The following is a 72,089-nucleotide window of genomic DNA, read 5'->3' on the forward strand; positions in this document are numbered from 1 at the left end:
TACAACTATTTTCTTATTATGAATTAAGGGAATGGCACCGTCATTACCCAAGTAATTTACAGGTAAGAAGATGCCTGTACTTAGATCAAAACTAGGCTTTGTCAATGATTTTAGTTTTTTTAATTAACATTCTACATTTGACTTAGAATATGCTACATCCTAATATAGTCATGTCTGCAGCTGCATTAAATGGCTTTTTTATTCTGTAAATCTTTTAATTTGAGAAGCATTTTGTGCTTAAGCTTTAACAGTACAAGTATGAATATAAAATACAATTATTATTACCAAAAAAGACAAAACCGAAAGCTAAGCTTAGCATAAAGACAGGGGGAAACGGCCTTGCTCTGTCCAAAGGTAAGAGGATCCACCAACCAGCACATCCAAAGCCCTCTACGTTCTGTGCACAACTCAAATTATGTTTTAATGTTGACAACCTGCAAATCACCCAGTTATTTCCTACTGGGTACTTTAAATTTCCCCTTAAAGACCCTCCTGAAGTTTGGAACAGGCAACATTTTGACACAGAAATGAAATGGAGACATATACGCAGAACAAAATTATAAACAAACACTTTAGTTCTTCTTAGTTCTTTAGCCCCCATTTTTCATGTGCTGAACTCAAATATCTTAGACTTTTTCTACAGACACAAAAGGCTTATTTCTGTCAAATATTGTTCATAAATCTGTGCTAGTGAGCACTTCTCCTTTGCCGAGATGATCCATCCACCTCCCAGGTGTGGCACATCAATGCTGATTAGACAGCATGACTATTATACAGGTGTGCCTTAGGCTGGCCACAATGAAAGGCCAATCTAAAATATGCAGTTTATGGTACTGGGGAGATTTAGACAGATTTGTGAACAATATTTGAGAAAAGTCTTTAGATCTTTGAGTTAATCTCATGAAAAATAGGGAACAAAAGTGTTGCGTTTATGATTTTGTTCAGAATACATTCCATACTACACCTGGCCCTGGTGGACCTATACATTTGGGTAGAATAGCACGACACACACACACACACACACAAAACACACACACACACACACACACACACACACACACACACACACACACACACACACACACACATAGAGCTCATTAAATGAAGCACAGGCAGATTATCACAGCAGCAACACCCTGCTGATTTATACATATTCAACATTCATCGTCCACATTTCAGAAGAGCGAAACAGTGATGTGGTCAGAATTCTTAATTGCTCATTTTCACGCCTCTTTTTAAAAAATCATTTTCATATTTAATATTACAATGTTTAATTAAATCTACTCACTGCTTCGGGGGTGTGATTGTACTTGAGTACAATCACACCCCCTGAAGCAGGGTTTTTGTGTGTTTTGTGGGACTGAAATGAAAAGTGTTGCGTGCGTGTTAGACATGAAAGTGCACACAGTATTGCTTCTGAATGGCAGTGACGCCTTGTTCTGTCTTTTCTTCCACTCTGGTTTTGTTCATTTGAGCGTCAGTACACAATCAACATCTGCATATCGTCTTAGTAAATTAAGAAACCCAAAATATGACAGAAGTGAAGCGTCCATCCCATCTGTGCTGTTTCTGTCCCAGGTAGAAGAGGCCGTTGGTGTGAAGAGAGTGACACAGTCCCAGAGAATTAAAAAAACTAAAACGCCTTAGCAGCTCACACAAGAGAGGGAAAAAGAGTGTCAAGTCCTTACAAATTGTTACTATTTTACACAGTCTTGATGATTGCGAGGTAGACACTACACCATTCATGTTAGAAGATCATTTACTGGGAGTGGACACTGTCATGGCCGTTGGCTGTGCCCCGAGAAGATTCCCTAGGACTTGTGTTTGCTGTGTTCCCGTCCCTCGGTCTGCTTGTGTGTTGGCCGTAGTCTCCCGTCCTCGGACCTTTCCCAAATCCCACTCTGTGCGTCCCTGATTCCTCTCCTCGCCTTCCTCGCATCTTAATCCCACCCACAGCAGATTTGAACGGCGGAGTCATAAAAGAGATAGGAGGAGCTGTGGTGGTGCAAAAATCGGGAATTGGGAAAAGGTTTGACCGGCTCTGCTGATCATGCACATGTCTGCAAATGGCTCATCACCTGTCCCCGTCTGCTCACCGGCTCGCAGGGTATGTGCCATCAGCTCTTCAACCATTCTTTGCCAGATTGTTGTTTCAAGCCCAGTGGTGGTTTATGCTTTTAGGCAAACTTAGTTTATCTCTCTAGTGATTCATTATCTTCGTCTTTTGACTAACCTGTCTCACCATGTGTCCCCTGATCATCACCCGCCTGTCTGTCCTTTTGCTCACGTCCCTGCCAGCTGTACAGGGAACTGTTTTTTCCATTCTTCCCTGCCATCAGCCCCTCAATCAGATCCTCCTCTAGACTAAAATGTTTTGTCCTACCACCACCCCTTCCGTGTCCTGCATTTGCGTCCTGCACATTTGATTTGCCAATGCAGAGAATTCATGATGATGTTGAGTTGCATTCTGATTTCTAAACTTAGCCATGAGATGGGCGTGTAAATAATCTGGCTGGTTTTGTGTTTTACTTAAATTTAGCAAAACCAATGGCACACTAGCTTTAGGTGTGCAAGAGATTTTTTTAATCTTTTTAATTTTTATATTCCAATCCGCATGCCAAATGACCTCTTTCACAGCCATTGGCAGGAGCACAGCCTGTTATTTATTGTAGTTTAATTTACTTTTTCTCCATCTACTTTCCATTCGTTTGGTAACTGATATCAGGTGATAAGACACACCCATTAACAAGAAGATTTTCAAATGGCATTTCATGTTAAAAAGGTTGCTGACCCCTGGTGTAGCCTATAGCATAGCTACCGTGGCTATGGCCTCTGAAACTATCCCATCAATCCAGCCTTTTGTTGCCAGATCTAAGATACTTTCTGCCATTAATTACATGTTTAATACTTCACAGAGTAACAGATAAACTTAACACCCTCCAACAATCTTGTCTTTGCTGACCTTCAGTGGTTTAACATCTCACCTGGCTGCAGGGATGTACAGGTGGACTTTGTGACGTAACTGTTGGGTGTGGTTACAGCTACGCTCCTGTTTTTAAATACACCTCTGACGTCCACTGATTTAAAAACATCCCAGGATACTGTCTTGAAACTAGTTTTTTTTGCATCAAATGAAAAGGAAATCAGGGGAGATGATCACAATGTTTGAATATCCCGACATTATGAAGTATAAAGTTGATGAAAATACAATTATTTCATTTGAAGAGTAATTCATGAATGAATGAATGAGTTATTCATTCATTCCCCAAGAAAGTCATGATGAAATATATTACTAAGTTAAGATTTATGTTAGTCTCTGCCTCCCTCTTTCTTTATTTTTTTTTTACTTCCCCCAAGTTCCCTGAAGGCATCAAAGATAACTTACACTGTGGCATCATTTATTTCACTTAGTCTCTTTTCCTCCTCTTCACCTCCAGCTTTTAAAGTTCTTCTTCTTTTCTCTTGCATACAAAGTGTTTTTCTTTCTTCTTCACACAGTACCTTGTATTTGTTTTCCTCTTTGTCAAATTGTACTTTACAATATCCCTTTCTTGTCACAAAAGTTAAAGTGCCCTTCACCCTCTCCTCGGCGTATCCTCTCAGCAGTGAAACTTGAAGATTATCAGGACAATCCTCTTGTACTCCTTCCGGAAGTTGTGGTTCAGGGCGCCGTAGACGACGGCGTTGAGGCAGCTGTTGAAGTACGCCATAAAGTAGCTGGCGGTGAACAGCCACTCCGGGATCGCCCAGCTCAGCCTGGAGTCCAGCGCCACCGCCAGGCCGATCAGGTTCAGCGGCGCCCAGCAGACGGCGAAGAGCACGAACACCACGAACATGGTCAGGAAGTTGCGTAGGTCGTGCGGATTGATCTTTGGCCGTGTGTCCGGCTTGACCCTCCTCCTCACCTGGATGACCAGGATCCAGATGCGAAGGTAACAGTAGCTGACAATGCCGATTGGCAGGATGAAGTGCACCACCACCACCGTGATGGTGTACAGCGAGCTGACGGACTGGGCGAAGGTGCAGGAGTACACCCTTGGGTCGTACTGCAGCGACTCTACGAACCAGTTGGGCACGATGGCGAGGATGGTGAGCACCCAGACGAGCACCACGTAGCACATGGTGTTGCTGTTGGAGAAGAGCTTATCGTATTTGAGGCTGTGGCAGATGTAGCAGTAGCGGTTGATGGCGATGCCCGTGATGTTGAAGATGGAGCCGATGACGCTGAGGCCCATGAGAAAGCCGCTGATCTGACAGTGGATGTAACCGGCGATCCAGCCGTCGTGGAAGATGGCGGTCAGGACCAGCGGATAGGGGTAGATGGCGACAACTAGGTCAGCAAAAGCCAGGCTCACCACAAAGGCGTTTCCTGCAGGCGGAGGGGAGACAAACGTCATCAGCAGGTAGGATACCACCAGAACAGACTGTGAAAGGTGAGTAAGCTCCAATTATTCTTGTTTGTCTTGGAAAATAAGCAGAATAGAGCTGCACAGATTCATTGATTAGTTCTCAACTATTAAATTAAAAGCAAACTATTTTGACTTTTCATTTTAAGTCCTTTTTTATGTTAATAAAAGTCTAAATTCTCTGATTCCAGCTCGTTAAATGTGAATATTTTCTAGTTTCGTCTCTCCTCTGTGACAGTAAACTGAATATCTTTGAGTTGTGGACAAAACGAGACATGTGAGGACGTCACCTCGGACTTTGGGAAACACCTATCAACATTTTTCACCATGTTCTGACATTTTATAGACCCGAAGAAATGGGCAGACAATTTGACAATGAAAATAATTTTTAATTTCAGCATTACCTTGAATTATTTGGGTGTGGAAATATGATCAGAATCATGTGTTTGAGTAAGTTAATGTAGGGTATTTTGATATTGCTTCTACCCTTGGCCATAGGCATCTTAAGTCAGCCTTACTATGGGATCGTACCAATGTATAAAAGCCATTAGCATCCATCCCCCTGCCCTGACAAACCTTCCAGGCAGCCGGTGTTTCCCTTAATATTCTCCTCAAATCAAACTTTTCAAGCCTTGAAACTTGCTTTTCTCTGTTTCATATGACTTCAAAGACATAACCTTGGGCTTTTGGTCCTTGTGATGGACATTTTTCACAATGTTTCTTTATTAAATCATTTGGTCATAAAATAATCAACAGATTAATTAATGAGGAAACCAATCAATAGTTGCGAACTTTATGTAAAGTACTGGTATACGCTGGTATGTTTCTTCAAAGTTACTACTGGATGTAAATATTTAACACTTTTTACATATAAGATGAAATTGTCAATAGATGAAAATAAAACTGAAGTTTTAGAGTACAACTTGTTTCTGGCATTTTGCAAGAGTTGGGTTGAGACGGAAGGTATTGGAAACCAAAAAATGTAAAAACAACTTGACAAGACAGAAGCGAGTTCTGACAGAAGGAACAGCAGAACGAGGCACAACACATATAAAAGCAAAACAAAAACGGCAAACATCAAACCCAGAACAACTCTGAACAGAAACAGGACATCACTGAAGGAAACTGAAACAGTCTCTGGCAAACAGACGAGTAAGCGACAGACAAAAAACCATGAAGCCAAACTCAGACTGATCACTTTCCCCTCCAACTTAACTTTAATATTATCTGGATCATTACTCTGCAGACCTCATCACCTCCGCTTAATGCTGCCACCATCATTACAAGCTAATGAATACAACTGTCCAAAGCTGCTCCTGCCTTAGCTCGTCCAAGAAGAGAGGAGAGGAAACACTGGTTTGTACAGTATGCAAACCACAGCGGCAGCATGGTTGGACTTCATTCCACTTATTTTTACTCTTTGCTCAGCCAAATACAGTCAACTTTGAGAATAAAAAGTTCTCTGATAAGCTGGAAAGGTCTCACATATGACTAATCAACCAAAGAAATCTTAGTCGACTAAGCCCAAGACTACCTATTGGTCGACTTATTGCAACCCATTCTCACTCCCAACTCAAAGTATGGATGCTTGTTCAGTGCCTCTTAGCGTTAGATCCGCAAACAGCACCCTTCAGCCTCTGAATGGAACGCACCGGGCAGAGCTATTAAGAGTGACAGGTGACTGGTAGCAGGTAGTGTGAAAGCCCAAAATGCCATGTAAGAATGTAGGATAGAGTGACTTTCACCCAGGGGTACATGTTCCGTTCTTGTCCTGTGTGTCACTGAATCGTACATTTTATAACCCCACCCACGATCTTTTCCTAAACCCAAATGTCCCATTCTTTTCCCACATGTCACTGAAACGTACTTATTAATAAGCCTATCCGTGTTCTATTTCTAAACCTAACTGTCATGTTGTTGTGCGAAATGTCAGTTAAATGTACACCCCGACCCAATCTAAAGTAACCCCAAGAATTACGACGAGATGCTGAAACATGACTTTTCTTTGTTTCTAAGAAAACACCACTAGGCTTCTTTAATCCTGAACGTGTAGATTGAATCATCATATTCAGATCCCCAATATGACTTCTCACCAAAGGAGTCACCTAAGCACCCTGATTGATACATAATACACAGCCTGTAATTCAAATTAGCCTGTTCATTAGGACATGTGATGAATTAATGAGCAGAGATTTCTATCGGCATGGTGTGATCTTTGCCACTTGAACGCACTGAGTAGTTGCAGAAGTTTCAAAGACCTCAGTTTTTCCACATTGAAATGCAAATTTATGCAGCAAGTCATTCCACAATCTAATCAGCTCATCTGTTCTGTAGAGGGAGCAGCACCGTGAACTTTCTTCTCCTCTGTTCTGGAGTTACGGCGTATCCTTCATAGACAGACGGAAGGATGGATGCATCTCGTAACCACAGAGTCCGCTTGTAGTGAGATGGTTGTCTTTGTTCCTTCACTCCTTTCGTGTTTCATTTGTGTCTCTCAGCGGTGCGAGTGTGTTCGACGCTGCAGCCGCCGCCGGTGTGTGTCATCCTGACAGCAGCTCTGACAGCGGCAGCTTGTACCTTGTTCAAGTACAACAGCGAACACTGCTGTCACCCACAGACGGATGGATATTGAGCTGCAGTTTGTAGGAAAAAATAGACACAGACACTTTGTCTGCCTAACTCAACCTTCAGCTGACTTTTCTGGATCATGCTGGAGTAAAGAGACACAAGTAGGTAAAACAGAATTTGGAAGTGGTTAAAGAGTCCTATTCAGGGCTGAAGAATATCAGATATGTGGAGTTCATGAGTTCAAATTAGGGTTGGGAATGGTATGTTTTTTTTCTTCCTGAAACCGTTGAATAAATTAATACTTTAAAAATGGTGCCAAAATGTACCAAATGGTACTAAAATGAGGCCCTGTAATCTACGCTGTCATCCGGTCCATTTCCGTAGATCAACCCTAGTTCCAATTTCCCCGGCAGAACGAATCCACCGTACCTGCGTGCAGCGCCGCCGCTCCCACCATGCGCTGTGCGTAAGGCACCAAGTGCTCAGGGGGCACCAAAAATATCCTAAGGAAAAATCATCATAGTCATATTAACTATAATGCCAATATTATTTCAGTATAGAAATATTAGGCACTTTTTTAGGCATGCATATCACAAAACGGGCAGTATAAGAGAGATATTTAATTGCTCATGAAAGTAACAATGGTACCCCACCCCTCCAAAACACACACACACACACTCAACTTCCCAAGCTCCATGTGGTTGCCCTTCCCTATCTCAGTGGTCTGTTGGATTGCACCTGACGAAGTTTGGTCCAAGTCAACTTTTTGGGAAATGGCCTCGAAAAGACAGCAGGAGTCAGCAGCTGAGAAAAGATAGAAGAAGAAACTGCGTGATGATGCCCATGCATCACTTGCAGGCAAGTCCATGCTTAATCATTCCTCACTACGGGAAATGTGTTGCTAATGTAATGGTTAGCCTATGCATAAACCTCAAACCTAAGCTATAACTTAGGTGCAAGCTAAATTAAGATTTTAACGTTAAATATTATTTATGTAATTTACAAGTAACTGATGCCAGCTAGCTGTTACTTTACTTTAGATATGGAGCAGTAGTTTGGTTTATTTTGACGGTGGTCAATACGTTCTCAGTAACAGTTAGCAGTCAGTGCACAAGGTAGGCTAACAATTCCTCTTGCTTCAACCATTTATTTATCATGCTCAGAGCACCAACATGGCTAGAAGCGGCGCTGCCAGCGTGGGTATCCACAAGCCATCTTAGTTTTAATGTTCAACATTATGGTTTACAAGATGTTTGAAGCCTTTTAGCTCTGTTTTTGGTCTCTACCAACTCGTGAAGGAAATATCGGTCTCTTTAGCTGATAAATGCTCCACTATGTCCACCAGTTAGTCTCTAACTGTGAAGTCAATTTTGTTTATATAGTCAAATGTCACAAATCACAAATTTGTCTCAAGGGGTTTTACAATCTGTACAGAATGTGTCTCCCTCTTCCCTCGATTCAAAGCTTTTCCCTCTGAAAACAGCTGCCTGCTGACTCCAAAAACAACACTTTGACAGTAAAGTTTTGTTCCAAACAGATGAGCTGAAACTCAATATAAAGCTCCGTAAAGCCGAGAGCAGCTGCAGATTGAGCTGACCATTCTCTGTAGTTTCATCCATTCAAGCGACTCCTTTCAAATTATCTTAAGCGAGATGCCTTGCATCAGCAATTCTGTCTGTGCTGCTGCTGGGGGCGAGTAGCCACTGAAGCTGCTCCGACTTTGATCATTGGATGGCTACAGTAATAAGAGAAATGATTGTTAGCGGTGGTGCAGAACATAGGCCATGTCAAATGTCTCTTAAGTTTTAAGATGGAGTCTTTTGTTACACATAGAAACCAACAAAAGTGCCCAAGACACATTCTCCTATTGGGGACAAGTTTACGGTACTCGCTGTACTGTAACTCTAATAACCCCAAAATCCTGAATTGAACACACTGAGTGTGGACTGAAATGGAATTTCATGGCAGAAAAAAGTATCAAAACGTCAATAAAAAACTAGAAATAGATGTCCACTTCTCCACAGTGCATCCACATGCTCAGTGTGTTCAAGATATTTATATATATTTGCCAAAATACTTATTTTTCAATCCTCAAAAAGCACAGTAGTCCCTGCATATTACATTATTTTATGTAATACAAACAATCTATTGTTGGTAACGAAACAAAAATACAACTTTTTTATCAATTTTGTCATGTCGGAAACAAAGAATTGTTGGTTTTTATCCCAGCAATGTACAGTACATTCGTTGACCCCTGCCCCCCAGGAAATGTGTCGGGCTTTAAAGCAAATGAAAGCACCTCTGAGCACCTCTGAAGGCTGTATCCAGCTGTGCAGGTGTGCTGCTGCAGGACGAGGTCAGGAAAGAGCTTAGATCAGGTCAGGCTCATCAGTTGGGGAGAAATACAGCATAAACCCCATTTTTAAAGTGGAACAATATTATGCTTTTTATTTTCTGTCATGTATATCATGTTACAATGTCTGATTTTCATATTAAACATGGCCAAGGCTTAACATAATGAGGTAAAAGTAATCCCTGTGCTGAGGAGTCGAGGAACAGCCTCGAGGAGAGTGGAGTCGAGGAGGTACACATTTTGGAATCAGGAAAGGCTGGTTGTGATCCCCCCCGTCCACACCAATACCTATGCGCTGGTTTACAGAGGCTCTGATGGCATTCATTGCATGCTTATTCATTACGTGATTTTTTGACTTCTTTCCCCAAATCATCAGTTCGGATAGTTCTGTGTCCATATGATTTTGATCAGTTTGGATGGCTCGCACACCCCCGCGTGTGCAGCCCAGGTGCTCAGCACTCAGCCAAGCAACGCAGCAGAGAGAGATGGATAAGTTTAACAAGTTGCAAAAATCTACAAAAACAAACCAGACTGATCTCATGAAGTGGCGTATGTATGACACTGCAATGCGTATGCCATTATTCTCAAGACGCATACTCGCTTTTTAGCGTGTATATCAACGCTGTTTGGCCTCCATTGACTTACATTACCTTGCGATTGCGTGTGAATTAGTATGAAAGGGCGAAGATCCGCATAGGGCCATAGGACTTTCACCCAGGAGACCGGGGATCTTGTCAAGTTTCTTAAACTAAACCGTCGCTTTCTTCTTTGACTAACCATCCCAGTTCTTCTTTTCCTAAACTCAACTCAGCTTCTTCTGATGATAACACGTTCTTCTTGCAATAACATGGCAAGTGGCAATAACACGCCAAATGTCGTGTATGTGTACGGCCATTGCACACAGCATACACGCGGGCAGCTCAAAAATCGTAACACGCCACTTGGCTTAAGAAAGTTGCTGTGTATATTTCTGCAAAGTCATGATGCCATGTTGCAAATACAGAAAGTAAAAATTTATGTAGACACTATACGCCAACTTTTGAGTATTATTTGCTATTATCAGCACTATCAGCCTTGCATAATATGTTTAATAATAATGTCCATCCCTACTTCAGAAGCTGTTGAAAACGCAGGTGTCAACACCACACAGCATTTTTTTAAAGGTGTGCAATCTGAAAACCCTGGGGGGAGTTTCCATAAATATTTATGTTGCCTGCTGGCCAGCTGTGACCTTCCTCGGGCAATGCAGTCACCCAATACTGAAGCTGTAAAGGTTTAATGATGCGAAGGGATCACATTTCACTCCTCTATTCCCTTAAAATCTAGAGTTAAGAAGAAAGATCTGTGCGATGACCTCTACCAGACCTTCATATTAAGACAAAGAAACATAAATAAAGAAAATGCCGCAACATCCTCAGCCCATTTTGCTGAAGATTAGCAGCCGAAACAGGCTTTACAGATACATAAAGGGTTGGGATACAATTTTAAAGGCAGAAGGATCTAAGGGGCCATGACCCTAGGGGGGCTCTATTTTAACAATCTAAGCGTATGGCGTGAAGTGCCGTGGGCGTTTGTAAATCCACTTTTGCTAATTTAACGGCGGAAAAAAGTGTCTGTGCGCCGGGCGTATGATCTGCTGATCTGCTGAGGAGAGAAGAAACTAGTCTGCTTGTGCGGGGAAGTGACAGTGCACAAGCAGATCATATCATAACACTATTTCACACTGTTTTATTTATATTTGTAATCTTCTGCATGTGTGTGTGCTGCCGCGCTTCCCTGTGTGTGTGTGTGTGTGTGTGTGTGTGTGTAACAAGCATAGTATGTGCGCGCTGTGCACGAGCCTAGGCGCATTCTGATAAAATAACAATGAAAGGCTGCGTTATTGACTCCAGACCAGGTTTCTGTCTCCATTTTATCCATCGTCTGTTGAGAATCCAAACTCGTCCTGCTGCTCTCCTCAGAAGGAATGAGCTACAAACCTTTCAGAACCACTTCAATATTTATTTATATACGTAAGTTCTGCTGATTTGATATTTCCCTTAGTGGTTAATGTGTTTAATTATTTAATTGGTTGTTTTGTCCCGACAAATCTGTAAAAATTGTCACCATAATTTTCCATGTGGGTCCAAGGTGATGTCTTACATTACTTTCTGTCCCCAACAGTCCAAACCCCAAAGATTTTTAGTTTGTAGTAGAGCTACAAATCAATTAGTTGATAATCGATGAGTTTAGTCATGAGTTTAAGTCATTTTTTATGCAAAAGAGTAAAATTTCTCTGATTCCAGCTTCTTAAAAGAAAATATTTTCTAGTTTCTTCTCTCAGTAAACTGAATATATTTGAGTTGTGGACAAAACGAGACATTTCAGGACGTCACCTCGGGCTTTGGGAAAAACTGATCCACATTTTCTTTTTCCCACAGATTAATTGGCAATGAAAATAATCATTAGTTGCAGACCCAATCATAACCAAGCATAATTATTCAATCTCCCATAAAGTGCCTGTTCTCTTTTATTTGTGTGTCGTGTCAATCACAATTTATTTTACCAAAGAGCATAAAGGAAATAATCGTTGTTTGTAGTGATAGGAAACAAAAAAAAGACCAAATCCTCAGATTTGAAAAGCTTCTCCTTTTTGCTTAATCAATGACTCAAACATATATAATTAATTATCAAAATGCAGCAGCTGGTCGAAAGTTCAATTGATAAACAAATTATTTCAGCATCTGTATCTTTATTTGGGCTTCCAGGACGAGTAAAGATGGTGTGCAAACGTAAAAATGCTACATCTGTTGTTTCATGTGTCAGATCGTATTTAGTCAACATTTTTTCTGCTGTTCAGATTCAATTTCCATCTTATTGTCTACTGGTTGTGAACATTATTTAGGTTACCACTTAAAACTTGTTTGTTTTTCTGCCTTCTAAGCAATTGAAAAACAGATCTGAACATCATCTGAGATTTGTTCTTCTATATCAAGGTATATAGCATTCTGTATATCTTTACTTCTCTTTACTTCAAAATGCTGAAAGCAATCACTTCTGGTTTCAGACTCCCCAAAGCTAATTACAGCTGCCGGCTGTTTGCTTGTTTATCATAATCTGCTCATTGCAGACGGTTTCAAACAGCAGAGAGCTCACTCATTTCCATGAGTTCCTCAGAGTAAACTGTGGTTCCTCTTGAGATGGTGACATGAAAATTAAGGTCAAAAAACAATTGTGAGCTTATTTTATGAGTAAATCCCCTCAGTACCCACTTCCTGCTGGCTTCCACCTGTCAGACCGGTCGGTTCAGGATTAAGCGCAACACCAAGAGAACATCCATCTGCTCAGCTTCGCTTCTCACAACGCAGAGAGTGACGCCACCCATCATCCCAACGCTTTAAACGGACTAAACTCCATCTGCTGACATTTATCACATATCTGACATATCACGGATAGCCAGAGGATGTATTATCCTGCTCTTTTAGAGCAGATTAACTCAATTGTGTTGTCAGGTTATTTGTGCTACTGCGTGGACAGTACAAGGCTTTTGGCTTCAAACTATATTTCAATCTAAGTCTCCACCAAAAGTTACACAGACGATTCTAACTGCGGGTAGCGCTATGTAGCAACATTGTGGCGGGTCCCTTTGTCGTTTCTATTGTGCACAAACACGAGGATGCACATGAATGCACACAAGCGTGCGGGTAGACTGCCAACACATTCTCATGAATGGGTTTGTATGATATTGTACAAAACCTTAAGCTCAACAATTTGTATGAGATCCTACAAACTTACGGCAACTAGCAGACAACGTGACAACGCCACATGACAAGTTTAGCTGAAAAAATTGACCGTCCCGTAACGCAAGTTTAGGTATCAAAGGTATTAGTAATTTTGTGGTTTGGATTAAAATACCGGCCCCCTTAAGTTGTACTTTCTGGACACAAGCTCCGCTCCCCCTACTTGAATTCTGTGATTTATGACCCACCCATCCACCTTCACCTCCTCCTACGTGGATCTTCGTGCTCTCATACAGCAGCAGTCAATGCGCTGCATGTAACAACTAGAAAATGCATTTCCTGCAGAAAATGCGTGGGAATGCTGAATAGCTAAATTGCTAAACTGGATTAATATCTTAAATTCGTAAGAAGACGTTGAAGTAGTGAGGATAGTTGGAAAAGTATGAATGGTTTTAATTAACTTGAATTTCATATCATAGCACCACTAATGTACAAAAGATGTGGAATGATTAAAGTTTGTTTTGTAAAGCTAAACTGGATTGCCGGTGAAAATGTGTAAGAAGAAGGTGAAGTTGTATAAAAGGTGGAAAAGTGATCATTGTTATAAATGTCTTTAAAAGGTTGCATAATAGTCATATTGTATGAAAGGTGGAGGTGTTCCAACAGTGGCACAGCAAAGGGAAGCGAGCGACATCCAGACAGACTGCAGTTCAGTGCGGCTGCTGCTTATTGTAAATCTCTCTCCATTTTTTCTCTATTTTAAAATGACAGCAAAGTACAACTCTACTTTTAATGAAATCAAACAAAGAAAAATGTTCTCACGTCACCTTAAAGTCAAAAATCAATACTAGAGTAACCTACTTCCTTGTCTAGCTGCTGCCATGAATATGCAGAGGACAAATCAGAATGTAAACCATCATTACAAAAGCTTTATTTCTGTGTGTGTGTGTGTGTGTGTCTCTTTGTCTGTCTGTCTGTCTGTCTGTCTGTGTGTCTGTGTCACTGTTTGTGACTGTGTGTAACTCTCTGTCTGCATTCTGGGAGTCTTTTCATCCACATACATTTTCTGGCTTTTCTTGGTCTAGAAGGCACCAACTTCTAAAAAAGATTTCACATTTATACTACATAAATTGCCCAATTTAATACATATTCATCTTTCCAGCGGTGAAATATCCCTCTAAGTTATGGACAATTCAAAAACGTACAGAATAATAATGATAGTGAAAGAGCAGGATGCCAATAATAATAAATGCCTAATCCTAACCCTTTGGTGTTATGTTATTTTTTTATAAGAAGATATTAAAGATGTGTTTGTTTCAGGAGGTTTATGCCTCGATTGGCTCTCAGGCTTCAACACTCCGTTGCCCAAATTTGATTTATCTGGGTCTAACTCACAGGATGGCAAAAACTGAAAACTTAATCATAAATTGTTTTGGAGGCCTGTGAGGGATGTTACAGATGCTACAGAGAGTCAGTCTTTTTATTCTCTGTTAAGGGGAGGGTCATCCAACTTTTTTTAGTCTAGGGGGGAAGGTCATCCATCTTTTGTATTCATGAATACAGCCGAATTTCAAAGTGGCTTGTTTGGTACATATTTTCCATGTAGCTCTCTGGGTCTCACCCCATCGCTAGCATGATAGCATAACCTGTTTATTCAGCCAGAGACTGCGATTTCCCAAACTGAATATATAATATATACATATAAACACAAAACCGCTTTGCTAGTTCCATCGTGTTGTAACTAAGATATCTGCTGAAATATATGATATATGAAAGCGTAGCGGACCAGATGCAAGCTTTTATTTTGTAAGGGAGAAGGTCGCGGACAGCGGGGAGGGCATGAGACGGGAGGTCTCCAGGCTGCAGCCTTACACGACTTAAATATCCTTTTTGGTCCCGGTGATTATTTGTGAAATTGTGCCAACGCCAGCCTTTTCAAGTCCTTTGAGAAGGACGGAGCGGTAGCATGCACGCTCCCAAATAGACGCTCGTCTGAGAAATGGAGGTTTGGATCATGTTCAGTGACGAGTCCATAGCAACATGTTCACGTGTTGAATGTGTTATTACCCAGTGTGCTTTGTTGAATGGTCTCAATGTTTTATTGTTTTATTTCATGTGAATGTTTAGTATTAGAAGTAATGCAGGAAGTGTGCATTTAGTTTCCATGCTTATTGTGTTTCCATAACAATGTTAGTGGTAAATCTACTGACATGGCCGCCATGACAGTGGAGTGTGATGTGTAAGATGAGAAAGCAGAGGTAAGTAATGTTTGTCACGGTTGTAAAAAAACACAATTGCTATCTGTACATCTTTGCCAAGCGTAAACCAGAACAGAAGGCATCAACAAATTGTTGGTGAGGGCCTTTTTCCTCAATCATTTTGGAGGGTCATAGAAAAATGTATTATTGACAAAGGGAGGGTCTAGTCTATTTTGACTGAAGACCCCAAAACTCCTCCGGTTGCCCCCTTAAAAAAAACTAAAAAAACCAGTCCCAAGCCCTTGATGTTGCAGCTATTGGCCTTTTTACTGCAGGCCCCTCGACAATGGACGCTGAACTTTTAAAAATTAAGAGAGAATTAAAATGCATGTTCATGAATGCATCTGGGTGACAGCTCCATCACCAGCCCGGTCTGCTGTGGATTACTCTGTCCAGGTGGGCTGGACCTCAGGCTCTGAAAAGCTTGATTAGCACTGATCTACCGGGCACGAGATCAATAAAAAAGCAGATTGGTTCAAGGAGGACACAATTTTCAAGTTTGGGCAATCAGGAGATGTCAAACATAGCAATTCAGCCCACATTGGAGCAGTTCCACCCGGTGCGGGGCAGAGCGGTCAAACAAGTAAAACCATTCCTCTTGTGATAATTGCCTTGTCAATGTAAAAGATTATAGCTATTTCCATTTGAATTGCTCTCTCAGAACGTATTAGCAAAGCAGTTTTTTTTTGCATGAAGGTTTATGAATGAACTTAGTGTGTCAGTTTTGTGTGGTGACATAATGAAGTGTGAAAGGACTTACTACTACGCTCTCTCTGTTGGTCTGAATCAGACCTCCATCTCACGCCTTCAACTTGTGCAAAATGCGGCTTCTTGCTTTTTAACACATACATCTAGACGTGCACACATCACTCCCGTTCTCTACACCCTGCATTGGCTCACGGTGCGTTTTAGAATAGATTTTAAGATTTTATTGTTGGTTTTTAAGGTTTTAAATGTTCTCGCCACAGAGTATTTGTCTGAAATTTTAACTTTGTGGGAACACAACAGGTCATTGCGGTCTTCTAATCAGTGGGTTTTAGAAGTCCTGCGGTCTAGGTATAAACGGTGGGGGGATCAAGCTTTTGCGGTTGCTGCCCCGAAACAAGTTCCCCCCCCCCCTTTGATATTCGCACTGTTACAGATGTTGCTCTTTTTAGCTCCAAACTCAAAACATATCTGTTTAATCTGGCTTTTAATACTTAGCAGGGGTGTGACAATTTAATTTTTGTAATCTTTTATAATTTTACTGGGCTTTTTTATGTTCACTCTTTCTATTGTATGATGTGATTTTACTCATTCTGTTAAGCACTTTGAATACTTGCTGGTTGCTGTGAAGTGCTATGTAAATTAATTTTGATTAGAAATTTTGAGTAATTAGTGATTAATGGGGGAGGATCGGGAGCAGTGGTGGGAGAAGTATTCAGATCCTTTACCAAAGTAAAGGTACTAATTTTGTATAATAATTTAAACTGTTTCTGGATCCTCAGTGGGGAAATTATTTAGTAATCACTACACACAGGCCTGGAATACACACATGCTCAGGACCTATTCATGCACAAATGGAGAGATGTCAGAGTAAGTGGCCTGAGCAGTTGGGGGGGGGGGGGGGTGTGTCAAGAGCACCCAGCAGTGCCCAGGAGGTGAAGTGGCATCTCTCCAGCTACCAGTCTCCCCCTCTGTACTTTGGTCCATACAGAGACTTGAACCAGCGACCCTCCGGTTCCCAACCCGACTCCCTGCGGACTGAGTTACAGCCACCCCTACTAGTACCACGCTGTAAAAATACTCTATTACGTAAAAGCCCCTATTACTTTATAATAAAAAACAACAGATTTTATAAAGTACGTGTTTTGTGTGCAACAATCTTAATTTGTTAACTAAAGCTGTCAGATTAACGTAGTGTAGTAAAAAGAACAATATTTCTCTCTGAAATGTAGAGGAGAGAGTAGAAAGTGGCATGAAAAAAAGACTCAACTAAAGTACATCAAATTTTTGCTTAAATACCATACTTGAGTTAATGTACGTAGTTAGTTACATTCCACCAGTGATCGGGAGACATGAGAATAGTTCACTGGTGGGAGAAGAGAAGAGAGAGACCTGACAGAAGACAGGTAGAAGACAGGTAGAAGACAGGGGAAGAGAAGAGTAATTAAGGGGCGAGGATAGTGATTGAAAAGAGAGGACACTGGGGAGAGTAGAGGAAAGGTGAGAAGAAATGAATCAAACCGAAAGCACAGGCCAGATTGCTGGCAGTAGGTGAATGGGGTGGATGGAGTTGAAAGTTGTGAATATCGGGGGAGGTAACAGAGGACAGGAAGAGAGATTAGATGAATGAGATGGGTGAGCAATTCATCCAGTTTTCCTCCTCCTATTGTTACATTTTCACTCAGCGATTCCAGGAATCTCTCTCCGGATTTATGTAAAAGCAGAAAAATCGAATCTTTTTTTTTGTTGACTGATGGGAATAGGACAGCACTGATGAGTTGACGGAATATGGCTGTTTACGTATTGATTCACGCCGATGCTAATTTGTCATTGTGACAGGTGTGGAGCACCTATGTGACCTGGGACACGTTCGAATTTCAAAACGGTGCACACGGTGAGTATGTTTTTTCCCGTATGGTGGGTGTGTCTCTCGTGTACACGCTGTGTCCCTGGTGATACCCAATCAGCAGAGACGTGCCTCACAACAGGGTGTTCAACGCCTCCCAGTTTCAGTTTAAAAAAACGTGTTGCTACAAGTTTTTTTCTGGGCTGAACATGGCCCAGATGATGGGAGGCTGCAGATTTAGACGCTCATGTGACAGAAATCAACCTTTGACAGTCACAGCATATTCCTCATAAATCCACCAAAGTTTAAAATGACAACACAAAGACAGAGGAAGGTGAGGGACATCTGGCGTAACCTCTGGCAGCACCGGAACAATCCCGTAAATGGAACTTCTTTCTTCTTGTCTATATAGATGGAGGTCCCTCACCTTCCTCTTTCTTCTGTGTTGCCATTTTAAACTTTGGTGGATTTATAAGGGACTATGTTTAACTGCAGAGAGGACACTGTAAAGGGGTTGCAATTGTGTATAATAACAATAAAGGCCTTCTATTCTATTACATTCTTTGGAATCATATCACTCTACAATGAAGACATCCATGTCCAGTTGAAACCGTTAAACCAGTTTGAACATTGTTCCCCGTTAGATCCTTCTTTTGTTACTGTGTGGACATCCAAAAAAAAAACGACCAGAAGGAGAAATGGGAACAAGAGACAGCAGACTGCAGGTGTTTTGTTTGTTCCGCCCCCCCACCTTCTTTCAACCTTCACTTTCACACCTTTCCTTTCACACCGAGAGATGTTGTTTCCTGTCAAATTTAGGTCTGAATGGAGCATTTTAATTGAAATATAGAAAATGCTCCTGGAAACAAACCTGAAAGAAAGACAACTTCCATGGCACTCATTTAGGCTTTTTATAGAAGAGACGGTAGCCCTCCTTCCCACTCACCTGCCTGGTCTATTATTATCAGATCTTAACAGGGATTTTGGCTTCACTGCTCCAGGATGAAAGGACCGTATTGGCAAAACATCAGTTTTCATGTACTGTATAGTTAGAGGAATAAAAAGAAGAGTGCCTGTCCTCACTTAATGCTGCTTCTAATGTGACATTTACTTCTTCAGATGGCTGTGCAGTAGCATTTTGCAAAGTGAAAGACAACAATTAGATGATCTCTTTGACTGATCCTAAGTGCCGACAGTGTTTATGCACAGCGGTGCTCTCAAAGGCTTGTAGTCCGAATCAGTCTGGAGCTAGAATCAGATTTATACATTGATTACAGTGAGTCAACATCTTTGGCTTTGCTGCGTTTTAGTTTCCAAAAGTCCTTGACCAAGTGCCAAAATAGCAAATGTGAACCGACTGAATTTTTAGACACTGACAAATATTCTGCTTGCGCAGCATTCTTTATTTATAACACCATACCAACACGTCACACAGCGTTTGGATTCTGATCATCTGCTGCAGCCAAATATTCTGTCAAAGTGTCCTTGAGTAACACATCAAGTTGTGTAAGGCGCTCAGCATGACAGCCACAGAAACATGCCAGGGTGGAGAAAGTTACCGAGACCTGAGCTCTCAACTAGGGCTGGGTACCCAACATCGATACTTTTAGACACCCAACAGACACCACATAGTAGTGAGTATCCAAAAATGCCTTGCCATTCAATACCTAAAGAGTAATTTTCATCAGCATCAGGCAGCCAAAAAGCTTGCATCATGACGGTGCCAAGATCTAATAATGGCGGTAAACGTGGTAGAGGCATGCAGGAAAAACTCTACGTTACACACGGAGAGGCGGGCGCACATGTGTGTGTTTGTTGTATTTTGAGAGGCTGTAATGCAGTGTAAAGGAGCTGAAAAAACGTAATGTACTGTTCAAATGGAATAGGTCTATCCTTCAGGAACCCGTATCAAATTCGGTACAATATCAAAAGCAAGCATGCTTATTCCCTGATGCTCTTGAGATGTATTCCTTAGGTATTGAAATTTGGTATTGAAACACAAGGCATTTTTCAATACTGATAAAGAGGCAATTTAGTCCGTCGGTGCATAAAAAGTAACAAAGTTCTAGTTTTGGTAGCAAATTACAAATTACAAACTCCCTTAGTTTTAAATGACAAGCATTAGTTGCATGGCTATTATCACAGTGAACATGTAGAAGAGGAAAACTACATCATCAAGCAACATTAGGGTCCGTTCTACGCTACATCCTTCTATACTGTTGAGTTTTGGTTAAACATCCATCTCCATGACATGGAGGGACAACAGAGATGGCAAAAGTACTCACTTCTCGTACTTAAGTAGAAATACAGATACTTGTGTTAAAAATACTCAAGTAAAAGTAACAAAGTACAGGCTTGGAAATGCACTTAAAAGTATAAAAGTAAAAGTAGCGATGTGAATGACAACCATTTTTAATGCACCTGGACCACACGTAACAAGAGTGCAGGCTGAGAAACTTCAGTGGACATGAAAAAAAGGCTCTTTATATGCCGTTGGCTACATTATAAATGTGTCTGCCAGCCTAAAACATGACATATTTTATATGATTATTGTGACCGAGACTGAGACTCCAGGTTAATAAGATTCAGACTGAGCAGCAAGATATGATTTCAGTTGTGATTCTGTGAGAATTCACAGAATTACATGTGTATTGTATGTGTGTGTGCTCCAATATGGCTTTTGGAAAGAAATTAAAGCCTTAAACATGTATTACTTAACAGACATTAACGAAGAAGTTCCCCATACTATTAGAGTTACAGCACATTGGCCAGGAGGCATGCTTGATGCCTGCTATCTCAAACAACTCTCTGAGATAAGGCCGAGGATGAGGATGAGGAGGATGGGAATGCCTGGCTGCTTGTCTGCCCAATCTCTGGGATCTGTGTTTTCTGCATTTTCAATCATGTCGCCTCCACACTACTATGTGCTAACATTAGCGCCATCAAGCCGCAATAATTTGCAGAATGCCGCCGAATCTGTAATGTTGTCTTAGTGGTGCGTCAAGTGCAACGTACAGTATATTCCCAGTATATTATTAAATGAACTGATAACATACGTAATACGACTTACAGTTCTCATGGACGCACACACACAATCTCAAATGATATATCCTCCGACGGGACAGCTAGTCTCTTTTTCTTTTCTCTTACTTTTTCTCCGTGTGGAGCGCGCGCCCGCTCACTGTATGAGTCGCGTGTCCGCGCTATTCTCCGACATGACTACAAAAACAAAACAAAACTAAAGTAACGAGCTAATTTTGTAAAATGTAAGGAGTAGAAAGTACCGATATTTAAGTTAAAATGTAAGGAGTAAAAGCAAAAAGTCGCCACAAAAAAAGAGTAAAGTAAAAATCTCAGAAAAAAATCTACTTGAGTACAGTACCGAAGTATTTGTACTTCGTTACTTCCCATCTCTGACGGACACCTTAAACACCTGTAGCCTACCTGCTTTCCTGAGTTTCCTGTTCCTGAACACGGACACGATGACCAGCAGGTTCCCGATAACATCCACCACGATGGTCGTGATCAGGACGCCGGCGAGCAGGGTCTCCACCCAGGGGAAGGACTGGTGCTGCTGGCCCGGAGCCCCCTCCCCCCCGGGCGGCGTGGAGTTGCGGGGCCCCAGGGTCCCCTCCACCATGGTGGGCTCGCGGTCCTCCAGGGACATCATTTGCGGAAGGTGCCTCGGGTCGACGAGTCGCAACGGATCGTGGAAGATCGGTCCATTCATCATAACGCACGGCTCGTCCAGGGATGCTGGAAGTTAGACAAGACGTCAAAGGATGCTACATGCTGCCAGTTGAATGGAGACTTTATATGCGATATTCATTAAATCATTTTACTCTACAACAGACAGCAAATCCGAAGTGCCTCAGTCAACAATACTAAACAAATGCAAGAGTGCGAGGAGTGGAAGAGGAGGAGTGAGACAGCGCGTGCACGCGGACGAGAGATGTGACACATGACCAGTTGGATAGAATGAGAGACGCATAGCCTATATAACAGAGTTCACACACTTCACTGATGAGCTAGAAAGTTTATGAGTGATTAGACTAAAGAAAGTTTTTGTCTCACGTCCAATATTTACACGTCCCTCCAGCATCCGCGTGTGTACTCTCTCTCTCTTTCTCTCTCTCTCTCTCTCTCTCTCTCTCTCTCTCTCTCTCTCTCTCTCTCTCTCCACGTACAGCGCAGTTACCTTATACTCTTTACAGTCTGTCTGTCAGGATGGATGGTTGTCTTTGGTTGCTTTGATTCAGAGGGAAACTTGAAACTTCTTCTAAAACTTCTCAATGCGTTCACGAAAAGAAGTCCTCACAAGGAATCGAGTAATCGACTAACGAACAGATACAAAACAAAGCAACCCCTCTTTACCCACCACAAATACTTGTATACTTCACATATATCCAATATCCCAGAAAGGGGGAAACATTATATACGGTTACACTTTCTTTCTTTTTTTTATCAATTGATGTGTTTTATATTATCCGTTTTTGGGGGGTCCTGCAGCCCCACCATCACTCCAACTGTCAGACTAGGCGCACCAGTCAATTGCTGACATTAATACTCATAAGAGGTAAAAACAACAGGTTATACATCAAAAGGGCAACACATGGTGCGCATCACTGCGCGCAAAGGCACTGGAGCGTGCGTCTTTAAACAGGGTATCTTGGGACATTTCTGTATAAGAGACGTTTTTAGCTTTGATAAGTCCCGCTGTCTAGCAGTGTGGGTTCACTTGTCACCGGTATAAACAAGAAGAAGACACCGACAGATGATTAATGTGGTCATTTACGCTCGAGGAATCGCGATGAACATTCGGGGACAGAAAAACGCCATCAAAATCTTTTAAATGCAAGCAGGTGCCACGCGGTTCCTCGTGTGTTATTCGGTTCCCATTGAAACTGAAAAAAAAAAAAATGTAAAACCAAACTGCAGATCTGAAGCTTCTCAGGTCACACGCCTCATTTTATGAATCGAGTCCCTTTGCGCGCGGCTGGACTGCTGTCTTCACTCTGTGGGTTCATTCACAAATCCACTCCGTTTTTCATGGTCCCAGCTTCCTCCCGCCGGTCTGTCTCTCAGTCCGTCGGGTTCGCCCTCATTCAGACCCTCACGTGCGGACCGCAACTTCAACTCTGAGCGGATGGTCGAGGAGGTTACGCGCCTTATAGCGTCCAACAGTAGTGCTCTCTCTCTCTCTCTCTCACACACACCTCCCATCTCCCTCTTTCTTTCCTTTACTTTCTCTCCATCTCCCTCCCCCTCCTCTTCCCCCTTTCTTTCCTTTACTCTCCTCTCTCTCTCTCTCCATCACTCTCCCCCCTCCTCTCCCCCTTTCTTTCCTTTACTCTCCCTCTCTCTCTCTCTCCATCACTCTCCCCCCTCCTCTCCCCCTTTCTTTTCTTTACAAACACTCAATCTCTTGCTCTCTGTCTCTCTCCTCTCTGTCACTTTATCTCTCTTTATCTCTCTGTCTCTCTTTCTCCCTCTCTTTTCCTGTTTCTCTCTGGCTGGTTTTGTGAGTAAATGTGTGATTTATGCATTTAAATGTGTCACACACCATTTCCACCGTTTCCACCCCTTTTACTGTAATGTCCCACTTCTCTCCCTGACTTCCCTCACTGTCGTCCTTTTACCTCCTTTTCTGTTTTAATCATTTTCTTTCCTTCTTTCTATGCTTCTATCATCCATCTGTTCATCTCTACAGATGTTTCCACCTGAGTGCAAAATTGCTTTCATTTGATCCACTCTGATTCTCTCTCTCCCTCGACTCATCACCTCTTCCAGATGATGTTGCTCGGGCCCTCGTCGACTCGGGTGTGCGCCTCACGGTTCATCCTGATGCATCTCATGCCTTTTAGTCTGGATCGTGAACTTAATGCACCTTGACCTTGTTAAGTTAAGTGCCTGTGATATCATATCATAATTAAAGGACCAATAATTACCAAATGACCACAGTAAACTCGGTGTTAAGTGCCTCAGACACGTAAGGCTGCTGTATAGGTAATATTAGTAGAGGCTATTAGACTGTTGGATGTCAGCCACTCAGGTAATGGCAAATAAAAAATAAATTGATGAAGCTATCATTTAAAGACACCCTTCACAGTTATTGATTTTGTGAATTTGCTTTATGACCAGACAAAATGTGAGAAAGCAGTTCAGTTTATGTATCTGATGGTGGTGCTCTTTTTTTTTTTTTTTTTTTTTAGCCATGGTCAAAATCCCAGCTCAGACCTGTCCACACAGGCATTTAACCAGTTCATTTTAAAGGCTTGGAACATGCTTTGGGCCCAACTTGTCTAAATCTGATTAAACTAGGAGGAATGATACATACCCCGGTCTGATGTTTAAACAAGGAAAGGTCTGGGCCATTATTTATCAATAAGTGATTTAAGGCGGCTCCAGAGGTCTCTCCAGTGGTTAGGAGTTACCAGTAGGGGCTTGTGATGGCGTTGAGGGGACAGAGACGGGCTCCAATCTTTCAGGAGACGAAGAATGTTTTTGAAATGTTTGACGACGAGCAGTCGTCCAAGGCTCTATACAGGCAGGTCAGGTAACAGCACACCAGTTTCAAATTTGTAATTTAGACATGGTGAAAAACGTTTCCAATGTGTGTATCGTAACATATTCTCCTGAAAATGCTTTATTATCAAATGTGTGTTGAAAGTAAACTCCATTTTTGGAATTTCACCATTCAATGTGAAATCGTCTGAGAATACTCTGACATAAGGAAATCTATTCAGTGATTGTGTGCCATGTCTATGTCGTCATCCGACATCCCCTTTGTGGCACAGCAAAGTATCGTGAATCATTTCCAAGACTGACACTTGATATATTGTCCTACACTTCACATAAATGACGACTGAAGTGCTTGATAACTTAACTTTTAAGCGAAGCTTTGAGCCAAGAATTGTTTTACTCTCACGTCAATTCCCAGCAGTGTTCTTGTGAGTAATTCTCAGAGGCGTGATACATACAAGCCCAGATTCCTGCATTATTGATTTTGACACTGAAAAATGGGGATAACACATGTTAGGGGTGGCTCAATGGTAGAGCGGTTGCCTGCCAATTGGAAGGTTGGCGCTTCACTCCTTAGCCCTGCAATCCCATGTCGAAGAGTCCTTGGGTGTGTGTGTGTGTATGTTTATCTGACCTTGGACTGCAGCCTCAGTCACAGTGTGTGAATGGTGATTTGTTCCAGTACAATGTTATAGAGCTTAGAGTAGTGGTTAAGACTGGAAAAGCACTAAATAAATACAGACCATTTACATTCTGACTCAAAGGCCAGCACCCTTGCTTTACATGAAACTCCTCCCCGGTGCAGGTTTGAATAAACTAATAATAGTAAAATTTCTTTCCCCAAAAAAGAATAACATCACTTACATTTAGCCTGAACTGCCTGAACTGAACAACCCAACAAACAGCGACACAGGAATATGGCAGATCTATAAATTTGCCTGATGAAGGTCTAGTACCAAAACGTTGCCAGCTATTAAATATATCTTTGTAAGTTAGACAGTGTGCTGGAGTTTCTCTGCAACTTTGGACCTACTCGTCCCTCTCAGACGCACCTGTCTCATGTTATAGATGTGCAAAGTATTTTTCTGTTCATAAATAACCTCATGGCAGCTCACATCAAAACAATTCAACACAGTGTACATGGTGGAGTGAACCAGGAGATGGATGTAGGACATTACCAAGAGGACGGAGTTAGGGGCTGGGGTATTAAAAGACAAGATGGAGCCACGAGAATTCAAAAAATGTATTTCCACATCAGACACAAGGTTCGCCAAGTCTTTGGATTTTCATCCAAACAGTTTATCCAACTCCACTATAAGTATTGTGACTACACACACTTTACACACACAGTATATGCAAATAGACCTGTGCTTCTTTGGGATGTTCGGACAAACACTGCTTTATACACACATGTACTCACACACACACACACACACACAACACACCACACACACACACACACACACACACACACACACACACACACACACCACACACACCACACACACACATCCACAGAGACACAGACAACTTTGTGGGGTTGAATTTAGTTAACATTTCTGTGTAACATAAATATAAGTAAATTTGCAGCAGCAAGGGAGAGGGGGGAATGTCCAAGACACAGAAAAAGAAAACATACATAAATATAATGTATATAATCATAATAATGTTAATAATAATATATACAATATATAATTTATAAAGTAAAGAGAATTAATCGTAAAGTGTATTTACAGTACAGCCACATTTTTTTGCACAGTTTATATGTGTGTGTGTGTGTGTGTGTGTGTGTGTGTGTGTGTGTGTGTGTGTTTTGTCCATGTCTACTGTGAGTTAGCAGCGACTCTATTCTTTTGTCAGAGGTGCTGTTGGGTTTTCTATGAATTTTGAAGAAAGGAGAGGCTTTGTCCAATGGAGATTTAACAAAAAGATTGAATAACAAAATTCCATGACAGAACAGGTTTCACACTGACTGAAAAGATGTTTCTCCCTTATGGATTCACACTTTACAGTTCCAAACATTTCTAAGACTCACCAATATATTCTGTGGTCTTTTACCAACTCCTACATTAGGCCAGTGAGGTGGGATCAAGGGAGAACTTGCTATAATCAATTGGGGCGATGCCATATTCAATGTCCACAATTTGTCTGCATTTCCATGCTGTGACCCATTTAATTTCCTTAACATCCTGCTCACCGTCGCACAAGTATTAGTATGTTTCATTTCTGGTTTAGTTCCATTCATTTTCCTTGTCAAACAATTCAAACCATGACACAACTGACCCGATGAACAGCTGTGTGCTTTCCTTGTTTTCCACACACCTGATCAACTTTAAGCCTTCCCAGGCAAAGCTCCACCCAGTGCTCAAACATGAAACTGCAGATTAATTAACATAACCAAAGTGGTATATAAACAGAACAAAGGGTTGTAATGGCTCCAACATACTGCATTCACTTAAAGTTGTAGGCGTCGTCCTTAAAAAGAACGCATTCTTTCCAAATCCATGTATTTTGAGGATACTTTGGTCAAGTCCAAGATTTTACCATCCATCCTGTCAATTCTTTTCAATGCTACACAAATACACATTCTTTTGTTCTAATCTAGTCAGCACGCCAGCAGCGGCGGTGGGGGAGGCTCAAAGACCGATAGACCAAAGAGTGAGTGAGGAGATGGTGAGGAAGGTCTGTACGGATGACAAGGAGAGTGGAGAATGTGTGTCGGACGAAAGTGTAGTCCCCAACTACAGCAGCAGTCAACAAAGAAAGCTCTATACTGCTGAAACAAAAGTTTTCTAAAAAAACTGAGGTAAAAATAAAGGATGTCTTGGCTCTGTCCTGCTCCTCAGTCAGAGTCCACAAAAGCCAACAACAGAAGTCTGAAGTTTTAGACTGAAGAAACTTGTGCTTAAAGCAAAAAGACAAATAAATATTGATGATGGAATATCCTCCAATGTGTATTTTGATTAATTTGTTGTTTATTACTTTAGCTTTTAACATCTGGCTTAAAAGGAATGTTTTTAAAGGAAGGAGTTTAAATTTTAATGGTGCCAGAAATGTAAAAAAAAAAAAGCTTTTATGAAACTATAAGAATGAAACACATAGACACAGAGATTGTGAAGAGGAAGCCATCCTGACAAACTGTTTTTAATAACCTGTATGCCCCAACAGAGAGAAAGATCTTTTTACAAAAGGTAAGTGGGCTTTTAAATGACTGTGCATTGGAGGATTTTGTATTCTTTGGTGGGGATTTGAACTCTACTGAAAATGCATCTTTAGAGAACAACCATTAGGAGCTGCATCCAGCTTCCCAGCATGCTCGGGGGCGGCTGGTCTCCAGCCACGGCCTGTTGGATGTATGGAGGAGGATGCATGCAGACTGTCGACAGTACACATGGTCCCACCTCAGAGAGAGTAGGATCTCCTCCTCCCTCTGTTTTAAACAACATTTTCATATTTGTAAAGTGTGTAGTATTATTCCTGCTGTTTTTACTGATCGCTCTTTGGTTTTATGTCTTGTTTTCACAAGAAACGTGAAGCCTAAAAGAGCCTACTGACATTTCGACTCTGTTTTAACTTTTGACAAAACAATTAGAGAGGTCCTTATTTATTTCTGGGGTGTTTTTAGACAGAGGAAGGAGGATTTTAGCTGTCTTAGGGCTGATTCACATTGTACACGCAAGAGGCAGCGCTGCGCTATGAAACCCATTATTTTCAATAGCTTGGGCCCGCAAGATCTGGCTTAGCCGCTTAGCCGCTCTTGTGCATGCAGCGGTCAAAGTTCAACATGGCGAAAACCAAATACCAAGTTGATTATACAGCTCCATGCAGGTTTTTGTAGGATATATTTGTACTTGTATGTTTATATGATGTAAAATATCTTTGGACTGATTGACACAAGTCATGTTTGTTTTCATTGAAGTTCACATGTAGGTAGTAATATGGTCTATAGAATAACTACCCATTTCAAAGTGTGTACACTCCAGTTTTGGAGGAATTAATTGCACTTAAACAAATTGTTTTCCAGAATATAAATAATGATGATGAATGTATTAATTTAGGCTCATAGCTTTGCTTTATTATACCCAGCTGCAATAACTACAGACCTCTTACTTATGTATGTAAACATGAAATGACACATAAATAAAAATGTAGATGTAGATGTAGAAATTAAAACCCATTCATGGCCCATCCGGTAAATCGAAGGCCAGACTCTCGTCAGCAGACTGTCAATTTGCTCCCTGTTGAGATAAAACTACCCCTGGAACCGGTCTCAGTGAAAGCCGAGCTCCTTCACCAGATGGAATTTCCCCAACTCTGGACCTAAGGGTGTTGTGCACCCACACCCTTCTTGCTGTTGCCTTCCTGAATCAAATGAAACGTTACTGGCCAAGATCACCACCAGAACCAGTCCCGTTTTTGACCCAGCTGTTTGGTAATCACTCAGAACAGATAAGTTTCTTTATCATTGATTCACCTCTTATTCTACTGGTTTTGGGTGACTCAGGTTCGTTAAGCCCAATCCCAGTATTGATTGGACATCTTTTAAAATAACTAACAGGAGCTCGGCCTGCCATGCCAGTTGCCTGCAATCTGCTCTAACCCTGTTTGTTTCCAGCCAGTAGTCCAGCCTGGACGCTCCTGACCTGTCCCGCATTCCCGCTGACTACCATGACCTCGGGGAGGTCTTCAACAAGCAACAATTTCTCTCTGCTTTCACACTGTCCGTACGACTGTGCAATTGACCTGTTGCCTGGTTCCACCGCCCTTGTATTGACTTCAGAGGTTTGAATTACATTACCATTAAAAAACAAGTATCCTCTCCCCATGAGTTCAGCATTTGAGTCCCTTCAGGGGGCTTTGATCTTTAATAAACTGGACCTCTGCAACGCCTACCATCTGGTGCGTATCCGTGAGAGAGATGAGTGGAAAACGGCATTTAACACCACACTCGGACATTTTGAGTATCTCGTCATGCTTTTCGGCCTAACCAATGCTCCTGCAGTGTTTCAATGTTTGGTCAACGATGTTTTAAGAGACATGCTGGATGTTTGATTTTGTTCTAGAGATCCTGCCGAACACACACACTACATGTTCGCCAAGTTGTTCAGCCGCTGCTGGAGAGCCGACATTTTGTCAAGGCAGAGAAGTGCGAATTCCACGCCTCATCTGCTACCTTTCAGGGCTACATTGACACTCAGGGGCAAGTGTTGATAGAACACAGTAATGTGAGAGCAATCCCAGAATGGCCCTCACCCGAGAACAGGAAGTAACTACAGAGGTTTTTGGGCTTTGCACATTTCTACAGGTGTTTCATTAGGAATTAAAGCCGTGTAGCTGCCCCTTTAACTGCTCTCCACTAAAGGGTTCTCTTCTCTGGACACCCAAGGCTGAAGAGGCTTTCACTGGTCTCAAGGAATGTTTCACTATCACTCCCATTCCTCACCCAACCTTACACGCACTGTGTGTGTGTGTGTGTGTGTGTGTGTGTCGGTTGTTTCTTCAGTTTCTATGCTTGCAGTGTGGTTGGTGTGTTTTTGTTTCTGTTTTTTTACACTCACTCTCCACAGTATCTGGACACGCCCCTCCTGCTCGCTCCCCCCACCTGACACCAGTTACTCATCACCTGGAATACATCAGCTCATCAACCACCTATAAGGACCAGCCTAACGTTCCTCTCCCTGCCAGATTGTTTGCATACCGCAGTCTGCATTACCTCCAGCCTCCATGCAGTATTTCCAGTCTGGTTGTCATTGAGTTTCTAACCTCTGTGTTCCCAGAACTACTCACCTGTGGAATCTTTGGACAGTTCTGTCTTACCTCGGTCCCATCATCTCCCTTTGCCAACCCAGCTACCTCCAGAACCAACATCTCCACAGTCTGCTCTGCCATCTCTGGAAATACCAGCACGGGGGCCCAATGATTAGCACTGTCTCACAGTAAGAAGGTACAGGGTTCGAACCCTGGTCGTCCGGGGCCTTTCTGTGTGGAGTTTGAATGTTCTCCCCGTGTATGTGTGGATTTTCTCCGGGTACTCCAGTTTTCCCCACCACTAAAAATAAGGTCCTCTCCCTGTACCAAGCTGATGTTTGGTGAGCCTCTGGCGTCGCAAGGTTGCCATGCATCACCCAGGTGGGTGCTACACATTGATGGTGTTAGAGAGTAGCCATTGTTGGGTCTTAACACTGGTCTGGTTTCTCCAAACCAGAAAAAGGATTTTGACCAAGTTGAACACAGCTTCCTCTGGAAAGTAATGGGGAAGTTTGGGTTCAGCGCTGGTTTCATAGCCTAGATCAAGGTGTTGTACAGTGAGGTTGAGTGTGCTGAAATTCAATGGCGGTCTGTGTGCTCCTTTGGAGTGTGTAGAGGTGTCCGGCCCGGCTGTGCTCTGTCTGGGATGCTCTACGCATGCTCCCTGGAGCCCCTCCTCAACAAACTACGTACAACATTGAAGGTATGATTTTTACCTGGTTTTAGTGCGAACATTGTTTTATCTGCTTACTCTGATTATGTCATTGTTGTTATTAAGAGCCAGCGTGAGTTAGACATTTTAGAAAACATTATTTCTAGTTTTAATATTTTATCTGCAGCGAGGGCGAACTGGGGGGATAAAAGTGGAGCCCTCGCAGTTGGGGAATGGCGTGACGGTCTCCAGGTTCTCCCTGAAACCTGGCCTGGGAAAAAGATGACCTAAAGTACCTTGGTCAAGTGGTCTAAAGTGACTTTCCTTCTTTTTATAAGGGCATTTTTAAGTCTTGGGCCCTTTTTAACTGTAAATTGTGTGACAGGTCTAACTCACTGCACTGGTTGTAGAAGGAGCCATTGTACAACGGGAGCAGACTGGAGATCTGCAGTGGGGCGCCAGGGCTGCTGGCAGTCCTGAACCAATCTGGGACTCTAAGCCCACAGCAGCTGGTAGAGGCAGCAGGGCCTGGACTATCGAGCCCGGGGCTCTGGGCTCTCTCCTGGGCATGAGAACATGATCCGGGTTGCACTAAGACTCCTGAACCCTATGGACACAAAAGCTGAGTGGGAGAGAGGAGACTCCTCATGGAGTACAGCCTAGGAGAGGCGAGGCCAGACCCCACAGACCCAGAGGTTTACCTGAGCCCAGAGTTTGGGGAGGAGACTGGCCCCCTGCTAGCTGTCGGTAGCCCGGAAAAACTTACCCTGCACGGAGTAGACAAAGAAACACTGTACCAGAACTGTGTGAAAGCTATTAATAAAAAGGAGTGAGTGGCAGACTCCCCACTGTCAGGAATTAAAAGCTGAGGGGGGGACCAGCCCCGTCCCCAGTGGAGGGTTTTGTACAAGCCTCTCCTCAAAAGGGCCGCTGACCCCCAGTGGTAGATTTTACATGGTGCGGTGGCCTCGAGTGCTTTTATCTCTGCTCTTAACCCCACTGTTTTTATTCAGTGCCTTTTTTGTCTTTGAGAGAATGTTTACCATGGTTTTTACAGAATATAAGAGACTCAGTTCTTTGGTTTTTTAAGTCTCTTTAATGTAGTTTTTAGGTATTTATTATGGGAGCTGCCTACAACAAGATAAGTGGCAGCTCCTAAACTACCTTTCAGGTGAAGCCAAAATGGCGATTTACAGAAGCAGAAAGAAAAGGGAGGGGCAGGAGGCCAAAGCAGTCTGGCTCCGTAACATCAGGGCCAGACTCGGGTTAGACTTCAGGTTTCGTCAACACAGTTGAGACATTGATGCTTTTAAACAGCGTTGGTGTTTTAATGAGATTGATTGTTCTGTTGTTGAGGAGTTGATTTTTACTAGATTTTTTTTTTTTTATTTTATTTTTTTTAAACACTGCGATTTGAATGCATTAGCACTTTATTTTATTGTGAAATGTTACAAATATGTAAGTGTTTTTGTAAAAATGTGTCTGTCTCTCCTTCTCCCTCTCTGTCTCTCTCTTGCTGCTGTGGTTTTGAGAGTAAATATTTCACACCCACCATATTATCCAGCATTTGTTCTCCATTTTACTGTAATGTCCCTTTTCTCTCTTTGACTTTCATCACTAGTTTCATTTTTCTCCTTTTCTGTTTTTAACCAGTTTTTCTTCTTCCTGTGCTTTTATCGTCCTCTGGGGTCCGTTTCAGAAAGAAGATTCAACAAACTGAGTCTAATTCTGATCTCTGAGTTCGTGACCCTGACGTGGGAAACTGAGTTTTCGGTTCCAGAACAGCTGATTAGAGTTTGTTCAATCAACTCAGAGTTAAGCAAGAACACCACCACAATAAAAAGGCAGCATGAATGGAGCCATGATTCACCATGGCAACAACCACCAACGGGTCGGCAGAAATACTCGTGCACATACAGTGAGTTTGAACATGTATTTAGTTAAAAAGCAACTCAGTGCTGCTATAACGAGAGAATTTGCAACGGCAAATAGTGCTGCAAGAGTAAATGCGTAAGTTCTAATATAGTGTATTAATATATTCATAAGTATAATATTACATTTAGGGGAAATCCTGTGGGCGAAATAGTCTTAGGCCTACCAATCCCATTCTGAGGCTGCAGCACCGTCAATATTTATATTTCATAATCTTTAATTTCAAAGGGTTTTACACATACATTTTTAATGTCCCTTAGTGGTTTGTGTCCAGGGAACTCTACCAAAACGTTTAACCCTCCTGTTGTCCTCGGGTAAATTTGACACTGTTAAAAAAATGTCTATATCTGAAATATGTTTTTTGTTTTTGTTTTTTTTAACCAAATTACCACAAAAAAAATTGATTGGATTCCATACAACGCTCTTTGCAAATATAATCACTTTCATTCCTGACTAAAGTCATCTGTACGTTCCTCTGAACCATTAGTCAAAATAATTCATAATTTCTGCTTTTTAACTCAAATTATTTATAATTCTATAAATGAGGGTTAATAAAGAACTGTAAAGATAGTGGTAGTAAGGTGGTGTTAGTGAAAACAAAACAAAAAAAGTCTGAAAAAGGGACTTAAATGTCACATTTCTGTCCGTTTTTTTGACCCAGGAGGACAACACAAGGGTTAAAAAACATTTTAATTAAAGCGAGTCATATTCTTCTTCTCTTTGCAAAAAAATGTAATGCGACACAAATAATCTGCTGGGATGCAAGAGCATATCCATGATGGGTGACGTTAGTGATATGAGGACGGGTAAGGTTATGGAGGCTACAACTGATATACTGGGAAGTAAAAACAATACTGCTCAAATAAATGAAAATACATGTGTAGTCAAGACTTCAATAGTAACTCCCTGCAAGGTAGTACAGCTTCTTCATCAACGGGATCGTCAACAAAGGAAATGCCATGTTTGGAACAAACTGTTTTACACTCTGCATTTCAATAAACCAACCATGGTTTTTGTTTTTCTTCATGCAGATAAACTGCACTAAAATGCGCCTGAAACAGACTGAATGAGAAAATGTCAGAGCGCTGTGTCTGAGGGAGGACACTGCGAAGAAGACCTGCTCCCGACCAGGTTAGGTTCACAGGCTCAGTTGCCATAGTAACTGAGGTTGTTACCTCTCTTTCTGAAACAGCCAGGTGTTCCCCCTCTCTCTCAGGTTTGATTAACCTCCCTTTCTGAAACAGGAAACCCAGAGTGTGCCTCATCTCAGGGTTAAATAACTCAGTTTTCACTGAACCTGCTTTCTGAAACGGACCCCTGTTCATCTCTACAGATGTTTCCACCTGAGTGCAAAAATGCTTTCATTTGATCCACTCTGATTCTCTCTCTCCCTCGACTCATCACCTCTTCCAGATGATGTTGCTCGGGCCCTCGCCGACTCGGGTGTGTGCCTCACGGTTCATCCTGATGCATCTTTGGACCGGCTGGTATCCTTCTATGGCGTGTAAGAACTCATACCTTTTAGTCTGGATCGTGAAATTACTGCACCTTGACCTTGTTAAGTTAAGTGCCTGTGATATCATATCATAATTAAAGGACCAATAATTACCAAATGACCACAGTAAACTCGGTGTCAAGTGCCTCAGACACGTAATGCTGCTGTATAGGTAATATTAGTAGAGGCTATTAGACTGTTGGATGTCAGCCACTCAGGTAATGGCAAATAAAAAATAAATTGATGAAGCTATCATTTAAAGACACCCTTCACAGTTATTGATTTTGTGAATTTGCTTTATGGCCAGACAAAATGTGAGAAAGCAGTTCAGTTTATGTATCTGATGGTGGTGCTCTTTTTTTTTATTTATTTATTTATTTATTTTTTAAGCCATGGTCAAAATCCCAGCTCAGACCTGTCCACACAGGCATTTAACCAGTTCATTTTAAAGGCTTGGAACATGCTTTGGGCCCAACTTGTTTAAATCTGATTAAATTAGGAGGAATGATACATACCATGGTCTGATGTTTAACCTTGATGTTGTCCTCAGGTCAAATTTGAAATTTTTATCACAAAAAATGGGCCTTCAAAATAAGCACTGAAGTTGACAACATTAGAAATATCAAAAAAAGCACCGACAACATTGAAAAAGTGACAAAAATGTCGGAAAAAGCAATAATAGTGTTGAAAAAAAACTTTTTTTCATGGTTGATGGGAAGACAACACAAGGGTTAAATAAGTAAAGGTCTGGGCCCTTATTTATCAAGCTTTCAAGAATTCATGAAATGTAACCCTACTTTCAAATTTCAGTACTCAAAGCAAGTTCTCCAAGTTATCTAATTTCCTCAAGCTGGAAATCACTGTTACTCTGCCAGGGATTTAAGGCGGCTCCAGAGATCTCTCCAGTGGTTAGGAGTTTTGTTGGAATTTAAAATGTTTTATGTGCTTAAACATTGTGTGTGATTTGCATTATACATTTAAGCTAAAAGGCAAAAGCGTTATTTCAACATAAATGAAGACATGTTGGTCATGCAATAAGTTTGTCGTTTTTGTATAGAGTTTGTTGTTTGTTGCATTAAGTTGTTTTGCAATACTCTGTTCTATAACATAAGATGTTCTGGTACATTCCATTAGAATCCATCCATCCATCCATCTTCATCCGCTTATCCGGTATCGGGTCGCGGGGGCAGCAGCTCCAGCAGGGGACCCCAAACTTCCCTTTCCCGAGCCACATCAACCAGCTCCGACTGGGGGATCCCGAGGCGTTCCCAGGCCAGGTTGGAGATATAATCCCTCCACCTAGTCCTGGGTCTTCCCCGAGGCCTCCTCCCAGCTGGACGTGCCTGGAACACCTCCCTAGGGAGGCGCCCAGGAGGCATCCTTACCAGATGCCCGAACCACCTCAACTGGCTCCTTTCGACGCGAAGGTCCAGCGGCTCTACTCCGAGCTCCTCTCGGATGACTGAGCTTCTCACCCTATCTCTAAGGGAGACGCCAGCCACCCTCCTGAGGAAACCCATTTTGGCCGCTTGTACCCTGGATCTCGTTCTTTCGGTCATGACCCAGCCTTCATGACCATAGGTGAGGGTAGGAACGAAAATTGCCCGGTAGATCGAGAGCTTTGCCTTCTGGCTCAGCTCTCTTTTCGTCACAACGGTGCGATAAACAGAATGTAATACCGCACCGGCTGCTCCGATTCTCCGACCAATCTCACGCTCCATGGTCCCCTCACTCGCGAACAAGACCCCAAGGTACTTAAACTCCTTCACTTGGGGTAAGGACTCGTTCCCTACCTGAAGAAAGCACTCCATTGGTTTCCTGCTGAGAACCATGGCCTCAGATTTAGAGGTGCTGATCCTCAGAATCCAGCCTCTCCTGAATGTGTCAGAAGTAGAATTGATTGTCAGGGACCATCCTGAATCAGGTTTTAGTCCCACTTTTACGTCCACTGATCTTTTGCTCTGCAAGTCCTAAACTGGGGGTCATAAACTCTCAGTAACACTCCAACTGAAAGATAACGAATAAGCACACAGACACATCACTGTGGTCTAGAGACCCCACCCTTTGTGGATAAGACTAGGGGTCCAAGAGCCAAAGAGCCAGACAAATTTGGGGGAGAGCTGTTAGCTTGACTCTGTATCTGTCTCAGGATATCCTATGTAATAGAAAGGATTCTCACATCAACATCTGAGATTTTGACTACTAATTGACTGAACCCTGAGAATAGAGCAGGATTTAGCTCCAACAGTTACCAGTAGGAGCTCGTGATGGCGCTGAGGAGACAGACGTCCGCCAATCTTTCATGAGACGAAGAATGTTTTTGAAATGTTTGACGACGACCAGTCATCAAATATCATACACTCTAGGCTCTATATAGGCAGGTCAGGTAACAGCACACCAGTTTCAAATTTGTAATTTAGACATGGTGGATTAGTGTTCATCTTTAATTTCCAATGTGTATATCATGTATTCTCCTGAAAATACTTTATTATCAAATGTGTTGAAAGTAAACTCCTCTTTGGAATTTCACCATTCAATGTGAAATCATCTGAGAATATTCCGAAATAAGGAAATCTGTTCAGTGATTGTTCCATGTCTATGTCGTCATGCAAAATCCCCTTTGTGGCACAGCAAAGTGTCGTGACTCATTCACGACACTTTGCTGTGCGTAATATTTTGCAGCATCAGTACATTATACCTCAATATGTTCCAGGTAAATGAAATGAGGCACAGGTTGTGAATGTGGGAAATGTGGAAAATGTTTTGTATCGTGGAGGTTGCAGCTGGTGTTGATTGGAGGCCAGCCCTGTCAAGAGAAACACATGTACCCAGTTTGGTTACCTCCACATGTGCTGTATGGTATAACCTTTGCCTGATTAACTGAATGCAGCTTAACATTTGCTGATTGTACAATAGTAAAGTTTGTGTTCAAGTTACTCAGCCCCGTTGCGTCCCCAGCTTATAAAACCCTATTTTAAACGTTCTGGGAGATACCATGTTTGAGATAGCAAAGGGGTGTTTGAGTACTTTAATTAACTATACTGAATTGTTCAAGCTAACAATGTTTGATTGTTTTAGGTAACATAATGCAAGTAAATTGAGAACAACAGTAGGAAATGTATTCAATGTGGTTGTTGTATTTTGTGTAACTCTTTAGATTGAGTACATTTTAGATTTATCTTGTACTGTGGTAGGGTATGAAAGGCTGCCAGTTTCCATCTAGCGCTGCTGCTGTCAGGACCAAATGCTGCTGGTGGAGTTTGTTTGCTGCGATCATGGCTTTCATTTTTTTTGTGTTCACTGTTAGTAAAATAAACACTTGTCTCCTGCTGTAAATATCCAACTGCTATGTATGCGGATATTTTAACAGTTCTACACTTCACTTAAATTACAGCTGAGGGGCTTAATAACTAACTTTTAAGCAGAGCATTGAGCCAATAATGTTTTTACCATCAAGTAAATTCTTAGCAGTGTTCGTGTGAGTAATTCTCAGAGGCGTGATACATCCTCTTCCCTGGTGCAGGTTTAAATAAACTATAATATTTCTTTCGCCACCAAAGAATAATTACTTACATTTAGCTTGAACTGCTTGAACTGAACATCCCAACAAACAGCAACACAGGAATATGGCAGATCTATAAATTTGCCTGATGAAGGTCTAGTACCAAAACGTTGCCAGCTATTAAATATATCTTTGTAAGTTAGACAGTGTGCTGGAGTTTCTCTGCAACTTTGGACCTACTCGTCCCTCTCAGACGCACCTGTCTCATGTTGTAGATGTGCAAAGTATTTTTCTGTTCATAAATAACCTCATGGCAGCTCACATCAAAACAATTCAACACAGTGTACATGGTGGAGTGAACCAGGAGATGGATGTAGGACATTGCCAAGAGGACGGAGTTAGGGGCTGGGGTATTAACAGACAAGATGGAGCCACGAGAATTCAAAAAATGTATTTCCACATCAGACACAAGGTTCGCCAAGTCTTTGGATTTTCATCTAAACAGTTTAAATACTCTTTCCCCTCCCTCATCTGGCATCCAAACTCCACTATAAATAATGTGACTACACACACTTTACACACACAGTATATGCAAATAGACCTGTGCTTCTTTGGGATGTTCGGACAAACACTGTGCTTTATACACACATGTACTCACACACACACACACACACATGCACAGAGACACAGAACACTTGGTTAAGTTAACATGCTTCTTCCTGTGTAAGATAAATAACTCTATCAGTAATTTCAGTGCACTTTCACACTCGATGTTCTGAAAGGTTTATTTGAGTTCAGTCAAAATTCAGCACAGAGAGAAACTTGGAAATCATAATGTCTGGAGATCTGCATGCTTGGAAGAAGTAGAACAAATAAACAAAAAAATAGAAGTTCACTTCCAAAAGTTTTTATTTTTATTTTTTAAGATTGAAGATTCTAAATCCTTATTAATCCCACAAAGGGTAATCAAGGCACACTGTTACAGGAGCAAGGGATGGGGGGGGGGGGGTGTACAAGACACAGATAAACAAATAACACATAAATGTAAGTAAGAGAATAAACAGTGAAATGTATTTACAGTACTGCAGTATTGTACAGTCACTTTTTTATTGCACTGTTTGTGTGTGTGTGTGTGTGTGTGTGTGTGTGGGGGGGGGGGGGGGGGGGGCAATGCTGATGTCACCACCCAATGAGAGTCAAGTGCAGATATGGGTTGCACATGCCTCACTTTGCGACAAGTAGCCTACAAGATGCTAACGAGAGAATTCTGTAATGTTAATACAACAAAAATGGTTCAATAGTTCATTCACTGCTGGCTACAAGCTAGCATCAAACACAACAAAGGTTGTCACTTAAATGGCGGTTTGAGCTAAATTAGCAACCAAACAATCATAGATAGCTAAAATGTTTTTGAAACGACTCCTAGCTTAGCTACAAGCTAGCAACCAAACACAACAAAGGCTGTCACTTAAATGGCGGTTTTAGCTAACGTTAGCAGGCAAACTATCATCGATTGCTAAAATGTTTTTGAAATGACTGCTAGCTTAGCTACAAGCTAGCAATCAAACACAACAAAGGCTGTCACTTAAATGGCGTTTTGAGCTAACGTTAGCAACTAAACAACCATAGATAGCTAAAATGTTTTTGAAATGACTGCTAGCTTAGCTACAAGCTAGCAATTAAACACAACAAAGGCTGTCACTTAAATGGCGGTTTGAGCAAAATTAGCAACCAAACAACCATAGATAGCTAAAATGTTTTTGAAACGACTCCTAGCTTAGCTACAAGCTAGCAACCAAACACAACAAAGGCTGTCACTTAAATGGCGGTTTGAGCTAACGTTAGCAGGCAAACTATCATAGATTGCTAAAATGTTTTTGAAATGACTGCTAGCTTAGCTACAAGCTAGCAATCAAACACAACAAAGGCTGTCACTTAAATGGCGTTTTGAGCTAACGTTAGCAACTAAACAACCATAGATAGCTAAAATGTTTTTGAAATGACTGCTAGCTTAGCTACAAGCTAGCAATCAAACACAACAAAGGCTGTCACTTAAATGGCGGTTTGAGCTAAATTAGCAACCAAACAACCTTAGATAGCTAAAATGTTTTTGAAACGACTCCTAGCTTAGCTACAAGCTAGCAACCAAACACAACAAAGGCTTTCACTTAAATGGCGTTTTAAGCCAAAGTTAGCAGTCAAACTATCATAGATCGCTAAAACGTTTTTTGAAATGATTCCCACCTTCTAGTTTATTATTTTATGGATTTCCCAAATTTCAGCATGACACATTATGCCTTAAACCGTTTAGATCTGAGCATGTGCTGCAACACTAGGACTGCTACACAACTAAACTGGCTTTGCCAAAATGTAGCACGTATTCTACAGTGTGCAAACAAACCTCCATCTACAGGTCTACAGTCTACAGGTACCCAGCCTCCTTTGTCTCACAATGCAAAGCACTGGAACGGTCTCTCTCCCTGATTCCATTTATCCATGCGATTCAGGACCATTTTGCTGCTGCAGTTGTTATTCCAGGTGCACAAAAATTAGGTGCAATTTTCAGCCTGTGATGAGAGGTGTTTGTGAAAACGTTGACCGCCACCACTGTCTCCTCATTACTCATGACCTCAGTATTGTTACAGATACAAGAGAATCACACACACACACACACACACACACAAAGAGAGAGCCTACGTGTGTGTGTGTGTGTGTGTGATCTGCATTTCCAATGGCAAAAAGCAAAGGGCAGTTTAAGCTCTGACATTCCCTTTTCATTCAATATTTCCAAGCATTTTTATTATTTTATTTTCTAGATTTGATGTTTTGCGCCATCTTGCCCCGCAGCATTGGGTCATGGTTCTGTTAATCCTGTCAGATGTATGTTAAACAGAATTTTCCAACCCAGAAAAACACTTTTCATTGGTACGTTGGGTGCGTTTGATGTCTTAAGTAGTTTGAAGGTTTCTTCTTTATTCTCAGCTACAAAAGAGTGTTCAGTAGTTTTCAGTAGTTTTCAGTTTTCAGTGAAGCAGAAGTTTGAGGGAGAAGAAGTAGTGATACACAGAAGCCAGATACTGGGGATGTGTTTCAGGCAACAAAAAAAAGAGAGCAGTGGGACGTGTTTGAACTCTTTGATGTGCAGTGTGCTATTGCTACCTCATCTCTCTCTCTCTCTCTCTCACACACACACACACCACACACACACACACACACACTTCAGTGTAGTGTCAGGATCTGGCAGAAAGTGGCTGACTGGGTCAGATAAGAGCTTCTTCTTCTTCTTTTTTTTCTTCTTCTTTTATGACAGAACACAGACACCTTTATCTCAGCACCTCCATATCTCATTTTCACATAAACACAAATTATTTCATTCCGTCACACTAAAGTACGCACAAAATCTCAGACATGCACTGTGTGCTCCTGCCTGTAGGTTGTTTTCTCTCTCTCTCTCTCTTCTCTCTCTCTCCCTCCCTCTCACACAGTGTTTGAGGAATTGAAAAAGATCATGAATTTACATGAATGTCCTTGCTATTTTGCATCATTGTAATTATGAGATACTAAGTGGGAAAAAAATAGATATCAAACATAAAAACACAATTGAATGATCCTCCATTCCAGTGTATTTACTCATGGGTCTGTTCATTTACGGTGCAAACACACATTTGCTTCTCTATGTTACTGTAATGCTACGTTTACACGTGGCCGGATTTGTTCATAAACGGACATTTCAACCTCTCCATTTTTATAAATAAACAAATAAGCTGTCAGTTTTCAGAAAAGCATACATTTACAGGTACTCGTGTAGATATGCCTTTAGTGGCGTCATGAGCATGCCAACCTTGTAGGTGTCCGTGTAACAAGAAGCTGAAGCCCACGTTAGCCAATCAGAATCCTGAAAATTGAACCAGAATCCAAGAAATCAGGCCAATCCCAACAGCTGGTCAGTCTGATGTCATGTTGCCTGAGCTCATTACTACTCATGAACTCGCCCAGTTGCACTAGGTAAAGGACGTTGATTGTCAGGCTCTCATTGGCTAGCTGTCAGCCAATCAGAGTAAAGCAGCTTAGCTCGTTGAATATTAATGAGAACTGGCACAATTGGAGCTGAGTCTTCCTGCAGGCTTTCTATAACATGCTAGAACGGCTTGAAAAAATGTAACCAAGGCATTTTTTCCACATAAAAATGTTAGAGTCCATGGTAGATCTTCAGACGTTACCACAAATTAATGAAATACGTGTGGCAGGGCACCTTTAAAAGACCAAATCAGATGCGTGTGGCTACTTAATATGCACGTGAATGACACAATGTCATGTTCACCTTTTTCATTCTTGATGATGCTGGCATTATTTTGCAAAAGTATTGTTTCATTGCAATGCAGAACCTGCCTTTCAGTCCATTATTTTACCTGACAACAGCCGTTTCTTTCTGCAGGCATTGTCCACCAATCAGGACGCTGCATTTCTACATACAGTAGGCTACATACTACTAGATCTTTTTCTAAGTAAAGTGCCAGTTATCATTTTTACTGTTGGAGTTTGCTCACACTAATCCATTTAAAGAAAATACCATTACTTCAATAAGAAAGTGAAAATGCCAAACAAGAATAGGCATGCTAGGTATAAAGTCATTTTATTTTATTTATCTGAAAGTCTGGCTACCGGAGTGTGTGCTTAGAAAAATTCTGGCCCCCGGAAATATGTAGTTGATGACCCTCGCACTACAGTGATGAACCATCAGCATCCAGGCCGCCTGCCAGGCACAAAACAACTGTTCTGGTTTACCTCCTTCTAAAAGAAATATCCTTTCAAATGTCGATCACATCTGGTTTCATGTTTATGTCCTGATGCCCCTAGCACTACGGGACGTAACAGAACTTCTATGACATTCTATTCCATGACTTTTTTTTCTTCTTTTTTTTTAAACTTTTTTCGACATACTATACTATGACATTTTAATGACTTTTTTAAACATTCTATATTACGACTTTTTAATGAAATTTTTTTTGACATGCTATACTTTGACTTCATTTCAACATAGCGTACCATGAGCTTTTATGACTTTTATGACTTTTTTTTTAACCTACTAAACTGTGAATTTTTTTTTACATACTTTAGTCTGACGTTTTACGACTTTTTTATATAATAATCAGACTATTTTATGACTTTTGTTGACATGCTGTGCGATGACCTTTTATAACTATTTTTAGACATGATAGTAGGACTTTTTTCAACATCCTACAATATATAATAATTTTAATGAGATTTTTTGTACACCACACTATGACTTTTTTTTACTTTTTTCATCATACTATATGACTTTTTTCAACATACTACACCATGACATTTTTATGACTTTTTACTACAAACTACAGTGTGACTTATTTGACTTCCTATGACTTTACTTTGACCTTTTATGACTCTTTCTCGTCTTGCTATAGTATCAATAACAATACTTTGACTTTTTATAACTTTTACTACATAATATACTATAACGTTTTATGACATGCTATTATGACTTTATTTCAACATACTATACTATGACCTTTTTTTTTGACATACTATAATGTGACTTATTTTCAACAATCTATACTATGACCTTTCATGACAATTTTTTGACTAGCTATATTTTCACTATTCTATGACTTCTTTTAAGAAAAAACATTTCAATGTACAATACTATGACTTTTTGTGACTTTTACTACACGTTTCATGACTTTCTCAGCACATCAGTCTCACATCACTAATGTGTGGTTAAATATAAATTACCTGTGATTTCCTCTGATAACACAAATCCTGTCTGGAAAAGAAAGCTTTTTTAATTTTATACTTCTTTTCTGACAATGACAAAACCCACTGTGTTGTGTGTGTGTGTGTGTGTTGTGTGTGTGTGTGTGTGTGTGTGTGGTGTGTGTGGTGTGTGTGTGTGGTGTGTGTGTGTGTGTGTGTGTGGTGTGTGTTGTATTGCTGAGTACACAAAGCAGCAAGAATCAGTGTTCATAGAAGATTATCTTTATTCATATTCTCTTTACAATATTGAAAAACAAAAAGTAAAGACGGTATCTTAATAAAATCTCTCACAGAGAAACAACAGGGCAAAACATGGGGAGGCCCATATTGATAAAAAAAAAAAAAACTTTTATGAATGAAAACAAATGTACCTTACATTCAAGTGAGTCATATTCGGCACAAACAACAAGAGCTACACAAGGATACAGACTCTGTACAACACAATACCTGTACACTATAAAGGTCTTTTTTTTGTACAGATATATTTATTTATTTCTGAAACAGCAATCATATTTGGAAGGATGGACATTAAATTAACCCACAGATTACAACAATTACATTTAAACTGCTGGGAGGATTTAGTCACACTTTCTCAGATTTCACAAAATAAGAGATGGCGATGACACTCAGCAGGAATGTAGTTACTCAAATGAAAATGTTGATTAGTGGGTCTAAGCTCTTCCAAAAATTCTCATTTCTTGTTTATGAAATTGCTTTCCAATGCTGAAACAACAAAAGGTGGCAAAAATACACGGTCAAATCTATTATGAAGGAAGTCTGATTCGGCACTCATTAAGGCCCATATTATTCATCCAGGATATTAAATTCAAAAGGCTTATCTGTTATTGGCACAACACTGCCTACTGTGGGAGAGATTAGCCGTTTTTTTCCATTATATAAACTTGAAAGTTGTCTAAATCGATTAAACTTCCAAACCCTAATTTCTTTTAGTCTCCCTTTTTCCCAGCAGTAAAAACAGCAGTGAATACATATGTATTAATCCCTGCAAAGCGTGTGCTTTGAGTTAGTCCCACTACACACACACTTTGATGATAGAAATGAATGACACAGTTACAGAAAAAAAGATTTTTCTCTGTGACTGGCAACTGATTTAACCCGGTCTGAATCACCCTGATGTCTGTTAACACGTTACAGCAAATGCCTTTTCCTAAAACCGGCAGCGCCCTTGTGTCTCATTTATCTCCCAGCCTGTGTAACAGTTCAGTTACTATGACTTCACGTGCATCCTCAGCATCCCTGACAACGTGCAGCAGCAGAAAACACGCGCCCAAATCCAAACAGCTGATTTTCCTTTTCGATGTGGCCTTTGATCTGCATTGACCTGACATATGTTAAGTGTTGTTTGGACAGCATAGTTGCCAGCTGACATTGGTTGTCATAGCGACCGAAGACATGAATAAATCAGATTTTAACTTCATGTATGAATACAAAGAATAAACTGCTGAGCGGCCAAATGGAAACGTCACTTTATGCATTGTGCATGAGGCTTTCTGTACTTATGCTAACATATGAATTGTACCTGAATAAATTACACATTTGTTCAAATTTCCTATAAAGAGACAAACCCCGGCTTCCACAGTAGGTTTGGTGGTCTATTTCTAGTTCCAGCGTAATCAGCATTAGTGGTTGTAAAAGTAATGTTCAGGAAGTCATTTCCTCTGCAGTGATATTTTATTGGGCCTTGTAATAACGCACAGTGCCCTGCTATGCCATGAACTACTACAAAGAACTACTACAAACTACTATTTTTTCTATTTTTGTTATTTCCACTAACCCCAACCGGCCCGTCAGACGCCGCCTACCAAGAGCCTGGGTCTGGGCCTGGGCCTGGGTCTGTCCCAGGTTTCTCCCTAAAAGGACGTTTTTCCTCTCCACTGTGGCCCTGTTGCTTGCTCTGGAGGAAACTACTAGAACTGTTGGGTCCTTGTAAATTCTGGAGTGTGGTCTAGACCTACTCTATCTGTAAAGTGTCTTGAGATAACTCTTGTTATGAATTGATACCATAAATAAAATTGAATTGAATTGAATTGAATTGAATTGTGAATATTATGGCTTTTAAAAGTTGATTTTGCTGCTCGGGCTAAACATGGAATTTTCAGTACAAAACATTTACTTTGTAATAAGTTGCATAATGCACAACCAACTCTTGACTGAAACGAGCATTTCTTTCATCTGAGGCTTGCACATTCACACCATTTAAAATGGTTGCGTAGACTCTTTTTGCTCTTCTTCAACGCCTCCACATGAAGTGTTGGCTTTGTCACCGAGGGCAACACCACCACAGAGCTGAACTTGATCACAAACACCACCGTCCCCTCCAAAGAAAATACTGTAATCTAGTTCCCGCTTATTAATATCCAAGAGGAGATGCGTTCACATTTAAAATGTACAGAATGTATCAGCATTGATACTAGTAACACTCAGAGATAAAACACACCTACTTCACGACTAACCTCACTTTGTGTTCATGGCTTCTTATCTTTTTTTTTGTTTTTGTTTTTTAAATGAGGATCCAGCCCCCTTCATTGTAACAGACAGCGAGATTAAACAGCAACAGTAAGCAGATTAAAGAGTTCATTGAAATTTTTAACCTGCATGAAATGTGCTTAATGTCTTTTTAATACCTGTAGATTTGAAATAGTGGGCACACATTAGACACACATTAAACCTGCATTTTCCAACATTTCTTGCAGTGTTTTTATGATAAAAGAAATTCCACGTTAACACAAACACACCGCAGAATGTGGATATGATAAACACTAGTTACCTTCCGTACAATGCAACACTCACCAAAGCTCTTCATCAGGATTTCATTAGACGTCTGAATGTCACATTGGCCACTGCCATGGCAACTGTGTTTTCTCATGCCTGCCGTCTCTCATTCAATCATATAATTTGGTGCACAGCATGCATACCATTATCAATGTTTGACAGAGCTGAAATTGATGTTTTCAGAGTGGCTGGCTCGTGTGTGCAAGAAGTGAAATGCAGTTGTGTGATTTTTAGAAAGCAGAATCCTCTTCTGAGAGTCAGATTTTCTAATGTTAAAGCTTAAAAAAAGTCTTGAGTTATCCCTATTTTGACAAAGAAACAGTCCACAGTCAAGTGAGTAATACTCTTCGCAATTTCACAACCCTCTCAAGTTAACGAGTGCTCTCGGTGGCGTCTCTCAGACATCGGGGATGAACTTCTGCTGAACTCTCTCCGCGGAAGTAACCGAGGAGCTCTAAATTACCCCGCCTAGTCTGGCACAGTAGGACTTCACTACTTTGAAAAGTCAAACACATGAAAGACATCTGAATGGTTCACATGGCTTTCTTCTGTGAAAAAAAAGACTCTCACAGCGAGTGTGCTGTGCTGCCTTTTCAAAGAGTCCCATCTACGAGCTGTACTTGCACACAAGGCTGCCTTAGAATGGAGTCGTACAACACGGTGCCATGTACTTACACTGTTAGGCTCCCACATGAAACTAAAAGTGAGTAATCATCGAACAAGGACGCAAATTGCCACAAAAAAAAAAGGACGTAGGCTTCTAACCCAATCTTGGGTCTTAAAACATCACCTCCTCACAGCTCCCGTAATCACTCTCAACCATGCTGGACCCTTCGTAGCTGCTCGGATTCCGCCCTGCTGGTCTCGTTTGAGGCTGGGCGGGGTTCGGCGCCGGGCTGGCCTGCTCTGCGTACGACGGCATCGCCACGCTCAGACGCATGCTGAGTCTCTTGTAGCCTCCCGAGACGTTGTCCAGGCTGCGGGCGTGCTGGGTGGGGTAGTAGCTGATGGCGGTGTACTCGTTGGGGCACTGGGAGCTGGGGAGAGGAAGCCCGTCGGGACCCAGGAAGTCGTCCAGGTTCTGGTTGCTGTAGCAGGGCGGTAAGGGAGCGCGGCGGTCACATCGATCCAGTGGAAACGGGAAGCCGCCGAATCGAGAGTTCCGTCGCGAGTCCATGGTGGAGGTGGTAGAGTAGGTGTCCTCTACGATGTCAAACTGGGGGAACTCCTGGACTGCTGGGGGGCCGTAGTAGTTGGGGTCTGCTGGATAGACTGATGAGAGAGCACAGACATGGAAAACATCAGAATCATTCAGCTTGATACCATCTTTAGATCAACTAGTTGGTCATCAATTGCAACGACCCAACAGATTATTGGGTAATGTAGTGCTGACCAATTAGTCAATTTACCATTTAGTCTGTCGACAGAAATCTGAATTATTTATTAAGCAAAAATGTGAAACATTTGCCAAATGGGAGAATTGGCTGCTTATATCAATGTAAAATGAGTTTTTTCCCGTTACACATTTTGGCTAAGGGAATCTGCATAGGATTTTGGTTTTTTTAACATTTTATAGACTAAGCAATTAATTGCTAAATCTAACTATACAATAATCGTTAATTGCAGTGTTAAGATCATAATAAACAAATGCTAAATAGGGTAAAAGGGATAAAAATGGAATGTCATTTTTCTTTTGTTACAGTAACAGTAAAAATATCAAGCAGTAGTTTATTAATGAATTGTGACAGAAATTTGTACAACTACTATTATCAATGCTCTTTGGAGCCATTTTGTCTATTATCAGACCAACTCATTCACAGATACCATACATTTTGCAAAAGCTGTCAGTGTTAATTTGGCTGTGAAAACTCGCCAGTGTGCCAGTGTGTCGGCACCTGTCAGAGTGAGAAGTTCACCACTTAGTTTAAATAGCTGCCGCATGACATCAGCCCACAGACTGAACAAAATACTCTCATCAACACTTATTTTCAACGAAAGATAAATACTAAAAAACACTGCGACAGTTGTTGTTGTGCAGGGTGTGCAGATAAGTCTGGGGTTTTAAGACAGCTTTGGATATTTGCATATTAAATCTGCCAGTGTGGATTTGCAGAGGTGTCAGTTTCATCAGTGGAAGAGGAAGAGGGCAGATGTGTAAAGAAAGCTCTTGGCCTAACGTCACCACATTTACTCCACTATTTTAGATAAATTAATGATGCTGACTTAAAAGTAGAATAATCCTCTCTGCTTGGAGCAACAGAATTATAATAAATTAATATTAAGACAACGCAAGGACAACCTTGATGTCAAGCTCCTGTGGATTTATCTACATCCCTGTGTCTGCTCGTAACGCTTTATCACTTATAATATTTCCCAGAATACTAATCCCAAGATAAATCCCAACCTTGATAAAGGCCCACTTATCACATCTATTTCATTGTGCTAATAAGAATTTACACCCAGTGGAGTCAGGGGGGTAAGCGGGCGTCCACAAAGCGTAGCTCCCATGGCGCCATTTTAATGCTACAAAGCACTCACCCGCCGTTAGCTGCCATTCATTTTGGCGCCACTTTGACAGCAAATAACTTTATATCTGAAGCATTTAAAAACTTTAGTTGTCCATGTTCATTTCTAAAGAAACACAACAATGTAAAAAGGCTCTATTGCCTTATACCTTTTGATTGTGTCATAACCAAGCGACTTGTTGTCGCATTGTCGACACATCACCGTATAGTACTGGGTAAGCTCGCAGACAGTTTGGACTTACATCAGCTGTTTAGGTTTAATTACTAACGTTAAATAGCATTTTAGTTAGCAATAATTAGACTGTGCCTATGTTATCTCCTAACATATACCTACGCTCTCCGTCTTTGCAAGAATGGGAATGATTGAGATTTCTCTTGGCACAGCTACCAGCATTGAGTCCAGAGGTGGAAGTTTGACCTGGGCACACATCCTTTCACTTAATTTTGCCCGGGGGGGCTCTCTATTATGAGCATCTCATCCTAAAGACGTCATCAAGAGAGATCTTAAGGTCTTCTCCATCAACCTGGACAACTGGGAGGCACTTGCAAGTGACAGATCCAACTGGTGCGCAGCAATTAAACACGGCAGCAGGGACTCTCAGGAGGCCTACAAGCAGTCTATAAGTCTTTCTTGGAAGAGAGACGCTCAAAACGACACTGTCCTCTGTCAAATAAAGGCTAAATGCAAAAGGAATTGTATTTTGTAAAAGAAAAGTTACACCCTGTTGACTTATACAATCAGATTAAGTCGGATATAGTCTTAGTCAGGTCTGCATGGCCTGGGTATGTATAACATATTCACTTGTATTTTAACTATTACAAATCTTAATTACTTGTACTGCATGTTTCAAGAAAATGGCTATAATCTGTGTTGGATGGCTGTGTTTTTTTGCTTGCGTGGCTTCATGTACTGAATATGGATGCTGATGTTTATCTGTTTACGTCTTGCTGCTTCCTGTCGCTCTGCATGGCTCCTTGAGAAAGCGTATTGTGTTGCACTTGCTGTCTTACTGACTTCTGTTATTCCCCCCCCCCCAATAGTCAAAACTGGGCCTTTTTCGATTTTTTTTTATCCTTTTCAATGTTTTTGCCGCTGTTTTCAGATGTTTTTGGACATGTTTGTTGCCTTTTTGAAAGTTTATTATTGACAATGTTTTCTGATTTTTTTTTTTTAACGCACTTTTTTCTAAGTTTGTATTATAAAAGTATAACAGTGATAACAATAACGTAATAATTCTAATGAACGAAAGATCCAAAGTGTCCTACAGTGTTGCAGCTTAGCTCACACCGTTTGACTGACAGGAGACACCCTGCAGATGGGACGAGATGGGAGGCAAAATCAAAAACAAAAACCACTTCAAATTCCTGCCCTTCATTCCCAAATTCTCAACAAGGCGGAAGCATTATGCAGTTTGTTCAAACAAAACATTAAAAAAAGCCTCCTACTGTTGCTTGAACTACTGAGAATACTAAGCAGACGCCTAGCTGCTTGTGCTGTGAGACAGAGAGAAAAAGAGACAAAGTGAGAGGGAGAAAGAGAGAGAGAGAGAGAGAGAGAGAGAGAGAAAGAGAGAGAGAGAGAGAGAGAGAGAGAGAGAGAGAGAGAGAGAGATAGAGTGGAAACAAGACAAAAAACAAACAGAAAGGGCTACTTAGAAGTTCAGAGGGGCTCAAAAGTTTGGGCACCCCAGGTAAAAATTTGTATTAATGTGCATAAAGAAGCTAACAAAAAGATGGAAAAATCTCCAAAAGGTACCAAATGACAAATTAGACATTCATTTAATATCTCACAAAAAGTTAGATTTTATTTCCATCATTTACACTTTCAAAATAACAGAAAACAAAAAAATGGCGTCTGCAAAAGTTTGCAGAGTTTCTAGCATGCACCCAAATCCACGGAGGATTACATCAAGACGCGTAAACTGAAGGTTTTGCCATGGCCTTCACAATCTCCTGACCTCAACATAATTGAAAATCTATGGATGGACCTTAAAAGAGCAGTGGGTGACAGACAGCCCAGACATCTCAAAGAACCGGAAGACTTTTGGAAGGAAGAATGGGCGAAGCTACCTCAAACAAGAACTGAAAGACTCTTGGCTGGCTACGAGAAGTGTTTCCAAGCTGTGATACTTGCCAAAGGGGGGTGGGCGGGGGGGTACAAGGCATTAGCTCTGCAGGGTGCCCAAACTTTTGTAGACGCCATTTTTTTGTTTTCTGTTATTTTGAAAGTGTAAATAGTGGAAGTAAAATCTAACTTTTTGTGACGTATTATACAAATGTCTAATCTGTCATTTGATGCCTTTTGGAGATTTTTCCATCTTTTCTTGGCTTCTTTATGCACATTAATACAAATTCTTACCTGGGGTGCCCAAACTTTCGAGCCCCACTGTAAAGCAAATTTTGGGAGAGAAAGAATCAGGGAATGTGAGACAAGAGAGAAACTGAAAAAATAGAGCAAGTGATGGAGGGTGGGAAAAATAAGAGAGAAAAGACAAACAGAAGGAGAGGGAAAAGGAGGGCGACAAAGTGAAAGAGAAGTACTTGCACAATGATAATGTTTCAAGGCTTAAGAGATGAAAAGCTAAGCAACTTTAAATATCCCTCTGTAGACCTAATAGACATCAAAGGGATTCAGCATTGCTTGATAATTATTCAATAAGTAGTTAGGGACAAGAACTGTTTCTTGTCAAAGTCAAAGTACTTTTATTGTCTCAGCAGAGAACTTTGATCACCAACGCAGGCTGCAATGAATCAGCAAACTGGCAGATTTTACAATGAGTACAAGTCGGTGTTTACTATATCTCATCTTCAGCAGTCTGTGACTCTTTAATATATATATATTTTATTAATATAACCCTATATCCTGAAAATGAAAATCATGTTGACACACTGCTAATTTGCTAATATGTTTTGAAAGAAACTCATGCCAAGTCGCAAAATGTTCTTACTGAGTGTAGTCTCGCATTGCCAGACCTTCCTCCACAGCACTGCGAAGGAGGGTCTGGCTACTCCACACAGCATTCTGGGATGGGAGAAAAACGTGCTCTGGTTTATTGGCATTTCTCTAAACCAATCACAATCGTCTTGGCCGGTGCTGAGAGCCGGATGGAGCCACGGGGCAGCCGCAAAATAGCCTTGAGAAGGAACTTGTTTTGGTGGAACATGTGTACGTTCAAAAGTTGTTTCGGTCGTACAACAGAAAACTCAGATTGGACAGATAGTCTAGATAGCTGTCTGGATGTCCCCTGCAGAGATCTGAGGAGCAGGTAACATAGTCCTCCGAAATCCACCGGAGTTTAGAACACCAACACAAAGGAAGAGGAAGGTGATGGACATCCAGTGAAATTTCCGGCGGCCCCTGAATCATCCCGAAAGTGGAACATCGTGGATATAGACTATACTGAGTGTAACTGAAAAACATTTACTGACAATATCTTAATTTGCTTTTGCTACAATATCGGCTTGTGGCAACTAATGCACAATGAATGTTTCCACAGTAATCAGCATTGGACTAAATCTTAACTGATCCTTAAAATCTACGGAATTTTGTAGGCTTAAAACAACAGACATCAAAGGACATATTCAGCTCTGATTTAAAGGTTGTTATTTTCATACTTTGAACCGTTCAATAAATACAGTTAGAACAACAGCGGTTCTTTTTCTAAAGGTGTAAAGAACAAAGGACTAGGATCCCCACCTCGGGCTGCAACATGACTAATAAATGTCAGATTGCTCACTTAAAGATTAATTACACCAAACTGAGCTCTCTTTCGAGGTAACTTTTCATTTGAAGCTTAAGTCAAAGTGGGATTATAATGCCTCTGAAAAGGAATTCAAGGCCTCATGAAATGTGGATCAAATAATCTACTATGCAAATATAATTGTTTGTATATTTAAAGGCTTTTGCATTTTACCGGTGAAGTGATGAATGTTTGCTGCCTCTGGGCCTCTCGCTATTATTAACGAGTTAAGCGGGGCAAAACAGAACATTTTGAAACATAAATCTATATTAAAATGTCACCACAGTACACATTAATGCATGTATCAGGGGGATTCTCTTCGGTCTTGGTTGACTGCCGAGCTGTACAGTTTTAGCAACGTGTATTTAAATTCACTGGTGTTTCTCTTTAACAAAGTACGCCTCTAGTCTTTTCCCTAAATTTGCTTTATAAACAGCCTGAAAAAGGACATTAAAAATCATGATTTAAAATAACCTTCTCTAAACATGAAGGTACGAGGGTGGGCTGACGCAGTGCAGAGCAAAAATTGGATTTGAGAGCTGAAAATGAACCGCATCGGATATTGAGGCTGTCATCCATTCTGCATGTCTAAACTGCAGTCACGGGCGCCTGGGCAGCTCAGCTGGTAGAGCAGGCGCCCATTTATAGAGGTTTACTCCTCATCGCAGAGGCCGCAGGTTCACCTCCGCCCTGCGCCCATTGCTGCATGTCACCCCCCCCCTCTCTCCCCTTTCATGTCTTCATCTAACCTAGGCCCATCTTTAAAAATCTCAATCTTTAAAAAACTGAAGCCTCATTGTGGACCCTTCGGCTTTTAGTTCTTATTAAAAAAAAACTATTCCTAAATTATATTGAAAAAGGAATATGATATTTGGTGCCGACATGTATCTTTCTGCACATACTTGGCTAAATAATGACAGTAACAGTGGTTGTGACAGATCACAAGCCAGGTACATTACATCTTTTCTATTGCAGTCGTTTCAAACCAGTTTTCAAGTAGTTTAAGACAAAGCTTGAGAATGATTTAGTGTGAACATGTACAATAAATCCCAAAAATACAAAAGAAGTAATCTTCTTAAAAAAATAAAATAAAATCATAGATAGGTGCTCACATCTTTTTTCTTTTTTGCTATCAGTGTCATTTTATCATCTTGGCATATGACAGCCAAACATAGCTTCATGATGGCTGATTGTTGATGGATTCTGTGATTGGATGCTTCATCACCAATTCAATAACAGTGGTGGTGATAGAAGGCAAAGGCCCCGTATTAAGTCAGTTATTTTTTTCTTACAGCTTGCAATGCTTATATGTTGAGATATTATCTTTATTCCAGAAGTTGTTAACCATTTTAAGCATCACAGACACACAGAACATGTCTGGCATAGTTGAGAGCCACAAAACATGTTGAATCATTTTCAGGGTCACAGGGTGAACAAAAAGCAAAGTATAGAGCGTTCAGCCGCAGTCCGGGACAACGACTACAGGAATGTGTCCTTTATTCTCCGTGATAAGGTCGAGGACATGAATGACGTGCCAGGCTAGCGCTGCCTTGGGAATGATGGCATGGCAAACGCCTGATCTGCCTCTTTTCATCTGTCTCAAGAACATATCAGCACGGCGTATTGATCCGGTACATGAAAACAAATGGCTGCACACAAAAGCAGAGACAGAGTGTGAGAATGGTAAGGGTAGACAGAGAGAGAGAGCATAAAGGAAGAACAAAAGAGGAGAAAGGAATTGAGTGAGTTTGATAGAAGGAATGAGAACGAGAGAAATAGACCGGAGAGAGACAGAGGGCGGGATACACGTAAGAAAGATGGAAAACAAGGAAAAAGAGGCTGCAACAGAAAAATATAAGAGAATGACAGATAAGAAGATAAAAAAGGGAGAATTAGAAGGACTGGAAGCATGAATATCAATTGGCAAGCACATTTCCCTTAGCAACAAACCTGTTTGTGAGAGGGGTTCTTGCATGAGGCCCAGTGAGAGGGATTAAGAAAAGGGGTGAGAAAAAAGGACTGCAAAATAAAAGATGTGGGGGGAGCAAGAAATACAAAGGACAATATGGAGGGAGATATTTAGAGAGGGAGACAGGAGAAGAGAGCAAAAGAGGATGTAATAAAGAATATAGAACGAGACAAAAATAGAATGTAAATGGACCGTTCTCATAAAGAGCTTTTACATAGTACAGGAAGCATTCATCTGCCCATCAGATAACAGTCACTCTCGCAGCATCAGGGGCAACTCGGGGTTCAATGTCTAGCCCAAGGACACTTTGACATGTGACTGCAGGGATCGAACCTCCAACCTTCCAATTGACCAGCGACTGCTCTACCACTGAGCCAAAGCCACGCTATATAACATAGCCAAGGTTACTGTATATAAAAATAACGAGGAGAGAGTGATGTGTTTGGTGTTTTTTGCCCCCAACGTCTCCCTCCAGGCAGCGTGGCAATGGTAATATTTAGGGTTAAGGTCAGGGTTATCTGCCTGGAAGGCAACGCTGGGGGCAAAAAACACCATCGAGCAGAGAGATGGAGGCAAAGAGGATCGCAGGAAGAGAAAGTGGGAAGTAAACATGCTGAGAGATGAAACCAGGGAATTACTTTATCCCCTGATGTTATCGCTTCCAATTGGCCTCATCGTATGAATGTTTCATCTTCCAGAGTTTAATTATCATAGCTTGTTGACAGATGAGTCTAAACACAAACTCCCAACGCACCACTCCAAAGGCAATGAAACATTTGTTTACAATGACCGTGAGTGAGTGAATCATTGAGCCTGTTCTGACCTTCAGAACAGTGGAAGGGAAGCACAACAGTAAGATGTTTTTAACAATAAGTTGAAATGAACTGCGGTTATTTTCCTCACTGTTTGGTGTTACTAGATATAACTATGATTACACAGTAGGCCAAAATACACAACAACAGCTGCCTTGTGTCTCGATTGCAGAAGACATACTTCTTCTGTGTTTTCAGTGCCTCATATGTCTTAAAATGTCAATATACCGACTGAAATCACGCAACTGAATTTGAGGTGTTGAAGATACAAAGCTTTTAGGGCAGAGTCAGCGTGAAGTGGACACTAGGTTGTAGGAATAGATCAGAATGTGTAAGCTATTAGGAGTGTAGCACAAATAAGGAGTAGTGTCAAAGGTAGGTGACCACCTGCTAATAAGCCCAGGGGGACAAGTGGTATGTTTCTGAGGGACAATGTGGGACACTGCCTGGCGAAGCGGTGCACCCCCACGGGCAGACTCACTAATACTGGTTTACCCATTTCTAGCACCTTACATGGTATTTAATAACCCTATGCCCTGAACATGGTAACTGCTGATGTAAGCTCATGAATAGGCCAACCATGTGTAGTTTTTTCAAAAAGATTAATATTTGAAATCTCATACATATAATATAATTGACAGATGCACCTTCCACTTACGATTTACTTTAGCTATTTAATTTCATTTTCATTACAATTTATTCACTTAAATACATTATAATATAAAATTATAGGACTAACAGGAATTGTGGTTGACTCAACACCACAGAACAGTGAACAAAAGAGTCTTCCCAGTCTTCTTGTACCACCTTCTCTTTTTAACTGATGGTGTGGGGGGGGGCTCAGACTGCTCAGACTCGGCTCTTCTCCAGTTTTGAATGGAAAGCCCATTCCTAAAAGTCCCTTCCAGTGTCGGTTGCAGTGCCTGCGCTGTCATGACAACGAATTGGAGGGATTTAACTATTTGGCTGATTTAAATCATATTCTGTACTGGCTGATAGAGACGTTTGAAGTCAGAGAGACTAAATCCGTTCAGATCACTGATCATCTCCAGTCTGTTGTTAATTAAAATCAGCATCAGATCTCATGTAGAACACTTTGAGAGCTACAATTAAAACTAGAGACTGTGTACCAGCTGATATGTGGGTCTGATTATATTTTATTAAATCGGAATCGCACCACAGTGTTAAAGTCCCTTCCTGTTCAGGAATCGGCTGGAAACTGCCTGACTTTACCGCAGCTTTTAGTGTCACCCCCCCCCCCCCCCCCCCCCCCACCCACCACCACCACCACCACCACCCCCCCGGCTGCTGCCGCCTGCTCTCGTCTACTTTACAGGCGCAGTTCATGTCCAACGAGCCTAATGTTCGTTTGGCTGCCTGGGCTCCAAGATATAGAGCGACCAACTTTTTTTTTTTTGAGCAAGCGTTGATTGTGCGTGACACGGTCTCAATTTGCGGGACGCGTGAATTGGGCTTCAAACGCTGTGCGCGCACGCGCTACGCGGACGGGTGGTCACCCTAGTCAAAGGTAACTGTTTCACAGAAATAGATTAACTGACCACTGCAGAACAAGAAGACTATAAGAAACGCAGTTATTCTGATGGTCATTGGTCACTCATACAGAGTCGGCTCAGCTCAAGTTTGTTCACTGTTTGAATAAAGCTGCAAACGATTTGAAATCCTTGGACTCGTCATCTTTAAAGTCTTCATCATTGTCTCCTGATCTCGACCCTTTATCACTCATAGCTGTAACAAAGTGAAATGTAGACAGCTGTGCTCTAGTGTCTCAAAAAACAAAATAAGAAAAGATATTGTAAGACAGTGGCAGAGCGGGGAGGGGGTTGGCTTCTGGGGCCCCAACCCCGAATGTTTACTCCAAAAGCAATAGCTGCCATTAATGGTGCATTTTCAAATTTGAAATTGGCAGCAGTTGGATTGATGGCTGTCACCACACTCCTTTTACATGCAGAATTTATGGAAAATAATATAATAACATGCATATAACCTGACGACTACTAGACTTTTCAGGCAGAGTAATTTTGATTCTCGAATTTCTTTTTTTGAAGAATTGTGGCTGCGATATGTACTAAATGGGACATTTTATAGTTGAAAAATCAACCTGTCAGTGCTCTCTGATGGACACAAGTCTACACTAATCAAAATCACAATGTTCATCATAGTAAAATCATCAATACACAGACAGACACACACCTTCATAATCCCAGTGGTTCTTCCTGATGGAGTCGTTGTCGGAGCTGGACGGTGGCCTGGGAGGGAGGTTTGGGGCAACACTGCACACAACCGGCCCCTGCGTCTTTGGAGAGAAAACCTCGCCTCCTGACGAAATGATCTGGCTGCGTGGGCGAAGAGACCGGAACGGCGTGTGGTCGAGGTCGTTGGTGGGACCGACCAATGAGCTCATCTCTATGGGGTTCACTTCCTGGTTGTTGGCTTTGAGGCTCTTGGCCAGACTGGGCTGGAAGTAGCTGAGGGTGGGAAAAAAGGGTTTTAGTTAAATATTAATCTCAGGGGATTTCCCATGCCTTTATAAGGCCTTTAAGGACACTACGTAAGTGGAATGAATGCAAAATCAATGTGAGCATTGAAAATAATAAAAGACTACTTGTAGTTGGTCCCCAGTGGACTTCTTTAGCAAGTTTGTTCTTTATTAAGCTTCTTAAGAGTTAGTTATTTAATATCTCCTCTAGCTTTCCCAACATTTTAGACACAGATATAATAATCAAGTAGTAAGGTGATAAGGTAATAACATGGAAAGACGTAACATTTCTTGATGGAGAAAACCTAAACTCTCAGCCAAATATGTACACCTACGTCTTCCACAAACCTAGGAAATCCTTGAATATTTCTGGAGTTATTAGAGATAGAGACAGATTCCTGCCTTCTTTAGTAACTAGGCTTCTGTTTATCAATGTTTGACTTGGAAGAATTCTTGTTGTGTTGGACACACATGGATAATGATGCTGCTTCGTGTTGCTGAAAACACTAATACAGTCTGTCAGGGCGATGTGCTGGTTCTGCTGGCTTTATACATCCTTTGCCCTCTAGTGGTTAACAATCAATTCATCCAGCTTTAACTACATGTTTGGGATGTTGGAGGAGAATGGGGAAAAAATTAAGTTTCAGAAATTGGGGAGCAGATCCATTTTTAGCCTGCGGTGTTGCAAGTAAAGCAGCTTTCCAGGAGAGAAAGCTGTTTCTGACATCCCTGTACAACTAATTTAGGAAATTTGCTTTTCTGATTAAACCAAATTCTCCAGTTTGTTTTTCTTGCTGGTCGGCTACTTCCCTGTTTGATTTCCATTGGGTGTACAAAGGCTTCATAACATTATACAGTGCAGAAAGTTAAGAAAGCAGCAGGACAGTTTTTTGTTATTTGTGCTGCAGAAAAAGAGTTGTTTCAACTCTTTGTGGAAGTGACAACTACTAATGAGTCTAGTGTAGTTTTTGACTTAACATATAAGCTGGACTAATGAAATATGTCGAGGAGTTCTTAACTTCATTTTAGATAGAAATACTGCATGTGTTCTTACCCATTGGAGTCCTGGACGCAGATGGGCTTTTTCTTCTTCTGCTGTACGTAACGTTTCCTGATACAAACAAAGATGCCAACCAAGAAGAGCAATCCAAGCACGCTGACACCGATCTCCATGATTTCCATGTAGCCGATCATTGGAGATACCTGATAGATAGACAGGACAATTGTTAGAATGAGTATAAGTTAAGGTACCTATGGCTGTTAAGTGTCATTTCCCTTAACAGATACTTTCACTGAAAAAAAAAACAGTAAATAAAGTCATTATTTGTTGACCTGACTGACCAGAGGCAGCGGGTCGCAGTGGATGGAGCCGTCAGTGACTTTGCAACCAAAGCTTTCAGGACACGGATTGGGCAAACACTGATTGTCACACCTGTAAGAATGAAGGTGGATTTAGGAGATTTGGAGATGACATGAATGATCATAATTACATGCTGTAGTTTTGTAGTGTGCATGTTATTTGACAGATCCAACAGTGATGGGAATGACGGCATTATAAATAACCACATGACTCACAACGTTACTTTTTTCAGTAACAAGTAATCTAGTTGATTAGTCTTCCCATCTTAATAACGCAGTTACTGTCATTGCCCAAAAAATACGGTGCGTAACTATAATTGAAGCTGTTTTTTTTTTTCATCAACTAGATCTCTGAGCCGAGAGGCAAAGACTTTTTTTCTTACTGTTCTTCCTTGGTTAGTGGGACAAGTGCATGAATGCTAACGATTGGCCGAGGCTAAGTAAAATGTCATGGTAAGCCAATCAGAGGTAGAGTAGGGCGTGTGTTCATAAGCACGCATAGTTGGACACACAACGAACAACACAAGCAGGTCAGTCAACAAGAGACAGGTAAGGCGAGCTCAAATGAGGGGAAATAAATATCTAAAGTTCCAAAACATCTATTGTGTCAATGTATCAATCCACTATATAAACATAATTTCTACATACATGGCATCTGATTGGAGGCTAGTCTTACTTTTTTTCCACAGAAACATTAAAATAGTTTAGATTTGTGTATATTGCTTCTGTTAATAATGTTTGAGTGTCCATTTCATTATAATATTCAGATTTATCATAAATAATGTATTTTAAGTTCTGTTAAAGAGGGGTGGAGGTGGGGTCACATTTGAGCATTTAAAATGTACTAATGTTACTTTTATAATTTCTAACTGAGCAACTAATTTAGTTACTTTTGGGAAGAAGTAACTAGTAACTGTGACTAATTACTTTTTTAAAGTAACTTGCCCAACACTGTACTTCAATGTTCATCTATGTCCTCATCCTAAGATGCTGACATTTCGGATGTGGGATCATATAGCACAGCCTTATCAGCTTTATTTAATATACTTGGAGGGCCATTTCATTCACAATCAAGAGTGTTAAAGAGAAGTGAAGAGCAGCACAAAGGCTTCCACATTCTCCCGAGAGTCAATATTACATTTTACTGATGATGCTGAGAGCTTCACCGCGTCCCTCCACCTTTTAGGTCCAGGCTTGGAAAGCGACCCTGGGGACCGACTGGCAGAGCTCTGATTGCTAAGTGCTGCTGCTGCAATATTGACAAAACCTATCATTTTGTTTTACATAAATCTGCCTGGCGTTTAGTGTTACTCATTTCCCAGGTGCTGAATTCACTTGCTGTTGAGCGATGAACGTATATTCCAGCAGTTACAGAGCAAAATACTGCATCTGTTATTCTTTGTGAAGTGCCGTACGTTTCTTTGTATTGGACACCGTTTTGATGGATGATGGATGTTGTTTTGTGTGGGTGGAATTCAATCAAATTACATTTCCCTCTCAGGTGTTGCTGTCCTTTGCACAGACTGAGTTTAATGCCAAGGTAATTATCAGGCCGCGACAAAAACCTCCCGAGCATGGTAAATAACTGAGTGTTTTACAAGTCACACAGCGAACTCCTACTGCCTGCAATTAGGATCCAGCAGCGGCCATTTTTCATTAAAACCCCCACCTGGAATATGGATCGCTGTTAATTTCCGTGAGGAGCGATGCAATCCCACAGGCGGCCTTATTGAAAGGAGGGATATGCAAATTATGCTGTAATTTTGTTTGAACGTGACTATTCTCTTTGTCAGACGTTTGTGGTGTGAGGGCAATACAATTAGATGTTTGTAGGGTGATGAATAATCATGTGTTTGTGCTGGTGTTTATATTTAGTTGGACTCATAATAATACCTCTGTGTATCTAATTATGAATTTGTGTGTGTGTGTGTGTGTAATCTGTTTGACCACAATACATACTTCACTGATCAATCTTTTGCTTTATTTGATTAATCATTTAGTCTAGGAAACATCAATGGGAATGGAAACTTTAGATAGTTGGTAATTAACGTAATAGTTGACAAGTAATCAATTCATCTTTGCAGCTGAAAGCTGAGTGCTGATATGTGGGATAAATTAGGGAAAACGGGCGAGGTTGAGGTAGTTTGAATATTGTATGTGTTTTCATTAATTCATTATTTACAAATCAGGAGTCTCCTAGTTATTTGAATGTTTGTATAAGCTTTTGAAACAGCTTTTTAATGAATATTGGAGACAAAAAGGCTCCAATAAAAGCACAATAATCAAATAGTCACAGCTTCATTAGCTCATGAAGGAACACTAACATAACACACGTCCAACTACTGCATGTAAGTAAAGAATATGTTACGAAAGATTTAAAAAAAAGTGCATAAATAAAAATGTGTGTGTGTGTGTGTGTGTGTGTGTACCCTGCTTCGGGGTTGTCCAGCGAGCAGTTGCACATGTAACCCTGATCCTTGGGCACACACACCCTGCCGTGGGGACACGGTTGAGAGGCGCACGGGTTATCAGCCAGCTCGCAGCGGGCGCCTCGTGAGAGTCCGGCACAGCTGCAGCGCGGCTCTGCAGAGGAAACACAACACACCCAGACATCTGAGACAAGAGCCGCTGAGGTTTCCCCTACAGCGAGTACATAATCCCAGCCACACAGTCTTTCATATTTAAAAGGGAAAACAATGTGTTGCTGCTTTATTTATTTCTGTGCATAAGTGGTCAAAAACAGAGATTTTACTATACTTTTCAAACTGGGCGGGGGTTGAGAGAGAGTTTTTTAAATAGGGGTGGAACTACGTGGGCCGGCTACCCGCATTTTCCGATATACCGTTCCTGGGGCATGAGCTGTTTTTTATGAGTTGCCAAGACAAGAAAGTGCAGTTTAGAATTCCCTCTCCCTGCCAGTGTGCAGTGTGTTTGTTCAATGGGAAAAAAGTTGTTTACTGAGACAATTCAAAATAATACATTTTAAAGCTGTAATTGCAATATCACAATACTAGCTTGGATGCCAGCCAAACTTAGCCCCGTCCACAACACTTGAGGTCGGGAAGTTCGGTCTGGACTTGATCCTGTGTATACCTATCCCATAACCATGCTTGAACCAGAGCTGTTCTTCGTTTCACAAAAATGGCTGCCGCTGGAGAGCTGAGATGCGTAGATTCAGCGTCTGTCATAGAAAATATTGACAGCGCATTAATTTTAAAAAAGGAACGGAGAACCGTGATCGAGGAATTTGTCAATTGGAAAGATGTTTTTGCCATCCTCACAGAATTCGGCAGTTGAAACGCCCCATAATCACAACCCAAGGGAGCAGTATCAGACTCATATTCTGACTAGAATCTGAGTATGACGACGTCAGGCTAAGGCAATACCGCAAAACAGTGATTTCTTTGCTGAAAGTTAACATTTCATCGGAATCTTATCCCAGGCCCATGTCTAGGTTCAACTTTTTTGAATTATTCAGAAACGGACCCAGATGAGAGAGACAAATTGATGACAGAGAGCAAGATGGAAGGACAGATTTTAGACATTTTATGAGGACTGCATCACAGGGACTAGAGGAGGAGAACATATGAGCAACAGTATTTAAAAGGTTCTGCAGGGAGAGAAATCAGTCAGCAGCAAAGACAGACAACTTCCAACTTCTATTAATAGAAATCGTTTCACTGGTCTAAATTATCACCAGTAAACATTTTGTCAGTCGACCAGAATCAAGAAGTAAGAGCCTTTTCATAATCTGCCATTGCGGTTGTCTCAATAAACCGATGCCGAACACCGACAATCTTCATCTTCCCTCTTACCTTCTTTTACTTCAAATCCAGTTTTACTATCCTAGAAGGCAAAGTTGATGCCTCAATAAAACAGTTGGAGAGCAACTTTATAGTCTGCAGTAAAACATGAAGAAACATCCGCAGCCTCTCTTTTTGTCACCTGTTTGATTACCTTTCCTCGACCTGGAGGGAAATAATATTTAATTGTTGTTCGGCATTGCACCCCAGATGTTGTGCCTGAAGCATAGCTCAAATGAGATTTTAACTGATGATGAATTAAGTCCAGAGAAAAAGTAATACCTGACTGTAACCCTGTGTCCTGTGTCCACAATTTTCTTTTAATACTGAAGGAGAATGAGCAGTTTGGTGACCTAACAGGTAAACCCGAAATAGAAACATTTTGATAACAGCTTTAGGTTTTGTTTGTTTACATCCAAAGCACAGAGATCTATATCTCTATATCTGCAGCTTTATGTTTTTGATTCATTGGCCACCGTCTTCGAAAAAGACTATACTGCCTGCATTTGTGCTAAGATATGGCAGAGACTCAAGAAAATACTATCATTTTAAAGCTCCTGGACTTTTGGATGTAAAATTGCAGGTGTCTTCATAAACTGCTATGTGAAGTTAAGAATAAGTCAAGCCGCCAGATATCGTCTTTTGTAAAACACAATGTAAAATAAGACGCAGGAAGCCACTGAGACACCAATTTCTTATCTTCTGTGTCTTGACAAGAACTGATGCATTCGGCCAATTAGAGATAACATACAATGGCAATAAGCAGCTAGTTACATAAAGGGCTGAGAGCCTGATAAGGATTTCAGGTCAAACTAATCTTTCATGCCTTGTGCCTGACTGAGAGGGCGAACTGCAGCTTCAAGAACTTTTGAGAAACTTAAATACTTTTAACTTAATATGTTCTATTTCTTCCTTGTGAAGACGCTGACATTACAAACTTGCAGAGGATTAGCTCAGATATTTGGGCCCCAATCCCCTTTTTTAAGGATTATGCTGGTGTTATCCTTTATTCATCTCATAGTCAAGAAATCCTATAACAAGGAACAAGGGTTGTTTTAAAAAGGAGGGGGCATTGTGTAATTGTTTCGTACGGTTTTCAGCTGCGGATTAATCCACATCTGGAGATCTCATGTTTCAGTTGAGACAGCCTGGACCTTCAAGGATGAAAATATATCTATTTTTAGTCTGTCAATCACTAAACTGTTGTTCTCGTCAAAGCCAGGTAACCGTTACTGTCCATTCTTTCTGAAATACGAGGCTGGGTTGATGAGCCTCTGGTGAATAAAGAGCAGTAGCCTGACTGCAATGTTCAAAGCAAACTTGAGAACAAGAAAGTATTAAGCCATGGTTTTCACCCTTTTAGTGATGGACAGTGTTACATTGGGTGAGAGATTATTTGCTCCAAGTGAGAATGTTTGTGTGATATTGAACACTACATTTGGCTACATGCCAATGTTGATTGCAATTAAAAAGCATTTGCACAAAGCAAACCGATCCACTTTGCCATGTTGATAAGAGCATATTAAAATGAGAAAAAAAAAATAATGGGACAAAAAGAAATCAAGGCACATTTAAAATAGGTAAAAATGTGTGATTAATTGTGAGTTAACTATGACATTAACCGTGATTAAGTATTTTAATCGTTTGACAGCACTAGAAATTTCACATGAGCAATTTCTCTACTTGTGTTTTTGTTTGACCTTTTCTTACTGGTTTGAAGTGGGCCAGATCCAGCTGGGAAAAGATGAGGTCACATAGCATACGTGCACCAATCAGCATTTAACAGTATTAGAGTGAAATACTGATGACAGTTGAGGGGTTGTTTCCTCATGCTGCTGGGCCACTGCAAATCAAATTTCATCAAATCTCAACCACACAGTCAGATGAAGCACATTAAAGCTGTTTTTAAAGGTCATTTTTTGGGGCTTTTTCCCTTTATTTGATAGTGACAGGGAATAGACAAGAATAGGGAGAGAGAAAGAGAGGAGATGACAAGGCCCGGGCCGCTGCAAAGGACTACATAGGGCGAACCCTCTACTGTGTGAGTTAGAGGCCGCCCCAGTTTTCCGTAACTTTAACATTATCTTAATTTTTTCGTCATACATATTTAATGTTTCAGAGAAAATAAGTGTTCAGAGGCTTTCAGTTTGAGTCAAATGACACCTTTAGGGCACTCACCTCCGCTGGCATCCTCCTCGCAGATCCCTTCGTTCTGGCAGGGGTTGTTGTCGCAGGCTCCTGTCTTGCTGCAGCACTGGTACACCCCAAACACCCTCCTGCTCCCCGGCTTGGCCCACTCCGCTGTGTCACCCACTCTGATTGGTTCCCCATTCAGCTCCAGGCCTTCTAGGCAGCCAACGAAATCATGCGGATGCTGGTGGAGCCCCGGATCAGAGTCTTGAGTGACAGAAGCGAAGAGCAAAGCACCATGGGAGCGCAACATCCGACATGGCTCGGTCAGGGTGACGGAGGCTGTGTGCTGCTGGTCCATGATCAGTCTCAGGCCGCTGGAGTTGACCTCTAGCAGGACCCTGTGCCACCTGCCATCTGACACCGGATCTGATCGGATCAGTAAAGGAGAGGGGGAGCCGTTTCCACAGCTGTACCTGAACTGCAACTCTCCATCAGTCAGCTGAGGAAGGAAAATGAGGGTCATTTAGCAAAACACTCAAAATCTCTCAGTGGTCAGTGTGCTGACTTTATGTTTGATGTCCCACTGTCTGTGGGAAATCAAAGTTCTCGGTGCATGCGCTGGCAAAATACCTTTCCCCTATCTTCATAACAGTCAAAGCATACAAACAAAGTTCCCAATGTGGGTCAAAACTATGTGTTGTGACACTGAGGTAATAGTCTATATATTCTGGGATTGTTCAGAAATTGCTCCGTCCAAAGCTTAGCACCAGCCAACCCAATTGTGATTGGTTTAAAGAAATGCCAATAAACCAGGGCACATTTTCCTCCCATCCCGGAAGGCTGTGTGGACTAGCCAGACCCTCCTCCGCAGCCTTGTGGAGGAAGGTCTGGCCATGCAAGACTACTGTGATTACTGAGAGTAGTGTGTGGTGGCTCAAGATGAATCACTTTTCACCTTTTGTGAAACAGAATATTTATTACTTGAAGCTAATCAAACTGCGTCGTCAATGACAATATATAAATACAAACATCAATGGTTAGATTTTTTTTTCATGATTTAGAAAAAATACAGGTTTTGACGATTGAAGGATTATTGATTGGCCATTGATAAGTTAAATTCTACTGTACTTTAAATAGCAGTTGTTTGGGATTATTTTGTGTATGTGTTGTAATAATGGCTGGTTGAACACGGTCAGTGCTCAAATTCACTCCTTCGTCTGTTCCTGATAAATAAATCCCATTGATTAAAATCTGTATTTTAAAGGGAACGCAACCTATGAGACTGTTTTCAAAGTTCTTAATACTTTATAAATTATAGAGTGTGGTCTAGTGTAGTAGAGTGTGGTTTACCATTGAATCATTAATAGATTTTGTTTACATACAAGGTATAGTTCCATGTTAGCTGCGCTGTCAGACATACAGGCTTAAGTAACATATGTTGGGTGACATGGAAGCTGTAATTACAGGGCCATATATATATCTCTCTTTAAAGGTCTGTGCTAAGTGGCTCTCCATATTTGTACTTGCCATTGTGAATGAAACATGCATTTCTGTATTAAAACCCGACGCATGTGGGAAATATAACAATTAACCTATGTCTGACAGCGGGGACATTATATATATATATATGTATATATATATATTACCATATATACACACCATAAAATTATGACTAATTATGGTAGGCCTACAGTTACTGATACACTTTAAAATAAACCTTTATAATTTAAACCCCATACAAAATGAAGTCACACTTATTATTAATTAGCATTTCCGACTGTGACACTGTTGACTCTGGCACTAGCACACTAGCCGCAGGTCGGAGGAACAAGTCAATAGTTTGCTTGCTCATTGTTGGGATATCTGTCTGTGTCTCCTTCCCAAAGACGTTCACACACGCTCCATTATCTTGAGGACCCTCCCCTCTTACACATTAGACAATTACAGTGGCCATTTCCTATCCTTCTCACACTCCTGCCACAGATTGCGGATTTATTGACGCGTAAATTTGCCCCTCCAAAAGGTGGGACAAATTTAATGGTCACACATGTGCAACTGGATGTAAAATTCGGTCGCACACTCAAATTTTGATCGCAAAATACAACCATTTGGTGACAGTCTGGAGCCCTGCTGTATGGCTGCCTTCATACATGCCTTTGTTAATGGCTGTTTCTTATGTTTTATCTCTGTATTTACATTTTCTTGTATTTGAATTTGTTGTACTGTGTCTGGTATACAAATAAACAATACTTATGTACGTACTTACTTGTTTGCTTGCTTGTTTACTTACTTCAGGGTAGTTCTAATGCTAAGTTGAGTTAAAGGGAGTGGTTTGCATCTAGGTCTGGAAGACATAAAGTTATTTGTCATCCCCTGTTCAGTTGGTATTTGACATGCATCCTTGGCTTTTTTTAATGGTTATGTATCATGTCCTGGTGGTTTTTTATACTGATTTCATTGTTAAATTTGAGCAATTATTTTGTGTAATTTTTCCCCCAGAAAGATTGATTCGGTGGTTTGCAGGTCAGAAGACATTTAAAAGTCTTGGTTAACAGTAGATCGGTTTGAAAGTCAAATATTAATCATTGTTTAAACAGCTTTTAAAACTTTATGAAGTCTTTCTTTATGTTGAAATATAGTTGTTTAAATGAAACAATGTTAAGATGTTACCATGTTTTAACCTACAAATAAATGCAGCTTTTACTGTCAGCTCCACATGTTGCGGATGTTGAACATCATGCAGGGCACACACATTTATTCAACATTTCATCAACATCAGAGGGAGGCTCATAATGTTTCTGCACGCTCAGCGATCCCTTAAAACTAACAAAGCTATCTTGATGTAACCTATTAAATATACAGATGGAGTGTGTATTTTGCAAATTGCTATGCATTTATGCCCACCAACACTGAAGGCCGTGATGCATTATTGAACTGCTTAGCAATAGCTTCTTTAATTGATGCAGAATGAAAACCTTTTTCTCTATTTGCTTGGAGCTAGTATTTTTCTGCCTTCTACAAAACACTTTGGTAAAGAATGGTCATTGCTCAGCCCTCGTGCTCTATGGAGGCTGTCCTCTGGGCCACGCTGGTTTGCTTTCTATCCCTGCCAGAGGTCTCTGTAAAATTCCCTGTAGCTGGGAGGATTTATTTTGGCGGGACGGACTGGCAAAATTCTTTACATGGACGGCACAAGGGGAGGGAGATGAGGGCTGTTTTGGCTTACCATGAGAAAAGTGCTGAAGAGCGCTGGAAGAGGAACAAGTGGAAACTCGAGACAGCCAGGGCGTCTGTTGCTTGTCTTTTAATCTATTTTACATGACTTGGTGTGGCTTCTTGTGTGAGTTATGATGGGTATTGGAAGAGAGATATTCCACTTTGACGCACTGATAATTTTAATGCCGATAATCCACAGGCACAGTGTCAACTAGAACACCACAGGGACTTAAGCTCTACAGCATCAGTGCTTCATGGCTCCATAAATCACCCGCCCTGAGCGCATATGTTGCGAGCATCCTGCAGGGAGCTTTAATACTGCTGGGCAAACATTAATAAGCAACGGCTGCTACACGCATAGTCTGCTAGCATGTGTACACACTCACGCAGTCCTTTCATCGGGGGCATGCAGCAGGCAGCACTTCACCTCTGCAGTCATAAAAGCTTCACCGAGCTCGCTAGTTTGTTGTACAACATAATAAAATCTGGTACCATAAGAGTAGCTTCTGCAATTTTATTTACATGCAAATTTTAAGATTTATAGTAGGAACTTATATCTGAAAAAACTGTTAGCTTTAAAGAGACTCATTTATTATGTGCTCTAGCTTTTCTAACAATTAAGAATTGAAAACAGCCTTTTCTTAAAGGAAGAACCCTTAAACCTTCCGCTAAATATGCGTTTCCCCACACCTATGCAAAACCCTGGCTATGTATACTCTATCTAGACACTGAGCACTGTCCTCCGCGTAGCTAAGATAAAAGCCTGGACTATAAATCAATCAACTTGAGTTACTGCAGCGTGCATGATGGATTGCGATGAGTGTTGCTCCAATGATTCCACACCAGCGTGGACCTCCATCTTTGTTCACCGCCCGGTCTTTAAGCTCGCTGTCAGTTCTGAGCAGTCCCTTCTGATCAAGGATGGTAATTACCTTCCACTGTCGCCTTGACTTCTTCTGCTCGGCTCGCCACAGCGGCTTTCCATTCAACCGCTACAATTTCCATTTCAAAGACTTAGAGCAACAGATATGCAGATTTAAAAAGTAGCAGGAGTAAGTAGGTCTGATCTCTAATGTGTTCTTTTATTAAAAGACTTGGTTCTGGACGGAGCACACTGTTGAGAAGCCACTGGGATTCATGGGAGCCCATTTGCTAAAAGGGAATTTAGTGCACAAAAGGGTCTTGTTTCTCCAGGAAGTGTCTCTCAAGTAATCACAAACCGCAGGTGAGGGACTTCTCTGATGACCACCTTAAGAAATTCCTTTTCAAGCCATTTCTGCTCAGGAAGAATCAGGCAGAGACACAATCTTGCATGCATGAGTCAAGAACCAAAACCCAGGAGGTTGACTCTCTGGAAAGACTGAACGCTGCTTTTGAATTATCCAAGAATCAAAATTATTGAATATTCCACCCGGATGCACAGGGATATCACACAGATGACAAGCGCCCACAAGGGGAAGCAACCTGTTTTATTTCAAATACATATCTCGGCTTTTTTGTTTATCTGTAGAGAATTATTCATGTATCCCGAATACTACAACAATTCAACATTCTCTTTCAACGTGCCATTTTAACATTGTGCACAGTACTAGTGCTGCTCGGAGATGAATCTTCCTTTCCCTCGTTGATTCCAAAAAGCAAGTCAATAAATCTTGAAGACACATTTTTCATTAGGACTCCTGCAGGAGTCTAACTGGTTCCTTCTGTTTGCATTTTGATGGAAAAGGTGACGGAAGACGTGCCCGCGTTCAGAGCAACCAGTCGTCACAACTCATGTTAAAAAGGACACTGATGAGCTGGCAACGCAGGAAAAAATAGAAAATTATAAACCAGACATGAAATCGCCAGCTTCCTAATTCAATGTAGAACTTTAAATATGTGCCCATGTGTTACCAAGGCCTCTGAGAGTCAATCAGACATTTAGCACACAAACAATCTGCCATGCAGAAATAAAGAAAGGGCATAATGCTTGAACATGATCATCTGCTGGATTTGGCAAGAGAGAACTAGCGGGTTTACCACGGATATTTTATAAAAAATAAGGTATTAATAAAATCACCATCTCAATACCAAACTCTCTCGGTCTCATGATGTCTTTTCCTGTCAGCAGAGAGGATATAAAAAAGGCCTGTGACACAGCTGGTATTTCACAGTGAAGAAGGGCTTGTGTTGTGAAATGTCAATGCTGCCACTATAGAACAACTTGAAATCAAGTTGATTTCAATTGCCAAGTTTCAGGGAGTCAAAAGGTGCCATGTGATGCTGACAGTGTCGACCCAGATACACGGCAGAGAGTTCTGCTTTTCTGGGATCTGTGTTTGCAGTAAATACACAAAAGGACAAACTGAGATTAGACAGAAATTCAAGACGAACGGCTCACCAGATACCAGAAAATTTAAAAGGAAAACAATCTGACACTGTGCTGATAACATGACTGCTGGCACAAAGTTTCAAACAAATACTGACATTTAAGATGCTATCAGTCTGCACAGTGAAGTAGAACATCCAATAATCTTTTTTTGTTATTCTGAACTGGAAACATTTTGAATTTTAAAGATTAGCTTGACGACGGCGGCGGCGATCCCCAGTGAGATCTCCCGTAGATGAAATCAGCAGCTCTCAGGTTTGATCATTCCGATAGAAAATAAGGTCATTTTTACACCTAACTTGTTTGGTCGGTTTAACACAAACCATGGAGCGTTTTGATTGGATAGTCCGGATTTGTTTGATGGGAACGCTCATCCGAACTCTGGTGCAGAACAACCAACTCTGGTCCACTTGAAAACGGTGGTCTTGGTTCCAAGTGAACTAGAGTTGGGTTCACTAGGGGGCGCTTTCACACCGGTCTTGTTAAGTTTGGTTGAATCGAACTAGAGATTTTTTGGGCAGGTGAGAACGCCACAATAGAACTCTGGTGCATACCAAAAGCGGACCAAACAAGTGTACCGACACCTGCTTGAAGAGGTGGCATCACAGAATTAGAAAAAGATTTAATCTCTTCACAGCAGCAATAAAAAAAAAATTACCTACCAGTTCATGGGAGAATAAAACTAATATTTAAACTTCCTTCAAAGGAATATTAATAATAATGTCTCCATGTCTCTTGTGAACAGAACACACACGGACACACGTGTCTTTTCTGTACTGGTTTTTCCTTGAACCAGTTTTGAACTTGATGCTGCAGTGTTGCTAAGAGCCAGCACATACTAATGGAAACATACCACCAGCAACAGAACATTGTAATGAGTTGACACTGCGAGCTAATATGTATAAATTCTGTTTTCACTGCTAACTTTTTATCCTTCAGCACTAAATGGACTCCTACAAAGTATAAGTACCTCAAAAAAGTACAAAAGTAAATGTACTTTGTTACAGTTTATCACTGGATTGGCTTCACCAGCCACGTGTCGTATAAATACTGTGTATTGTGAACATGCTACAACAGAACAGCTGTAGGATGACAGAACCAAATAAACCATGCTGTAGCAGAATGAACATCTGGCACTAACAAAGAGACTGCATCTGCTTATAAAGATCAGTGCTTTAGGAAATCACACAAAAGAGTACATCTGCCACGAATAGGTCCCAAATAAATCCTTTTTTCTGTCTGCACTCAGACATAAATACCTGTAAAGTTCCCCAGTCCTTGGTGCTGTTGGTGGACACAATGAGGCCTTTCTCCTGGAATGTCTTAAATCGCAATGACAGTTTGAAGTCCTGGTTGTCCTCATCCATCCCGTGAAGAT

General features: G+C 41.2%; 2 protein-coding genes and 1 long non-coding RNA gene across 6 annotated transcripts in view; 1 reads left to right on the forward strand and 2 right to left on the reverse strand.

Annotated features, from left to right (window-relative positions):
- Positions 1-540: 540 nt before the first annotated feature.
- On the reverse strand, positions 541-23,014 carry mtnr1al (melatonin receptor type 1A like). Of its 2 annotated transcripts, XM_032527605.1 has the most exons (3): positions 22,054-23,014; positions 21,300-21,611; positions 541-4,369 (listed from the first exon to the last, which is right to left on the reverse strand). In XM_032527605.1, the coding sequence occupies exons 2-3, from the start codon at positions 21,586-21,588 to the stop codon at positions 3,600-3,602; spliced, it is 1,059 nt and encodes a 352-aa protein (XP_032383496.1). In that variant the 5' UTR covers positions 21,589-21,611; positions 22,054-23,014; the 3' UTR covers positions 541-3,599. The 2 variants fall into 2 exon arrangements, with proteins under 2 accessions (XP_032383496.1, XP_032383497.1); XM_032527606.1 differs by lacking the exon at positions 22,054-23,014 and having other exon boundaries at positions 21,300-21,937.
- On the forward strand, positions 17,134-32,140 carry LOC116696555 (uncharacterized). The gene is made up of 3 exons (XR_004333773.1): positions 17,134-17,145; positions 19,199-19,203; positions 32,070-32,140. It is a non-coding gene; the product is annotated as an uncharacterized LOC116696555 (long non-coding RNA).
- Positions 32,141-46,020: 13,880 nt separating this feature from the next.
- fat2 (FAT atypical cadherin 2) overlaps positions 46,021-72,089 on the reverse strand; it is a 119,443-nt gene continuing 93,374 nt past the window's right edge. Inside the window, exons 23-30 of one of the 3 annotated variants that reach the window (XR_004333767.1) lie at positions 71,971-72,089; positions 65,173-65,626; positions 61,621-61,774; positions 59,174-59,264; positions 58,887-59,035; positions 57,547-57,821; positions 46,186-47,561; positions 46,021-46,108 (exon numbers count right to left, since the gene is read on the reverse strand). The exon at positions 71,971-72,089 is cut by the window's right edge and continues 39 nt beyond it. Coding sequence is in view for 2 of the 3 variants with exons in the window: in XM_032527591.1 (XP_032383482.1) it covers positions 47,068-47,561; positions 57,547-57,821; positions 58,887-59,035; positions 59,174-59,264; positions 61,621-61,774; positions 65,173-65,626; positions 71,971-72,089 (1,736 nt within the window). In the remaining variant the exon portion in view is untranslated. Of the gene's footprint in view, positions 47,562-57,546; positions 57,822-58,884; positions 59,036-59,173; positions 59,265-61,620; positions 61,775-65,172; positions 65,627-71,970 lie in introns of those variants that run through there. The other 2 variants (XM_032527591.1, XM_032527592.1) reach the window with 2 other exon arrangements.

This window comes from Etheostoma spectabile, chromosome 10, assembly GCF_008692095.1.
Source record: "Etheostoma spectabile isolate EspeVRDwgs_2016 chromosome 10, UIUC_Espe_1.0, whole genome shotgun sequence".
Classification (NCBI taxonomy): Eukaryota; Metazoa; Chordata; class Actinopteri; order Perciformes; family Percidae; genus Etheostoma; species Etheostoma spectabile.

Coding starts and splice junctions, on each gene's coding strand:
- mtnr1al (XM_032527605.1), bottom strand. CDS start 21,588: ATGATGAATGGACCGATCTTCCACGATCCGTTGCGACTCGTCGACCCG. Junction 4,370..21,299: donor CAGGAAACTCAGGAAAGCAG/GTAGGCTACAGG, acceptor CTCCGCCTGCAG/GAAACGCCTTTGTGGTGAGC.